At 39.2% G+C, this 72,089-nt stretch overlaps 1 protein-coding gene across 1 annotated transcript; it reads right to left on the bottom strand.

Annotated features, from left to right (window-relative positions):
* Window positions 1–17,913: 17,913 nt before the first annotated feature.
* LOC149300260 (phospholipid scramblase family member 5-like) lies at window positions 17,914–43,480 on the bottom strand. The gene is made up of 7 exons (XM_089485265.1): window positions 43,423–43,480; window positions 42,849–43,021; window positions 34,197–34,239; window positions 30,058–30,278; window positions 28,721–28,882; window positions 18,851–19,012; window positions 17,914–17,952 (listed from the first exon to the last, which is right to left on the bottom strand). Exons 1-7 carry the CDS (start codon window positions 43,478–43,480, stop codon window positions 17,914–17,916), a joined length of 858 nt encoding a protein of 285 aa, XP_089341391.1.
* Between the last annotated feature and the right edge of the window lie 28,609 nt (window positions 43,481–72,089).

Genomic DNA, 72,089 nt, shown 5'->3' with positions numbered 1-72,089 from the left:
AGGGCAGAAATGTGTGGAGGAACAGTGTTATGGAGGGCCTTATATGTAACCAGGATTTAAAATTTAATTCTAAAGGTAATAGGGAGCCAGTGGAGGCTTCTATGACGGGAATTGTGCAGAAGTCCACCGGCGGCCCCCACTAGACACCAGGGAGTCTGAAGCACGCAGGACAAGTCTGGGGATGCATTGGTAAGTCTGGGGGGGCAGAGTGGCATATTTGGTTGGGTATAAGGCATTTCTGGGGGGCAGAGTGGCATATAGGGGGTATAAGGCATATTTGGGTGGCAGAGTGGCATATCTGGGAGGCAGAGTGGCATATAGGGGGATGCAAGGCATATCCGGGTTGCACAGTGGCATATAGGGGGATATAAGGCATATCTTAGGGGCAGAGTGGCATATAGGGGGTATAAGGCATATTAGGGAAGCAGAGTGGCATATAGGGGGTATAAGGCAAATCTGGGGGCCGAGTGGCAAGCCTGGGGGCAGATGTGCATAACTGTGGGCAGATGTGCTTAACTAGGGAGCAGGTTGGCAAATAAAAGGAAATAAAAACAAAAAATGCATAGTTTTTATTAACCCCTTAAGGACCGGGCTCATTTTTCGTTTTGTACCCTGTGGGACCGAGGCTGTTTTGACACTTTTGTGGTGCTTGTGTTCAGCTGTAATTTTCTCCTCACCCATTTAGTGTACCCACATAAGTTATATATTGTTTTTTTCAGGACAAGATGGGCTTTCTTCAGATACCATTATTTTGATCGTATCATCTTATTTACTATAAAAAAAATTAAAAAAACATGGTGAAAAATTGAAAAAAAAAACACATTTTATGACTTTTATTTGAAAAATCTTTTACTCACCTAAAAAAGCAAGTAAAAAAACTAGCTAAATAGATTCTACTACTTGTCCTGAGTTTAGAAATACCCAATGTTTTTATGTTTTTTTGCTGTTTTTTGTAAGTTATAGGGCAATAAGTACAAGCAGCGTTTTATGATTTCCAAATCTTTTTTAACAAATCTGGTCAGTCTGCCTCCATCTCCTCTTTGGAACATCTTTGAAGCCGGTTAACTCAATTTAACCCATTCAAACCATATATTTTTTTAAACTAGACACCCCAGGGTATTCCAAATGCTGTTATTCTAACCCTTTCCATGCACCAATTATACAACTACACTTTGTCAAACTTTGTAATAGTAATTTTTTATTTTTTTTTCCCACACAAATTGTACTTTAGTTATAGATATACAGGTGCTGGTATATGTCACTGTCAAACAACACCACAATATGTGTTCAGCAACATCTCCTGAGTACAGCGATACCCCACATGCATGGGTTTGTCAGATTGTTTGGCTGGTAAAAGGCTACTTTTGGGGCATGCGTAATTCAGGTGGTCATTTGGTCATTGTGCCTCCCTCTCCTCTTTGGAATATCTTTGAAGCCGGTTAACTCAATTTAACCCATTCAAACCATATATTTTTGAAAACTAGACACCCCAGGGTATTCCAAATGCTGTTATTTTAACCCTTTCCATGCACCAATTATAGAACTACACTTTGTCAAACTTTGTAATAGTAATTTTTTTTATTTTTTTTTCACACAAATTGTACTTTAGTTATAGATATACAGGTCCTGGTATATGCCACTGTCAAACAACACGCCAATGTGTGTTCAGGAACATCTCCTGAGTGCAGTGATACCCGACATGCATGGGTTTGTCGGGTTGTTTCAGATTTAAAATGCCACATTTGGGAAGTGCGCTTTTTTTCTCCATTTTGGTCAGTCTGTACCTATGCCCTATCTTTGAGCTAGGCCACTCCAATTTACCCCATCAGCCATTTTTTTTATATATTAGACACCCCTTGGGTATTTGAAGTGCTTTTATTTTAACTCTTTGTTGAGATTTTTGAGAAATTTTAGCACTTGCTCAAAATAATAAACTTTATTTTTTAATTTAATTTTATTTTTTTAATACTTTTTTTATATTTTTTTTTACACATTTTGCTGGTACTGGATGGTTCATCTAGTGACATCACTGCATAATTATTTTTAAATGTTAGCACATTTTTTTTTAATTTTTTTTTCCATTTTTTATTTATTTTTATTTTTTTTGAATATTTTACTAATCACATAGTGATTAGAAAGCTGGGCTCCATTGACTTGCATGGTTGAATGCAGTACCTGTATTCAACCAGCAAGTGGAGCCAGTTCTCTGGAGACCCTCTAGCGAACTTTTTCGTCTTTATTGTTTTATTTCCCGGGCCGCCGCCATCTTGCTTGATGGCGAAGATCACCGGCAGCGGCGGCTGTGACCGCTCTCCGGAGCGGTCACAGCCCACCCAGAGGTAAGTGTTTGGTGTCGCTGGATGCCTCCTGATCGAGGCATTCCAGCGACACCATTTAAGTTTAGGAGGCGATCGTTGATCGCCTCCTAAGCGCTTTTAAAACGGGCGTCCGCCGCCATACAATGTATGGCGGCTGTTGACGCACCGGGGAGGGGCCAGACATGGCCCCCAATGCCGATCTCGGCCTTGCTGAATGCCTCGACATCGAGGCATTGCAGCAAGGCCGTTTAAGCGAAGAAAGTGATCCTTGATAAAAGAGTTCAAAAGGAGCCTGGACGTGTTTCTTGAAAGCAATAAGTTATGGATATTAGATTAATAGGGACAGAACGTTGATCCAGGGATTTATTCTGATTGCCATATTTGGAGTCGGGAAGGAATTTTCCCCCTGGTATGGGGCAATTGGCATCTGCTTCATAAGGGTTTTTTGCCTTCCTCTGGATCAACACAGTAGGGACACAATATGTATATAGGTTGAACTTGATGGACTTTGGTCTTTTTTCAACCTTATGAACTATGTTATTATGTTACTATGTTACTTTCTAAGCTTATTTAATTTTTTGACGGTTCAGGACCGTCAAAGGTCATTTAGTGACCTTCTTGTTCTGAACCGGCAAAGGTCGCGAAGGGGTTAAAAATAGTTTACATGTGAAATAATATTTACTATTAAACCTTTTTTTCCTATAGGGTAGTCTTTTCCCCTTCCAACCAACTTGTGGTGATGTTGGTGATGTCGAATTGTAGTTTTGGAGGCTTTCTGACCCCAAGACCCAACTAACTTCTGCAATTTTCCAGCTGTGATCCTTGGAGATTTTGTGTCCACTCGAAACATCCTCATCACAGTGTGTTGACGCAATGATTTTGTTTTTATCTTAATTATTCCCCTGATGGTGGAAATGGGCACTTTCAATGCTTTTGATTTTTTCTTATAGCCACTTTCCATTTTGTGAAGTTCAACAATCTTTTGGTGAAAAATCACAGCTATATGAATGACTAAGGGAATTTGGGTTATGTGTTACCTAATATTATACCCCTGTGAAACAAGAAGTCACAGTTGACAATTTGATGGTCATAGTCACCCACATGTACTAAAAAAATTTACAATATCATGGTGAATATACTTCAAATATATTTTTCTCATATATGAATTAATTGGGGTGGCAATTATTGTAGCACAGATATACCGTATTGGCCAGATTATAGGCCCCACTCCCCCCCCCCCACTTTAAGTCTTATACTTGGGATTTAGCGCAGGGATGCGCAATTTGTATCACCCAATTCCGGGGACATGCAGTTCTGGGCGTTGGCAGGTGCTTCTTTGTCCCATTTAGCCCTGCTGCGGGCAAAAAGCAGGGTTAGGATCCAGATCCTCCTCTCTGGAAGCTGGTGAACATCTGCGCGATGCGTGCAGACAACCTCTGCTGCTGCCGGTACTTCTGCCGGGGCGTCTATGCAGGTGCTCCATCATAAAAGAAGTGGCGAACAGCGGCAGAGGTTGTCTACGCACATCGCGCAGACGGCCACCAGCTGCCCCCGCTAGACACCAGGGAGTCTGGGGATGCATTGTAAGTCTTGGGGGGGTGGGCAGAGTGGCATATCTATAAGTAAGGTGCATTATGAATAAGGAGCAAAAAACCTATGCTAACTGCGTAATAGATACCAAATTTTTTTAAATACATGTATTCCTGTTCATTAGATAAAATATTGTTTTACTATTCCACTAATGTGTATTTTTTCTTTAAAAATTTATTTTTCTTGAAAAAAGCACCAAACTTTAAGGGTGCGGCTTATATGTACATTGTACAGCCAATATACTGTATTTGCAGCATCTGTTTGGTAGGCCTCATTTTATACATTTGTAGTATTTGAGCCTGGGACTAGCTTAGCGCACCGACATTTTTTCTTTTCTCTGCCTGCACATATGTAGGTTGTTGGCTCCTCATTTGTCTGGTTGCAGCTTGCTGTCCAGGGGTTTAATTGAGAGTAGGTTTAATTGCACCTCCCCAACACATTAATAAGGTTTTAGTAGCAGTATAAACTGCTTTGTGTGCCCACTATGTAGGAGGTGAGAGTAGGATCTCACCCTATTGAGAGTGTGCCTTGACGTGGCAGGTGAGCTTAATTATGCTTTGGCCAATTCATATAACCAAAACCTCTCATTTATATTATGTTTATATATTTGTTGCCAACTTTATTAGGGTGAGAAGCACAGACAGTTTTTGTTTTTGTAAACATCCCAGTATCTGTTCAACATCTCCTGAGTATAAAATTGAAAAAACAATAGGTAAAAGTGTACATGCGCTACAACACTCCGTGGGAATCCCACTCTCCCACACGTCAACGAGATAAAAGACAGGTATGGTGGTGCAACCCACCAACAGTGAGCAGAGCGACAGAAGTAAATATAAACGTAACTCACCCTCACCCCAATGGGTTATATAGAATAAATGACAAGTTGGTTTGAGGAAGCCCATGGGCGAAACGCGTATCGGAGGATTCACAGAGGCACTTAAATAGAGTATATTTAATGATAGTGTTGTAATTTATGTAATAAAGTATTTATTCTACATTTACATCACCTTTTATATTATATTTATATACATATACTCCATACACTCTGCTGGATCCACTCTGCTGTCCATCACCTTAAAGGGGGAGTACTGCCCTAAGTCAGTACCGTGTTCTTTTCGAAATCAAGTTTTATTGAGGGTTTTTCAAAATTTCAAAAGGAGGAGGAAAGAGGACGGGGTACAGAAGAAAAATAGGAGAGAGGGGGAGTAGGGGCAGGGGAGGGAAACACGGAACCATCCATAGCAGCCAGTGTACAGAACAAGACATTGCACATCATACAGTTATAGAGGCAAAATGATGAAAGTAAAAGGCATGCAACCAAGGAGCAAATGAGACGCATCAAAGAACTAGACGAGGCGGCTCTGGGGCCGGACCGCAAGGAAACAAGGCACAATGCGGAAGCGACGCGGAAGGAAGCCTAAAAGGCGCCCCTGGCCACATAAGCGAGCCAGTGGAACCACGTGGCCGTGTATCTCTCTCTCTGCTTCAATGAGACGGCAGTGAGATCTTCAATGATCCTAATCTCCTCCACGCGGGACACCCAATCCCGAAGCGACGGGGACCTAGTTTGCTTCCATAATAAGGGAATGAGGCTCTTAGCAGCATCCAATAAATGGCGAACAACAGACGTCTTGTAGCTGGCGACCGAGTGTGCAGTGTGATGTAACAGCATGGGCATGGCCCGGAACGGCGGGGGGGAATCCGAGAGCTCGGAAAGCACTCGGTGGACGTCTGACCAAAAGACCCCGACGCCGGGGCAATCCCACCAGATGTGGAGCAATGAACCCTCGTCCCTCCCACATCGCCAGCATCTATCAGGGGTATTGGGGAACATAAGGTGGAGCCGCTGGGGCGTCCGATACCAACGTGAAAGAAGTTTGTAGTTCGTCTCCTGGGTTTTAGAAGCCCTGGAGCTCTTGTGTGTAAAGAGAAAGATCCTCTCCCAGTCCGCATCCGTAAGGAGCACGTCACATTGGGATTCCCAGACCCGGCAGAAAGATGGCCTCGAGGCCTGTGCAGAATCCAGAAGGAGCGAGTAGAGCAAGGAGACAGCCCCCTCCGGCGGGCGATCCCCAACACACCAGGTTTCAAAGCGAGTCGGGTCCCTGTGCAGGAAGTGCCGATTAGGAAGGTGAGTAATATAGCGCGTCACTTGATGATGGGTAAAGCGCTCCAGCCACGTAGGGCTAGCGCCCGTGAGCAACACCTCCAAGGGCAAAACACGACCACCCCTCAGGAGCCCCTGAATACGAACAGGCAAGGGCAGCCCCAGGAACCCTCGGTCGCCCCAGGTTCGCCCTGGAGCAAAGTCCGGATTGTCCCACAGGGGCAACAAAGGCGAAGGCGACTAAGAGAACGGGGCACCACGGCCTACCGCCCTCCACACCGCCAAAGTCGCAGAGATAAAGGGGTGTGCGCCTACTCCGCGGCCCGTCCCGGGGGTACCGTGTTCTTTATCCCTGGAGCCAGGTTACAGGCTCTAGGCAAGGTGAGAGGCTAACTGTAGCCACCTGTTTCTGGTCCATTTTGGATGTGTTGCAATATTGCTCTATGTGATTTTATCCATTTGTAGATATTTCCATTCAAATACAGTTGGGTGTGTGATCCCTAATCACACCAGGCGTTGATGATTTGAGTCAGTCTTTGTCTGACTCATCAGAATGTGAGTTTTTTTATAAATTTTTATAATTTTTTTAAAAAAAATGTTATTTTATCATACAGCGTGCACTATTATTATTATTATTTTCTTGTCATTTTTTCATGTCATTTATTCTATATAACCCATTGGGGTGAGGGTGAGTTACGTTTATATTTACTTCTGTCACTCCGCTCTTATCTCCTGAGTATAGTGATACCACCCATGCAAGGGTTTGTCGGTTTTTTTTGGGGGGGGTCTAAAAGGCCACATTTTCAAGGTGTGGATTTTTCAAATTGGAATTTTGACATGTGGTCATCCCCATGTGGTCCCCACATGTTATTTGGGACATCTTTGAAGCTGGCCGCTTCAATTTAATTAATCAATTAAATCAATAATTTGTGTGAAGATATAGAGCTAATTTTAGGACTTGCTCATACAAAAATGTTCATAAAATAATGTTTTTGGACTTTTTTCATTTTGTTGGAACTAGATGGTTCCCTTGATGGTGACATCAGTGGGGAATTATATTTACATGTTACTATTTTTTTTTTGTTTTTTGTTTTACTAATCACATTCTGATAAGTAAGCTGGGCTCTATTGACTTGCATGGTTGAATGCAGTACCCTATTGAGAACTTGTTTATTTTTTAATGGCCGCTGTCATCTTGTGAGAGGCAAAATCTCTCCCGGTGGCGATTGTGACTGCTCTCCAGAGCGGTTACAGTGCATCCTGGGATGGGTTTTTGGTGTTGCTGAATGCCTTGCTATAATCTTTAATTATATTTATTTGTATTCTTTATGTTCCAGAGTGCATATTTTCCTTGTATTATTTATTTTAATATTAAAAATATTATTTTACTCCTCTGGAATTAGATTTAATTCTAATATTCTATTATATTTAGTTTCCTGCTTCGTTGTTTTACAGGCTTCCTACAACAGAGGATCAGTTTTGTCTGTTGTGTAATGGAATATTGGTTGCAAGATACAGCCCTGTGTGTGACAACATTATTCATCTGTGATGTTTGAGTCATTTGTTTTCTGGCAACTACTTTAAATAACAAGCTTAAATTCCCTGGACAGATCATATTTTCAGCAGTTATATTTAGAACGTGTTTGCACTGTACACAAAGAAGTACAAAGAAATAATGGCTTCTGCACCCCTGACTACACAGTGACCACAGATATCAGTGCAAATAGTTATCTACAACAAACACGATTCTCCTTTAGAACACATATAATAACCAACACATACAGTGTTTGTTAATAATGCGCAATAAAGTGAAAAGGATATATAAAATCAGAACAGAAAACATACAAAATATGAGAAATAAAATATACCAAAGAAATGTGTAGATCTGTTTTACTAAATTATATAATGTTACAAAAATCTGTATGATTTTACACTCGCATGGACTACAGCCACCAAAATATGGGCTCTAGTATCGTATTTGCTCAATTATAAGATGACCCTGATTATAAGACGACCCCGTAAAATTTTAATATTAATTTAGGAAAAAAGAAAAAGCCTGAATGTAGGACTACCCTATAAGAAAAAAAGTGTTACTAGTAAATATTAATTCACATGTAAACTATTTTTTCCTATTTAATAAAAACTATTATTGAGAAAAATGCATTTTTTTGTGTGTTTATTTACTTTTACTTGCCAACCTGCCCCCCAGTTATACACATCTGCCCCACGGTTTCCTACTCTACCCCCCAAATATGCCTTATACCCCCTATATGCTTTATATATCTATATGCCACTCTGAACCCCTGTTATGCCACTCTGCTCCCCCAGATTTACCAGTGCATACCCAGTCTTGCCCCCCATGCTCCAGACTCCCTGCTCCCCATTCTCACCTGAGACCTTGTAACACTAAAGAGTCACATAACACCGGGGAGGGAAAATGGCTAATTGTGCCCAATTTGTACACTTAGGGGTGTACTTACTTTTGTTGCCAAGGTTTAGACATTAATGGCTGTGTCAGGGGCGTACCTAGAGTTTTTGGCACCCGGGGCGGATCCTGTAAGTGGCACCCCCCCCCCACCAAATGTAAAGACATCTACAAAATTATGTTAAGAATATTTATTGCACCAATTTGTAAACTGTATGTCAACTGTAAACAACAAGAAATCTGAAAAAATAAATTAATAACTTATAAGTAAAATAAATACATTTAAATAACATTTACTGAACATATAATAGTGCTTTCTTTAATAACCCTCCAAAAAAAACAGCGTCCACATTGCCCACATAGAACCTGACCAGCACCCAAATTACACACACATAGGACGTGCCATATTTGCCCCCAAACAGCCCAGCATGAGTCAGCATTGTTCCCAAACAGCCGAGTGTACGCCATCTTTGTCCCATAAACACGCTACCTGTGCCATCTTTGTCCCATAAACACCCTGCTTATACCATCTTTGCCTTTTTGACAAATCAACTATACACCTATGATTAACACAAACACTTTTACAGTTACTCACTAATTCACTTTCATTCACACAATTCATTCACACAATCATTTATTCTTTCACACAAATTATTTACACATATTCATTGATGCATTCTCACAAATTCATTAATTCTCACTCATTCAAACAATTCATCCACACATTAATCCATTCATTTTCACTCTCTCATTCTGACTCTTTATTTCAATATTCTTGCTACCCTCCTTTCTCCCTATCTACCCATTCTCACCCCCTTCTGCCCTATCTACCCCTTCTCACTCCCTTCTCCCTATCTACCCCCTACCCCCCCATCTCACTCCCTTCTCCCTATCTACCCTCTCCCCCCTTTGAAGTTCACTTACCTTTCAGGAGTCCTGCGGTGGGGGTGCAAGGCCTCTGTCTCCCAGCTCTGCCACTGTATGGAACAGTATAGAGTGATGGGAGTTATGATGTACTTTAGAGCATAATTATATAATGAAAAAGACACTGGAAATGGTACAGCATAACACCCATCACTTTCACACATTTACCAATCCACATTTACTAATCCACACTTACCAATCCACAGATTCCACACATACCAATCCACACATACCAATCCACAGATTCCACACATACCAATCCACAGATTCCACACATACCAATCCACAGATTCCACACTTACCAATCCACATTTACCAATCCAGTTACCAATCCACAGATTCCACGCATACCAATCCACACATACCAATCCACAGATTCCACACATACCAATCCACTCTCACTGTCACTCTCACTGAATGATTTCCTACCTTTCCTCTTTTCTTCTTACAGCAGTAAGCTCCTTTTCTTCCTCTTCTTCTGTCTTCTTCGCTCCTCTTCTGTCTTCTTCCGGTTCAGAGGGCACGGACGGCGGTGGGCGCGGCTTCCGTGTTGTGCGCCGGGATCTGACAAGAAACCCCGGCGCACAGCAGCAGTTGCCGCATGGATCGCGAGGGAGCGGTATCGGAGGTCTTTAACAGATCTCCGGCTCCCTTGAGTGATTTTAAGCCGGTTCAAGGGAACCGGCTTAAAATCACTCAAGGGAGCCGGAGGTCTGTTAAAGACCTCCGATACCGCTCCCTTGCGAGCCTTCTCCTCCAGCGGCGGACATTACTGTCCGTCTCTGGAGGGGTGCCGGCAAGTTGGCACCCCCCTGATGAGCGGCACCCAGTGCGGGCCGCCCCCCCCGCCCCCCGCTAGGTACGCTACTGGGCTGTGTGTTGAGTTATTTTGAGGGGACATCAAATTAACACTGTTATACAGTTTGTACACTCACTACTTTACATTGTAGCAGAGTGTCATTTATTCAGTGTTGTCACATGAAAAGATATAATAAAATATTTACAAAAATGAATAAATAGCTTTAGTTGTAAGTAAAAAGTTAATATCAGTACTTTATAAAAGTTAACAGCTGTTTGTAAGGTAGTTAAAATATCTCAGTCCTAATCAGATCTTCCGGCTACTGTTACTCCAAGGGTTAACACGCATCTGATTAATCTTTGTAAGAAAGGCTGTCTGACTCATTGATTTACAGAACAGTTATCAAACAGCAAACAAGAGAATATAAATGATCAAACAGTCTGACACTTTCAGCACCAAGGGTTAGGCGTATTTGTTTAAACAATGTCACTGATAATGTTATGTAGGCTTACTGAACAACATTCTATGCTCCAGGATATAGATATTCTGGAGAGATGTCACGGACAATTATTAGGAAAGACTAAAGGCTCTCAGAATGTATAACTTGGGGAAGAGAAGTGAGAGACAGAATGTGGCAGAAACATTTAAAGGAAAAGAAGCGCGAGGACAAGAGAATATAGTCTAAAACTAGTAAGAGACTTTGATGCAATTTTACTAAGTGTGAGAAGGGGTAGATAAGTGGAACAGACTCCCAGCAAAATTATTAGAGTTAAATACAGAGATGAAATTTAAATATGCATGGGATAAATATATAGGTATCCTGAATATAAAATAAGGCCAAGGACCAAATGAGTATATCTGCAATCACATGGACTGTCACAATGCATTATTTTGTTATTGCCTAATATAGAAGCCTGTTTGAATGTTCCATGTTGAAAACATTTTATTGAACTCTTAAGTGTGGTAATTTATAGCTTTAAAGATTAGATTCAAATACCTCTATTATTTTACAGAATGTTTGAACCCCCAGTCACTAAGTAAATACAAAAAATGGAAATGGAAAAGAGGAAGTAGGTGCGGCAGATATACTTCCATTCATGAAAGGTCATAGAAATAAAACCAGATCAATAATGAAAATAGGCTTATAACGGGGATGAAAAAATTCAAGTTTTTTATTTGAGAACTAAATGATATGTAGATATATAGTAATAGAGTACAGTACTGAAGAAACATGGATTTTATTTTGTATTATTCCAATAAATGTAATATCTTTGTTGGCCTGGAAGATGGTAAACATCACCTGTGCTAGTTCTTCATCACAAGCCTAGTGAATTCCTTTCCTTCTATTTACTTTCATTAGTCAGAAGGTCCCTCTGGATGATTCAATTTGAGGCAGTATGTTAATGATTTAGTATGTTAATGTGTTAGTTTAGGCCAAAATAACTATATGTTTAGTTTGGAGGAGAGAAGAGTGGAGTTGGTAGAAACATTTAAATACTCAAAGGAATTTAACAAAGCGTAAGGGGGGTTATTTAAACCCATTCATGTCCGGGGGTACGCCATGCAATAACAATGCTCCCACGTCGCCACATTCGTGGTAATCGGTGTACCAGCGATCTCATTCCCAGCTGTCACAGGCAGCTTCAGGGAAGGGGGCTTTGCCTTGCTTGGGTCCCCACACTTGCCACAACATTCCCTTGCTGGCTGATCGCTCCATAAGAGCGAGAGTGCAGCGTTAACCCCTTTAATCACGCATGTGACGGTTCCTAGAGTCACCCTACCCCTAAGTTAAATGTTATCCAGTGACATGAAGTCTTTTTGTTAGTTATTTATAAAAATTTATTTTATTGCCTTATTTCCTAACTGTTTACACAGCACACTAAGGTCTGGGAGATAATCTAATCAAGACAATATTCCTTATTTTAGTGGCGTCTGTATTTTTTTGTATTGTTAATCCCTTTACTGCCCTGTTGTCTCTGGGATGCAGATTAAGGGGGCGGTTTGTATCCCAATATCTTCTTTTATGTTAATGTGTGTTTTGCTGGATATATCCAGCCGTCTGTGTCTAAAATAAATCAGTTCTCCTCTTGTTGTACCAATAGACTAGTCTTGCCTGGTTATTTGGGTACTGGATAGCGATATCCCTTTACTTTGCTTGGGGATATTACTTACGGATTGCGGGGGAATTATTGTCCTGAAGGGAGAAGTCACTCTTGACGGAGAGGGACAACCTGAGGTCCCTGGTCGGTCCGTCACAACGCATTTTAGGGGTTAATACACGTGTTGCCCAAGCTGAACAGCAGCAGCAAAAAAGAGCGATTGTGTCCCATCCCCAACCCTCCCCTGCTGCCCGATCTCTCCATTAAGAGTAATGGCGCAGCATTAACCCCTTCAATGCCACAATTATGTATGACACGATAGCATTGCAGGGGTTAATGTCCCCACAAGCTATGAATCATCAGCATTGAAAGAGTTAAAAACAAAACAAAAACAGCACTTGACCTGGAAGCACCCTTGACTTCCAGGTCAGTGCTGTTTTTGTTTTGTTTTAAACTCTTTTGCTGTGAGTTAAGGATCCAACCAATCAAAAGTGGGCTGATGATGATCAGATCACTCCTGGCCAATAGAAGTGATCTGATCATTATGACAGCCTCTGGCTGACCCTGCCCTAGAAAGATAGAGGGGTCATCTAAGGTAATACAAATGTAATACATATTTATTACCTGATCACTTATCAGCGACATTTTTTGTCAAAAAAACAAGACAAATACTAATAAATGATCAGGTTGCAATACTTACCATATTGTCCCCTAACAGTGGATGTTAATTTAACCCCTTCGTGACAAAGGGTGATTTTTTTTTTGTACCCTTTGTGACAAAGGCTGTTTTACCATTTCTGAGGTGTTCGTGTTTAGCTGTAATTTTCTTATTTCTCGTTTACTGAACCCACACAAGTTATATATTGTTTTTTCAGTACACAAAGGGATTTCTTTAGATGTCATTGTTTTGATTGTATCATATAATTTACCATTAAAAAAGTATAAAATATGGTGAAAAATTTAGAAAAGAAGTAAAGACTTTTACTTGAAAATTCTTTTACTCATCTATAAAAGCTAATGAAAAAAACCTGCTAAATATATTCTACTATTTGTCCTAAGTTTAGAAATACCCAATGTTTTTTTTTGCTATGTTTGTTATGGGGCAATAAGCATACCTGGGAACTCTCCAGCTTATACCCGGGGATTGCCGGGTGAGCGCTGCTCCAACGGTTCTGGTCATTGATCACCTCCTAAACTTTTTTAAAACGGGTGTCCGCCATGACGTTTAAAACGGACGTTAACGCCATGGGGAAGGGCCAGACATGGCCCCTGATGCCGATTTCAGTGTTGATGAATGCCTCGACATTACAGCAACACCGTTTGTGTACAGAAAGCGAACATAGAACACTTTCTGCACCTGTTTAAAGCCATGACGGTCCTGGCACGCCAATTGTCACTAACTGGATGTTAGTGCATGATGGGCCAGAATCGGCATTGTCATTAAGTGGTTAAAGAAAATGTAATTAAAAAAAAAAAGCTAAAACAGTATTTTCTCACGTTCTCTCTCTTCCGCTTGTCCCTGCATGTTCAGTCTTGACTCCCAACGCACTTTTGCAAAAGGAATGGGGGAGAATTGGAGGAATGGGGGAGAGCCTGTTCCTGTGACTCTGCTCTTTTGCGGAAGTACCCTAAGAAGCCAGAATATTGCGGACAAATTTGCAGAGAAAGAATCTAAGTACATTGGGGTAATTTTGGACATTGCATGTAATGTTTTGGGTCATGTAACGACAAATGTGCACTATAATGTAATGTATGTGTATAAGAGCCAAGACCTCTGGTCTCACCCAGTTCTATATATGATATTGTGTGATACTGACCAAATCTTTTATCTTTTGGTATACTTTGAATACAAAACAACAATAACCATAATGAGTTCTTCTTATTTCAATACGATCAATAAACAACAATGAATACGCAAACACCACTTTAGCTATAGTGCTTGTGCCATAGAAAGCATTTAATTTCTGCCATTAGCATATACTTTATGAGTTCAGAAGCATACATATCTTTTGTGCACTATAGTTGTAATTACACTTGAATGTATTTTTCATTTTTACATTTTAAAAATTTTGTATATTTGTGGGCTAGCAAGGTTTTTTGTTTGAAGACAACTGGATACAGTATACAGAAATAGCCACCCTAGCATCAGTCTCTCCCCACTGAACCTTGCCTTATGTTTTATCTTGTTGTACTTTAAATGGTTTTGCCATAAAAAAATTTAAAAGAGATTAATCAGCACAACATAAAAAATGGTCTGTATTTTGTGTTAATGTTGATCATGCACAATATTATCAGGGATGGATTTCCCACAAGATAAACAGCATAGAACAAAATGTGAGTGACTTATTTATAGTGGCTACTCTAATTTTAAGTAGTTGGTGTATACAGAAATGTTATGTTTTTCCTGCTACAAAAGTATGTGCATATTAAATGTTTGTACAAAAGTAAACCACAAATTGTTTCAAGATAACTTTGGCACAGCCTCTTTCTCATGGCTAATAAAACTGTCAACGCCCTTTGTCCCCTTATTCACTGTGCTACAACTCTCTTTTCCTCCCCCATGTAATTCAGGTATAGATCAAATAAACACCTGGTAATGCAGTATTGCTGGTATAGATCAAATGAATAAGACATGCAAAACCTGTATTTGCAGGTATAGAGAAGGATTTGCCCTATCACCTGGTTTGCACCCACAGGACTTGCCCCACCACCCATTTTGCACACACAGGATTAGACCCTGCATCTAGATTACACAGACACACAATTTGCCCAGATTGCATCCACATGATTTACCTAGCACCCAGACTGTACCCACAGTAGTATGCTCTCAGAGACTGGGGTCTCCTTTCAGTCCGGTCTCCTCTCATTCTGGCTCAGACACACCCTTTATTCATTCTATACTCTTTAGGCCCAAAACAGTAACAGTAATGGATAAACTGTCAAAATATGCACATATACTCCTCCCATACAAATGCCTGCCCATACATATACAAGCACATACACGCTTTATATTACACATAAACATCCTGGCTAGGGCTGCAACAACTAATCAATAAAATGGATAATAATCTTTGCCAACAAATTTTATTATCGATTAGTTGAATCGATTTTTATCAATTATAAAATGAAGGTTTTTTCGAGGAAAAAGCTCTGAAAAATACCCCTCGTTTTATAATCAGTTTCATTCAGTGTGACTCACAGCAGTTACTACTTACAGTCTCTCCCTGCAGTCACTTTGACGATCGACCCAGCCCCTTTCTTTCTCTCAGTCCCGCCCTGCAGTCACACTGCCGATTGGCCCCGCCCATTTGCTTATAGCATCCACACAGCTCTAACTGTGAGTATAAAATGTATATTTGGGCTGCTGAAAGTTAGGGGAGGTGGGGTTTAATTTAGGGGCAGTTATGGTTAATGGGGTCTTAAGGGTTAATTTAGGGGCAGTTGTGGTTGATGGGGTCTTTATGGTTAATTTAGGGTCAGTTGTGGTTGATGGGGTCTTTAGGTTTAATTTAGGGGCAGTTGTGGTTGATGGGGTCTTTATGGTTAATTTAGGGGCAGTTATTATTGGTGGGGTTGTCAGGGTTAATTTAGGGGCAGTTATGGTTAATGGGGTCTTTAGGGCTAATTTAATGCTGAGGTCTAAGGGTTAATTTAATTAATTTAATAAGGTTAACTTAATGTGCAGTTAGAGGTAAAGGGGGGCAAACTAAGGGGACTCTAAATCCTGGTGGCAGTGAAGATTAATCCTGTCAGTGTGCTGTGAACAAGTCTGAATCTATCAGGGAACTATGGGATATCTGGGGGGTATAAGGCATATCTGGGGAGGACGGAGTGACATATCTGGGGGTGTAAAGCATACTGGGGGTATGTGGCATATAGGGTATATAAGGCATATGTGGAGAGGGCGGAGTGGCATATCTGGGAGTATGTGGCATATCTGGGAGTATAAGGCCAGGGCCGGCCTTAGGGGTGTGCGACCTGTGCGGCCGCACAGGGCGCCATGGCAACAGGGGCGCCGTCCGGGACTTAAATTATAACATTGTTTTTTTTTTTTTTTAACTTTATTTAACATCCTCCATGTTAAATAGTTTTTTTTAAATGTTTGCGTGTTCCACAGTAATGGTTTGTTTATGTTCTAGAAAGCCATATCCATTTTTTACATATTATTCTTTATTGTATTTGTAAATGTGTTGTAATACTACAGGCTTAAAGGATATGGGGTTAGTGAAGGTTTATTTAAGAAAATTTTCTTTCTAGCTTTTATTTATTTTTTGTACTGTTCTCAGTATAGTGGATAGAAATCACTTTGGGGTACTTCTCTTATATCGTATGCATCCCAGTGAAATAACTGTGACATCACTAGGCTCTCTATGAAATGTAATGTAATTGTATTTTCCTATTTTATCATTTCTATTTCAATTTGTTCCAATTTTGTGGAAGTAGGAGAAACTGTCAACATATGACCAAATAATAATGTATTACTGGGAACAAACATTATTTTTATTGGTGCGTAATAGTGACATTGGGTTCATGCCTCTAACTATTGAGCTGGGCCGAATCAGGCCAATACAGCTTGTAGTGATCGTCAAGAGGGCTCCTGTGGTCCACTCTGTCAACCACTTAGCACATATATGTTTGGCATTGAAAGGATTAAATATCTGATTTAATATGCGAAAGAGATACAGCCATTTATTTAAAAAAAATGTAAACCAACTTGTACTGAACATAGACTTTACAGCTTATCATAAGTGAGGTATGACTGCCACCTACAGGATATACTTTACTGTGACTTCAATTCATTTTATGATCGACATTTTATGGACATTCTGAGGGCCCCTGCTTAGGAAAATATACCTGTCATACTAGACAGAGTAATTAAGTGTACATGTCCTAATCAAGGACATATAGGGCAGTTAGTGAAATGTCCTACATAAAAGAGCCTTTGACTTATAGACTGATAAGTAGCAATGTCTAAAGTGGGGTCATACTGATTATTAACATCCACAAAACATGCTTAAGAAAAAGAATACCTAGGAACTTTGTAATCTTGTCTCCTGGAGGTGTTCCTCTACCTGGGATGAAGGAAATTTGGGCATGAGTTGAGGATCGATGACCAGACACGAGGCAGAGCTAGCTCGCATTAGACATGAAAAGCAGGGAAGTAGGCAAAACATGGGCAAGGAGGAAAGTTCCAAGGAATAAATATAGAGATAAGTTTTTTTATTTCGAAGAAAAAATATTTAAAATAAAATTCCCCTTTGTTTACGGTTGCCTTGTAGTCAGACCTTTAACTCCTTCTTCCATCTTTATTGCCTACTTTATCATCCACTTAGACATTAAAAAAGTTGTGCAGATGGCTTATTCAGTTTTTGATTTTTTTTTTTAGAGTTTGGTGGTTTTCCTCAAACGTCAGTCATATTATAATGAAACAACAACAGGAAATCATGGATTTTTGTATTGCTCACAAATATAAGTTTATTGAAAAAATTTTTACAAGCTTAAAATACAGTAATTCATACAGACTTGAACATATGTAAGGATTAATTAGCAATTTTTTGAAAAGCTATTAAATCTTATTAAGGTAAATATCATCAATATCTTCTTTTGTTTCCCATGGTATTCATCAGAAGGTACTGGCAAAGCTATCATCATCAAATTCTATCTGAAGACTGCTCAAAATACATTAAATCCTGAAAATAAATTCATATAATTAGATTTAACACATTTAGTTATTGTTAGCTATAATAGTGATAATCACACCTGGGAACTCTCCTGGGTCACGGGAGCTTGACTCGCCCCACTCTCAGAACTTAATCAGTTTAGCAAACTGTTAAATACTAATGAAAATATAACATATGTCTTCATACAACCCTGAACTTATTGTCTCATATTTAGAAAACTGCTTTGCATTATCCTAAATCTAAGACTGTAGACAATGGAATAAGATATTTTTTCATGAAGGCATAGAAGGCACCACCTTGTGTTTAATAATTGTAAAGAAGAAATCCTGATTAACTCGGTGGTTTATGCATCATTTGAGACCAGAGCAAATGATTTAGAATAACAGTGTTATATGATATCACAACTTACACCCATTACAATTTTACCTGCCATTTCTAACAGATAATATATCAATAATCAAATATATATATATATGCTTCCTTAGGCAAATTTGCATAATTCAAGCTGCTTAAAAAAATTCACTTTTAGAGAGATATCACTCCACATGGAAATGAGATTCACTGAACATCTGCAAAACGATATCCAGTCTAATCCATGTATGTCCTGTTTACATATGGCATCACAGATCTGAGTTATCACAGAAACCCTATGCAACATAAATGACCACTATTGGAAATATGTAATAAGGACAAGATTAAGACTAGAAGACACAACATTTTAAGATAGTCAAGTTTTTTAATGGACCATGCAAGATTGTGTACAAATGAGGCTAGCTGACCTGAGTGAGAATATTGCACTTGATTCTATAACCTGTCTAAATCAGGTCATAGTTAGAAAATTGTGAGCAATTGGGCATATGCAAGTAAAAGGAAATTGCATTTATAACCCTAAAATGAGACCACTTACTATTAAAAAACATGTGCCAATCAGAGCTGCTTTCAGTTTCACATCAAGGTCAACTGGGAAGTCAATTCCAAAATTATCAGCATTGGTAAAAACATCATTTACAAACCCTGACCAGTACTTGGATATCTTTCCAATATTGGAATTTTCATCAAGTGTTTTCACCTACAGGATATGGAGAAATAATGTTAATTAGAGAATAACATATTTACCAATATAAGTTTCTACTTTTCCCAAGAAAAGTGATTGTCAGTCCACATTGGCATACTCCTGGTTTAGTAAAACTGTTCTACCAAATTTTGATTTGACTATGCAATAACTTTTTAAAAATGAATAGTAGTTGGCGATACAACACTGGTTTTATAAAATTACAGTGAAACATAGTGGCTATGTTCCGCAGAACTGTGTAGTAAACGGTAAACTGTATGCAGAAGTTGATAATGAATACCTGACTGTCTCAGAAGTGATGAGAGGAAAATTATTGCAAAGCTTAAAATAATACTAAGAAAGATTAAATATTCAAGCTCATTTTGGAGGAATTGTGTTCACTGATTACATCCTCAATACTCTCAATTCAGTCAGTAATGATTTATATACAAAAAAATGGAACTATGTTTTATATTTATTCACTGATGTCCATAATTGGAGAAGTGAGACTGGTGATCTCCAGTTACACCACTGAACATCTGCAAGAAGGGGTGTGATGGCCCTCCATTAAGCATAGTTTATTTAGTGAGGTGTCTTCCCAGAGAAGAAGCTAAATTGGGTTGATCTTTCAAAACAATAGCATACAGGAACAGGTCCAGTAGTAGACAAGATTAGCTTATGGAATGGGAAAAGTGGAACCAGGCTTAAATGGAGAAAGTTGTATGTAAAACCCTCTGAGAATACATGTAAACTCTGCTTATGTACCTAACATACATATAACTACATAGTCTTCTAGTACAGAATGGATAGAACGCTATTTCCATATGTAAATGGACATGTACCAAAGCATCACAAAGACTGTGGACATCGGTACATGCCAGCTATCCCAGTACAGAATACCATAATTGAAGACAAACCACTTAAAAGTCACCACAGGTGAGAATATCAAAGTATACTCTAATTAGGGAGGAGAGTTGATGGCCCCGAACAAACTGGTAATGACAAGGTTTTTTTGCTCAAGTAGCTTGCTGCCAGGTATATCCAGCCGCTGGGTGCACGCTCCAGTGACAGATTGAATGAGGGTGTGGCAGATGGCATGTCCGGGCCTGGGCCAGAAGACAGCGGCCAGTAGGTCACAAGGATGTTCCTTAAGTGTGAACTGTTCCTAATAAACAAACTCTTTACTTTTATCCTTTCCGTTCAATGTTTTGTGACATGACGAAAACATTTAAATCTTTCCAGTTATTCTCTTTGTAGGATTTATTTGTTCAGATGCTAAAATACTCATTTCTTAAACAATATATCTATTTTTCCTTAAAACATCTTTTAAAAAAACCTAGTAAAGATTCACGAGCAGACATTTAAGCAACACATTCCAAACCTTTTCCTTTGAAATAATTAAAATGAAAGTGTGTTACCCTTACACATATGATGTTATGACTTTTCATTATAACAATAAAGCAATTCTGCTTTTTTTCCTCAATTTGAGGATATATTTGACTGCACCTTCATGAAGGTAGGATATTTCTGAAAGAACCAAGTTCATAACGTTAACTGAGCAAAAGAGAATTTTTAATGTGTTTTTAGTCAAATCTTCAAAGCTAGAATCAGATGCCCTTGCCTTGGAGGCTGAGTTTAGTCTTAAGATTTATTTTATTTGAGTAATAATGAGTGGTTTCTGAAAGAATTTTAGAAACAAAAACATAGAAACAAAGACCTACATAAGGGCATAATGAAAATTGAATGCAAAGTCATGGAAGAAGCTGTATTAATGACAGGGAATACTCACATTCTGAAAGACAAATACAATATACTAACATTGTTGCTAACATAATGGAGTCTATTCACTAAGAAGCTGAATTGTCTGTTGTGTTAACTTGACTAACTTAACTCGACATAAATCCCATGCACTCCCACGCTACAACTTGTGTTCAGTAATATACAAGTTGCTTGAAAATTGATACAAGTTTCTTTACAGTACATTTTTGGGGATGGCTGCTTTCCATAAGCAAAAAAGGTTAGGAATCGAAGGCATTAATTAGCAATGATAGATGGCCTTAAAAGGTAAGTGTCTTCCTGTCCACCTTGCTGGCACACAAAGATTATAGTGGATGTACCTCTCCCCCCACACCTGGATGAATTAGAGTTGGTGAGGGGTTATATTACTTTATTAAACCCCCTACATCCAACAGCACAGAGCCATGGAGGAGGTATGATTTGGACTTCATGCTTACCCAAAGTGTTTGCTTGACTTTTAACACCCCCATCCTAGTAGGCACAAGATGTGAATGAGTCATCAGTGGCCACCATTGCCCCCATAGGGTATTTATCATATACATGTCCAAATATCATGTATATGATACAGTGAAGCAAACGTGAAACAGGATGTTACACTGCAGAAACCTGCTGGAGAGTGAACCTGAACATTAAACCTGATGCCCATGTGGGGCAGAATGGACTGGGATGCAGAGTAGGGCTAGACCTAATGGAATTTTTTGAGTTGTCATTAGGTTAGGGACCAGTTAGTATATCACCCTCCCTCCCTATTGTTTGTGGTGTTGGTTGGGTGGTTAATTTTGTCACAGTCTGGGGCGGAAGCTTACCAGGTATCTCGAGGGTGAATGCTGTGGGGGAGAGCATTTGGTGGCTTTTTGCTGGGAGGTTCCTTGCTGGTGGTGCTTGGAGCCTTGGGCATCTGGGTATGTCCTCCCCTGTGTTGGTGGTACCTGGATAGCCTGTTAAGCTTAGGGGTGTGTCACGTTCTGCCCAGGCTGCTGAGCTGCATATCTGTCTTGCTTCAGTTTCCCTGTTTTGCTTCGATCCATTCCTGGATTTCCTTTTGCTCTGTTCTGATCTTCCATTCCTTGCTTCTGCTTCAGCTGTTTCCTTTATAAGGTGCGCCCCACCGGTGTGTTCTGTTTGTCTCAGTCTGCAGTCTAAGGTATGTCTCAGTGCTATGTGTTTTGATTACATGTTTGGTTTGTTTCGTACCACTGTCAGCAGGGATTAGTGTTAGGACCCACCGTCATTGGAGTACTTTGGCCTAGTGGTGTGCTAAGCATACTATGGCCATATGATGTGACTGAATCTCCAATTGTTATCATATAGTTCTAGGCTAGTTCCTGTATTCATGTTTGTTTGTCTCTTATGTACCTTTGCCCTTCTTCCTTGTATCATCTGAGGATTCTGGTTCCTCTCTCCTCTCCCCATGTCCTAGTCAATATGGCCTATCCTTGCTTAAAGGAGAAGCGTCCGAGGATTCCGGCTCCTCACTCTTTCCCGTGTTCCTTGCCTTGTTCACTGTCCTTTGTTGTGCCCTGTATCATGTATATCTTGTCTAGTAATGTTTATTCCTTGTCTGGTTCACTGTAGTGCCCTGTATCATGTATATCTTGTCTGGTTATGTTTCGTGCCTGGTCTCCCTGTCCCTTGCTTGTTATGTTTCTGCTATATCCTTTGCTTAGCTTCCATATTCCCAGCCTGCAGCATCCTGCACGTGATTCCAGTGATATGTTTCATGCCTGCTCCAGGGTGCCTGCAGGATATCACTTCGTTTCATTCTGGACTTCATCCGCTGCTATATCAGGGCGCTGGTGTTTGGCTGCACAACCCTAGGTGCTCAACACCTGGGTGAGTGTGGTCGTCCTGCAACCAGGCCCTGTCTAACTCCACTACTGCACTGTGACTCCTGCACACAATCTTTGGGCGCGCTGGGTCCTTTCAGTCATCTGTTTGGACCCAGTCCGTGACAGGGTGTTTTGTTTTTTGTTATTTATTCATGTTAATTATTTGTGTTATTTATGTTATTTATTGTGTTCACTTTGGTAGCACCTAATTTTGGTTTAGGTTGCATGGCAATAGCTAGGTTAAATAAATAAATTGTTTATGGCCTTTTCATCCCCTTTCTTGGTGTCTTGTTAATTATTGGGTAGTTAAATTGGTTGGGTGGGCCTGACGTGGTCATCGAGGGTACATCAGTCATACATAGACGCTCTATTAACAGACTCAACAAAAATAACTGCACCCCGGTGGGCCACCACTTCAGCCAGAGGGACCACTCCACTCCTCAAAGTAAAAGAACTGGAGGGGAACTTAAAAATAAAAAAGAAACACCAGCCAGAAATAGATGTTTATCAATTTCAACACTAAGGACACGGATTAAATATGCATTCCTCTCACATTAGCAGAACTTCATATGACATTTCTGTGATTTTATTCTAATGTATGCATTCTCCTCCTTTAACAGACCTAATTTTTGTCTAAAGAGTTTGGATGAGTTTTTTGTTTTGACAATGCCATTATTATGCTCAATCCCTCTACCCCTCCAAATTCTCACACTGGCTAAAATCATTTGCAACCACCTTAAACTGATGTGACCTTTACCTTATCAGCCTCTATCTTTAACCCATATACTGCTGCCCATGTCTCACTTAGATGTTTGGTGGTTAGTATTGCATTTGACTTTTGACTTGTCAAAGGGTGGTTGATACTCTCAAAAGCACTTTCTTAAAATTAAATGTTAGTCCAATAAATAAAAATATTGCAGTGCTCATTTTTTCCTCCACTTTATACTACTGGACTAAAGCTGCGTATCTCAAGCTACATAACATTCAAACACTGCAATGTATTTATAAGCCTATATATATATATAGGCTATATCTACTGCTCTTCCTTGACCTACAAGACAACCCTATAATAAACTCATGGTATTTCTGCTCTTACAAACTGTAAACATCCAAATATTTAGCAATCGTTTCCTTTAGCATGGCTTCCATTAAAGCATGAACTCTATACTCCCTTAAGGGCACATGATAAGCTATACCCCACATACTTCCAAGTAACTTGCGTGCTAACAAACCCGTTATTTAATTTTTCAATGTGCGAGTAGGAGTTTTTCCTAACGTGTCAGTTTGTTGCTGCAATCTCGCCTTGACTGCAGATTCACATATGCTCTGTCTACATTACTATGGTTAAATATGCATATTTTTCATAGCATCATTTATATTTTATTTAAGAGTGGTAGTCAATTAAATACATTCTCTGGTGACATCCTTCCATGGTGTACTTTTAAGTGTAACCTAAAATTGATCACCATGGATATTTTCTAATGGGATCATGGGTTCAGCCCATGGCATATATCATGGGTGTCTGTATTTTATTTTGCTTTATTTTCACTTTCAATATGAATATATCTAAGACTAAGGCATGTACAGAAAGTCACAAGGTATGCCACTTTTTGATTCATTACCTATAGTTACATGCGGTCTCATTTGCATTTGGCTCCTGTTTTAGACACAGCCTACGGGCACAGTGTAGTTTGCAAACATGAACTGAATGCTCTGGGATGTTGGTGCTTTGTTATCCACATGAAGAAATGGTGGGAGGTTAAACAAAAATGTTCTTGAGAAGTCCCCAAAGGGATACACTATCCATTCCTTCCCTCCTTGGCCAAAATATGCAGGTAGGGGGCAGGATCTTCCTGCTGAATATTCTGGGATCTGACTTCTCTGTGATATTTTCAGTGACCGTTTTAAAATTAAAATACAGCTTCAGTCTCACAGGTACTACATTTGGTCCTAGCCACAAGGCCAGGATTATTATTTTAGATATTTTCAGTGCAGGATAAGAATTTCTGCTCTGGTTAATAATATAGAAAAAAGTCCACTAGGGGGCGCTTGTATGTTCCATTCAATGAAAAATAAAACAGAGAAAAAAATATATAGTGTAGGAGTAAAACAGTGTGTTATGCCCTGCGTATCGCAGATTTCCCACTCACAGTGTGTTGATGGGGTTCAGTGCGTCATAGAGATGGCCTTGGGGTCCATATACAGGAATATATACCGAGGAAACAAACCAGAAAAGAATCCAATAGTGTATTGTGTATATAGCGCTAGGTACGCAACAAGTGGAGATATACTTACACTTAAATAAGTGTCAAGATACCCGTAATTTCTGGCGATAATCTGGTCACATCCGTATATTCTTCTGGTTTGAAGGGTCCAATGGTAGGATGCCAATGTGTGTGTGGTGTATAGAAACAGCCACTATCCACATAGAAAGTATGTAAAAAGAAGTATTTATTCTTAATTAGCAGCCAGCTGGATCCATATCAGCTGCAGCTATAAAAAGTTTTTTTAAAATAACATAAAAAGTACTAATACAAATAAAAATGCTGATACAAATAAAAAATATATCATAAAAGTCCTTAAAAAGCGTTAATGCTAGTGAGTGTAGAAGTGAAGGCCAGGACAAATAACAAGAGGAAAGGTCCTTGGGATTTGTGCATTGTACGTGTGTGTGTCATGTGTTATGTCACTGTTATATGTGTTATGTGTGTTATGTGTTATGTCACTGTGTTATTTGTGTTATTGTGTGTGTTATGTTTGGTTGGTTGTGTATCAGAAGGAAAATAATGAAATGGAAATGGAAAAGGAAATGGAAAAGGCGAATGAGTGGGCAATTGGTGACCCACTCACCTGTTTCACCTCAGGGCAAAGCACCCAAACACTGTCAGTCTTAGACATTTGGCAGCGGACTTCCAGAGCTCAGACACAAGGCCCTAGCGTAAGCTGGCTACTCCGGCGGAGGTAGCAGGCGTTGCCACACTACTGATGAAGCCGCACACGGCGAAACGCGTAGAGTGACTTTTTTAAGGACTTTTATGATATATTTTTTATTTGTATCAGTATTTTTGTTTGTATTAGTACTTTTTATGTTATTTAAAAAAAACTTTTTATAGCTGCAGCTGATATGGATCCAGCTGGCTGCTAATTAAGAATAAATACTTCTTTTTACATACTTTCTATGTGGATAGTGGCTGTTTCTATACACCACACACACATTGGCATCCTACCATTGGACCCTTCAAACCAGAAGAATATACGGATGTGACCAGATTATCGCCAGAAATTACGGGCATCTTGACACTTATTTAAGTGTAAGTATATCTCCACTTGTTGCGTACCTAGCGCTATATACACAATACACTATTGGATTCTTTTCTGGTTTGTTTCCTCTGTATATATTCCTGTATATGGACCCCAAGGCCATCTCTATGACGCACTGAACCCCATCAACACACTGTGAGTGGGAAATCTGCGATACGCAGGGCATAACACACTGTTTTACTCCTACACTATATATTTTTTTCTCTGTTTTATTTTTCATTGAATGCAACATACGAGCGCCCCCTAGTGGACTTTTTGCTGTATTACTTCAACACCCGGAGAGTGTTGCTTAAGGGTTGCAGCTGTGGTTCCAGATACACAAGGAAAGTTATTAAGGTTGATTATTCCTACCATTCACTATCCTATTCCCTATACTGGTTTTTCCTCACCTTTTTTACACATATCTGGTTAATAATATGCAAACCATGTTACTATGAATAAGGAATCCAGAAGTGACTCTGTGCGCATGTCGATATTGGCATTTGTATTTTATATGTACAGTGCTGCAGAATATGATGGTCCTATACAACTCAAATAATAATATACTCCATATCACTTATTTTTGTGTCAAGTTTTGGCTGACCCCTCTGCTGTCTTACTGTAGAAATCCTGGTCCTCATCTGTGCCATTGTGAACTGCAAAAAAGGTTTCTTTCATGTAAGACACAGATCAAACAAGTAATATTTAAAAAAAAGAATCAATGCTTTCATATCAAAATAATACAATTCCATGCAACAAATACCAAGTATATTGGTGGGGAAGATAATACATGCAACATTTCTTTTCTACATGGAAAGCTCTCTTCACACAGACTTGCCTAAGGCCCTAACAAGGAACAAACCACAGTATATAAGACACTAAAATAGGCAGATAAAGAATCTGAACTATTATGCATATTGTATTGTGCTAATTTATATGTCTGATTTAACATCTCATTTATTTCCATCAGATTGTTCTGTACGATAACGTATATGCCACTAAATGCTAGAGGACTACAGGATCTAAAATGAAGAGATAAAATCTAATGGTTAAAACAATTCTAATATTCGTGCTTTCATTTGTAAAGACCTCACCACACATTTCATATGTGATCATTGAACTTTACTGTTTATAATAAAACATTTTATTGTCTTGAAAGTGGGTATTAGCAGAAGTATGATAGAAAGGTTAACATACGGGTGTAGAGGTATGATTACTCCACTGACATTTGGTTCACCTTTACCAAAAAATATCATTAAAAGGAAATAAGTCAATGAAAGGTTATATTGATCATTCAAACTATGTCCCATGTTATTGCTTTTCACATATATTTATATGCGACTAGAAGATGGAAACGTACCTCATAATTGCATTTTCATAGTGTATTTGTCATCTAATATCACATGAAAGAAGTATTCTCATGTTGCATTATTTGTTATTAAAATTATGTTTCAATCCCTCATTCTGAAATACTTTTTGCAGTGAGCTAGATGTTGTAAAGGAGAGCTTTTTGTTAATTGGTAAAGAATGTACAATGCAACAACAGAATACAAAGTATACTTTTTTAGAGTTGCATTAAATCAGGGGCGTCCAACATGCGGCCGCGGGCCAAATGCGGCCCGCGAAACCTCGAGGTGTGGCCCGCGTGAGATCGGCAGCCAGGATCACAAGAGCCCTGCTGCTTACTTGTGGGAGGGTCTATTCTCTGCTCCAGTCCTGCTTCCTCTGTGGGGAGAACAAGGAAGGCCGCGCCCCCTGCTGAAGTCTGTGAGCGGCATTGAGAGCTGTAGAACAGGTAAGGGGGTGGGGTAGGTTGTGTGAATGAGTATGTGTGAATGAATGAATTTGTGTGTGATAGCATGGATGTGTAAGTGCTGGAACCTAGGCATGATGGGACTGTGATTGCTATTAGCAATCAAACTCCTATCATGCCAAGTCAGCCAGTACATGCTGAAACCTGGCTAGCTGTCCCCCTTGTGTATTGATGCTGCCAGCAGTATGGGGGTCTGCACCAGCACGTATTGGCTGACTTGGGATGATAGGAGTGTGATTGCTAACATCTAACAGCAATCTGCTAACAGCAATCACAGTCCCATCATGCCTAGGTTCCAGTATTTACTGGTTGCCTGGGTATAAAAAGAGTGTGTTTGCTGTTAGCAATCACACTCCTATCATGCCAAGTCAGCCAGTACATGCTGAAACCTGGCTAGCTGCCCCCCTTGTGTATTGATGCTGCCAGTAGTATGGGGTCTGCACTTACAGCCACCCTGTACCAGCATGTATTGGCTGACTTGGGATGATAGGAGTGTGATTGCTAACAGCTAACAGCAATTTTGGTGTGTAACTTACTTTTATTAAAATGTGTGGGGGGGTCACTTTCAGTTTCGGCTAAGTGAACCCTGAATTTTCGTTTTTGGTCCCGAATTTTCATTTTAGTCCATCCCTAAAATAAATAGAACTATTTTATTTTTACTTTTCCAGAATCCTGAATTTGTAGGCCCAGAAATCCCAAAAATCAGTGAGAGGAAAAGTAAAGGTTTTGTGTCATTTACTTTATTTAATTTGCATATCTTATTAAAGGCCATATTTTCTCTCAGTGAAAAATGAGTGCGGCCCTCGCACGTATACAATTCTGATGAAGTGGCCCACTGCAGAAAAAACTTGGACACCCCTGCATTAAATTGTGCTGTATCATTTATGAATTAAAGCAAAATAACTTTCACTATTATACATTGTATTATGTTTAATTATCTAAATAAATTACTAGTGTTAAATGCAGAACATTGTTCGTGAAGCGTACCTCAAAATGTATATCTCCAAGACAGCTGAAGGTTACATATGGACCGATGATTTTTAATACATCCTCTTTGTTCTCATTTTGGATTGTAAACTTTGGCAAAAGAGGATCCCACCTCTGGACAATGAAACCAGCAGTTGTGCCAGGAGGGGCCTGTACTTCCAACTGGAAATAAAACATATAAATTAGGCTTGTTGCTGTTCAAGCCAAACAGCATATTGCCTCCAATTTAAATCTGTGTCTAAAAAAAAATGTATTTCAATACTTATTAGAGGCCCAAGCAGGCATATTGATATATTGGACGGGTTGTCACAGCAAATCATTCAAACTACATCCACAGTGTTATGTTATGACCATTATGAAATAAAGGAAGGTATAATTTATTCCTTCTATCTCAACCACTGTCGCACATGTGGAAAAAAAAGGTTTAATTATGCACAACAATGCATCGCTAATGACTATGTTGCAACCACGCTTGAAAATATGCTTGCTGTATACATTTTAACCCCCCCACCACAAACATTTACTTTCCAACATTTCATATGGCCAAAGAATAGCACTTTTGATTTAGGGGGAGTTGTCAGAGGCCTCGCTAAGAACAGCAATTTATCAAGACATATTATTGTAAATTGTTTGTTTGTAAGACAAGGACAGACCTCAGTTAGAAGGGAGAACCAATAAAAACCATGTGTGTTTACAGAGGAAGGAAAAACAGACAAGTCCATGGGACCCAATTGTTTACACCAGCGTGTTCTGCCAAAACCGTTGACAAACAAAAAGCTCCGTGGAAAAACTAGCAAACTTTTTTAAAAATAGCATTACTTATTTTCTGTTCTAATGTTTTCTCCAACCCTCACAAAAGTTGCCAGAACCAATCACCAACAATGAGTAATTTAATAATAGAAGAGAGCTAGATCAATGGAAAGTAATAATTATACAGATCCTCAGTACATTAAGATACCCTCTCACATAAAGTTTGGTTTCCAATATTTTATTTTAATTCATTGCATTTTTTTTTATATTACAGCTGAAGCATTTATGATTAGCAAGAAAACATTTAAAACATTTTTTATTGTGTAGCCTGTATATACTGTGTGTATATATATACACACAGTATGAAGACAACTATGAAGACAACTAGACACACTATTTTCTTTAATTTTCACTTTCCCATCTGGTGAAATTTGTTCCCACTACCTCTAATGGATCATTTCAAAGTAACATGTCAGCTATTTTCATACGGATTTTAAAAGTCAAAGAAGTTCAGCATGAATGTTCATTGGTAATCAAAATAGAATTGCAGTAGTAATAATAGCAGCAATCAATGCAAATCAACTAACCTCTTGCAAGTAGCAGGGAAAACAGCAACTAATGCACCTCAAGGGTCTAATGACCGTGACTACATTATGTCCTCTGTTATTACAAATCCGGATTGTAAAGGGCCTCATTGGTCCGCACAAGTTTTTATTAAGGTACAGATTTTCCTCCACGGCAAAATAAAGTCTTTGTCCAAAGCTGTCCTTTACTTCATACTTGTTGCTCTTCTCAGTGCCAAGAAAGACTAAATGCACAAAATATATTGAAAAGCATATAATAAGTACCATATAACACGTGTCACACATATTAAGCAAATAAATCCCTGCAATCAGGAAAGGCTTGGCAAAAGAAATGCTTCCGCTGGAGATACCTGTATTTCCCTTAGATCTATTGGCAAGCCCAAACAGGGTCATTTCTGCCCACTTACGGTAAGCCATATTTGTGTAACATTTTCATAAAACATCATGTGCAGAATAATGTCAAGACTGGACATTAACATAAACAGCATGGTGCTAAAGTAGGCGGTGGTAGAAACTCATACACAGTAACAAAGTTCTTCCCGTAAGAGTTTCCCAGGGAGGAAAGGACTGCTATGATAACATGGAAATTCCTACTGTCAAAAGAATATTCACATATGCAGAATAAATAATATACAGTTGTGGTAGAAATATTCTTTACTGAACTGTACAGGAAAGGAAACTATGCGGAAAACACATTGCTGATTGTCCTTGAATGTGCAAGTGAGAGCAATCTGTTGGACAGACACTCACCTACCCCAATGTCAGGGACTAAAGCCATTTGTCCCTGGCCCTCCTGGTATCGTTTTAGGTAAAAGCCATAACCCCTGCATTACAGGAATAGTGAAGTAACCTATATGGAAAGCAAAATGCAGGGCATCTAGGTTCAAAAACAAATGTGCTCTGCCAATACTACACTTATTTAATAAAAGGAGCTCCGTAGAATAGGCATAGACCTAAACTGACAGATCGTTAGCCAAGTAGATGGAATTTGAATGAATGCCATCCTTCAATATAGGTGGAACTGGTTTAAAAATAGTTACCGTATTTGCTTGATTTTAAGACGTCCCTGATTATAAGACGACCTCACAAAATGTTAGTATTAATTTAGGAAAAAAAAGAAAAAGCCTGAATAGTACCCTATAGGAAAAATGTTTTGCTGGTAAATATTAATTCACATGGAAACTTTTCTCATATTTAATAAAAGCTATGATTGAGACAAATGCATTTATTGGTTTTATTTCCTTTTATTTGCCAACTTGCCCCACAATTATGCACATCTGCCCCCAGATATGCCTTATACCCCTGTATATGCTACTCTGCCCCCCCAGCTATACCCTATACCCACCTATTTTGCACTCTGCCTCCCTTATATGCCCTATTCCCCTGTATTTTGCCACTCTGTCCCCACATATGCCACTCTGCCCCCCAGATATGCCTTATACCCCCTATATGCCACTCTGCCCCCCCAGACTTACCAATGCATCCTCAGACTTATCCCCTGTGCTTCAGACTCCCTGGTGTCTAGTGGGGGCAGCCAGTGGACATCTGCGAGATGCGTGCAGACAACCTCTGCTGCTACCCAGAACTTCTGCTGGGGCTTCTATGATGGAGCACCAGAAGGTCATGTCAGGAGGTTGTTTGCGTGCATCGCATCGCTGCAGGGGACCTGGATCCTCCTCTCTGGCAGCCGATGCGCGCAGGCAACCGCCGCAGCTTCCCGGGACATCCGCTGGGGCTTCTATGGCGGAGCACCAGAAGGTCATGTCTGGAAAAAACCTTGTCTTATATTTGAGCAAATATGGTATATTCCCTTATTACCTTACTGCACAACCCTATGAATCCAGCACTCTAGTCACCAGCCTAATCTGCCTTATGATGAAAACAGAACAAGTCCAATTATGAGTTTTCATTACACATTTAAATCGTGGGACAGTTGTGAAATTCTGCTAAGTAGTTTTGCCTTAGAAGTACTTAGTACCATAGTACACTGGAGCATCCACCAAGGGCAACGCTACCACTGCAAAGTGTTAAGGCTAAGTTTTATACAAAATAAACAAAAAAAACCCAAAGAAAAATAGAAATAACCCATTTAATTATTTTTATTAAGAATAACATGAATTAGTTGGTCTTTGAGAGGACACATTGTTGTAATGCAAAGGTTTAAATCGTGCTGTTTTTATAATCTTTGCATAATTTAACATGGAGCTATTGGTTATACTCCTCAAGCAATACTTAAATTCTGTATGTGTAGCTAAACCAAACAACAAAGCAAATGATGAGCGGTGTATTTAAAAAGCCTGAGGGGTATTTCACAGCACTTATCCAGAATCCATCAGTGAAAATCATATTAAATGCAGTACGTGCTTCCCACTGTGATCCATCAAGCTTGAACCATTTGGTTTTTGGCACTCCTGTCCAATACCTGAGCCTGTCTCTTAATGTTTTTACAGGGGGCAAGCCATTACAATATTCCAGTTGTTGCAAAACAAAAGCAGAAGAATCAACTTGTACATAGCCATTGGCAATATGATCTGCATGAAGCCACTTGTCAGCTGGACACATACTTACGTTGAGTCCTGCAGTCCTGTTGCTTAATACTGTGTTGTCTAAGTTGGCAGTAGTCTTAATTGAATTAAAGGCAAGATGCTCCAAATGCTTAAACATGTATATTATCCCATTATAAATATCAGGCCCATCTAGTGATTCTTTAAAAGGTTCTTTTACTCTTCACAGAAATCTAAAATGGTGAAACAGACCGCAATGACGTTTTAATCTTTTTTTTAACTCTTTGTACTGGACCAGCAGTGGACTCTGCGAGGACCAAAATACATTTTGGAACTGTTCTACAGAGTTATTGCCTTTGTGCTTAACCCAAATTGTAAGTGCATTTCTTTTTTGTGTCTCCTATTGCAGAGGTACTTTCACCATTGCGGTCTGTTTCACCATTTTAGATTTCTGTGAAGAATAAAAGAACCTTTTAAAGAATCACTAGATGGGCCTGATATTTCTATTCAAAGTGTGAGTGGAACTTACACATTTTATACATGTAGTCACACATCTGACAATATCACACTATTGCGCTTCCATTTTGGACACATTTACACTATTGCACTCTGAGGAAGAGTAAGAGTAAGAGAGGAAGAGTGAAAATCGGGAAGCAGCAGACTGCGGGAAGTACTATTATTATATTTTTCACTTTTATATACGAGTTGGTGGAGATCACACCTTTTCTACATATTATCCCATTATACATTGGAAAACATCATAGTAACAATGTAGACTTTTTCTGCAGTAACAATGTAGGACTAAAGCAAGTTATGAAATTGTATGAATTACATTGATTCTATTATTCAAACAATGGTTTATGTACCTTCTTATGCTCAGTACTGATCTTTTATATAGTAATTGAATGCTTAATATTAGGGAGTATCATAGCCATTTCCAGATCTGACACACATTTCTGCTCTCTTTAACACTTTGCAGGTAGTATGCTGATCTTCTGCTTTTGGTGCCATAGACCTTGAACTAGTCTCTGTATTTGCTTCTCAAAAACCCATTTTAATTTCCCATAACTACTTCTCTTCTGCTAGTGCTAAGATACAGATTAGAAGGTGCAACACTCTCTTATAATTATTGTGGAAGACATTATGATACCATAGGTCACCCCTCTTATTTCCACCTTTTGTCATTTCCTTATGTTTTTTAGGGTTGTGTTTTGGTTAAAGTATTACCTTTTATTAGTTAGTTAGGTTTGATTTGTACTGAGATTGTTTGTGCTGTTCTTTGGGCTCTGCAAAATATGTTTTATTCTTGTATTCTACAGCACCTAAGGCAAGAAATATTAGCCTGGCACACTTAAGCACAATAACTGCAAAAAATCCACATTTTTTTTTTTTTAAATAACAACATTTTAGACTTTGTGAGTAGGTCTTATATGGGGTGGCATTGTGATATACAGCATATTAAAACCGACAAAGCAAAACAAAATCTTTTGGATGTAAGTGGTGTTTAGCTATTTAATTTGTCTTTTTCTAGAATGGCTTGGTCACAGCAAAGTACCTTGTACCCCATCTCACACATCCAATTTTATTTACACAACATTTAGGCATAGAAAATACAAATAATATTTTTGCTCGACTTACCTCCCAAGAGCTCCACCTGTTGATGAAGAATTACTTGATTTATCTAAATAGAATGATAATCACAATTATTGGCAATAGTTTTCTTAGTGAAATACAATGAAATATGATTTTTTGTTCTTCTGTGTATGAAATCACCTGTTCTTGGAAGTAGTTGCATATTCACTGAAAACAGGTATGTATAATCAAGAATAGACACAGATTTGTATTCCAGGTTCCCTAGAGTACCAAATCACATACTACAGACATAAAATCTATGAGCTAAAACATCAATCTATGTAAAATGTTTCTATGAGGAGTATACATAGGAATATGAACAATGTGAGAGAGTATTGTCACAAACTGGCCATACATATAGTGCAGACTGGAGAAAATACTGTTGAGCACAAAACAAACAAGTTAGTACTTTGCATTTATTTAACCCCTTCGTGACAAAGACTGATTTTACTTTTTGTACCCTTCGTGACAATGGCCTTTTTAACATTTCTGCGCTGCTTGTGTTTAGCTGTAATTTTCTTCTTTCCCGTTTACTGAACCCACACACATTAGATATTGTTTTTTTCAGGACAAGAAGGGCTTTCTTTAGATGACATTGTGTTTATTGTATCATATTATTTACTACTAAAAAAAGTATAAAATATGGTGAAAAATTTAGAAAAAAATGACTGTTTCTAACTTTTAGTTGAAAAATCTTTTACTCATCTATAAAAGGTAATGAAAAAACCTGCTAAATAGATTCTACTATTTGTCCTGAGTTTAGAAATACCCAATGTTTATATGTTTTTTTGCTTTTTTTCTACACATTATGGGGCAATAAGTACAGGTAGCGTTTTGCTATTTCAAAGCCATTTTTTCCAAATCTGGTAATTCTTCCCCCCATGTGCCATTTCGGGTATCTTTGAACCCGGCCAATGCAATTTACCCCATCAAATCATATATTTTTGAAAACTAGACAGCCCAGGGTATTCCAAATGCTAGTATTTTAACTATTTCCATGCACCATATCTACCACCAGTTTTTGTCAAACTTTGTGGTAGTCATTTTTTTGCATTTGTTTTGTCACACACATTTTACTTCAGGTATGAATTAAAAGGTTCTCGTTTATGTCACTATCACAAAACACCCCAATATGTGTTCAGCAACATCTCCTGAGTACAGCGATACCTCACATGAATGATTTTGCCTGGCTGTTTGGGGGCAAAAGGGCCACATTTGGGGCATGCGCATTTTTCAATGTTGAACTTTGGCATTTGGGGATCCACTGCCTATGCCCTATTTGGTACATCTTTGAGTCGGGCCATTTCAGTGTGCCCAATAAACCCATATATTTTTGAAAACTAGACACCCCAGGGTATTTCAAATGCTAGTATTTTAACTCTTTCCATGCACCATATCTACCACCAGTCTTTGTCAAACTTTGTGGTAGTCATTTTTTTGCATTTGGTTTTCCACACACATTTTACTTCAGGTATGAATTAAAAAGTTCTCGTATATGTCACTATCACAAAACACCCCAATATGTGTTCAGCAACATCTCCTGAGTACAGCGATACCTCACATGAATGATTTTGCCTGGCCGCTTGGGGGCAAAAGGGCCACATTTGGGGCATGCGCATTTTTCAATGTTGAACTTTGGCATTTGGGGATCCACTGCCCATGCCCTATTTGGTACATCTTTGAGCCGGGCCATTTCAGTGTGCCCAACAAAACCATATATTTTTCAAAACTAGACACCACAGGGTATTTTAAATGCTGGTATTTTAACTCTTTGCATGCACACATTTTACCACCAGCATGTTTTCAAAGTTTGCAGTAGTATTTTTGTGTGTGTATTTTTCCCACACACACCTACTTTATGTATGAATTTACAGCTCCTGGTATATGCCGCTGTCACACGACACCCCATAATGTGTTCAGCAACATCTCCTGAGTGCAGTGATATCCCACATGCATGGGTTTGTCATTTTTGTGGGAACTAAAAGGCCACATTTGGTACGTGTGCATTTTTCTAATTGGAAATTAGGTGTGTGGCCATCCTTCCCGGTGTTAATTGGGACGTTGTTGAACCTGGCCAATTCAATTTACCCCATCAAATCATACCTTTTTTAAAAGTAGACACCCCACGGGCATTTAATATGCCAGTATTTTAACTCTTTCCATGCGAGAATTGTTTTAAGCTAATATGCTAATTTTAGGACTTGCTCACAAAAATATATTTTTTATATATATATATATTTTTTTTGTCTTTTAAAAAAAAAAAATTTAACATTTTTTTTCAACTTGGAGGTTCCCCTGATAGTGACATCAGTGGGAAATGATTTTTACATTTTACTATTTTTTTACTATTTTTTTTCTAATTATTATTAATTTTATTTTATTTTTTAATTTATTTTTACTAATCACACTGTGATTAGAAAGCTGGGTTCCATTGACTTGCATGGTGAATGCAGTACCTGTATTCAACCTGCAAGTGGAGCCAAAGTTCTGTTACAGGGCAGCGGCCATCTTGCTTGATGGCGAAGATCATCGTCAGCTGCGGCTGTGACCGCTCTCCGGAGCGGTCACAGCCCATCGAAAGGTAAGTGTTTGGTGTCGCTGGATGCCTCCTGATCGAGGCATTCCAGCGACACCATTTAAGTTTAGGAGGCGATCGTCGATCGCCTCCTAAACGCTTTTAAAACGGGCGTCCGCCGCCATACAAAGTATGGCGGATGTTGACGCCCCGTGGAGGGGCCAGAGATGGCCCCTTCGTTCCGATCGCGGCGTTGCTGAATGCCTCGAGGTCGAGGCATTCAGCAACGTTTTTTGGGTGCAGAAAGCGAAAACAGATCGCTTTCTGCACCTGTTTAAAGACGTGCCGGTCCTGGCACGTCAATTGTCGTAAAGCACATGCTTTTCCGTGTCGTGCCAGGACCGGCAATTGTCGTTAAGGGGTTAAACATGTTCTATGCATAGTTATTTTAATTTTCATTTTAATTTTCAACGTTTTTAACATCCAGAAGGTTTTTGCTAATAAAATTGTTGTCAATAAGGGAAATAGAAGTCTTTTGCCCAAACCTCTGGACACTGGCGTACCTAGAGTATTTGGTCCTGTATGTGGCATCCCTCACAAAAACATTCATGTTGGCAGAATATGTATTTGGAAAAAACTAGGAATCTGAAAAAATAAATTATTAATATATAAATTAAAAACATTTACCGAACAGATATGGTACAGCATAACTCGTATCACTAGCCTGCAGCTTACTGCTGTGGCGCCCGCACACTGTGAGGAAACACTGCTTCCCCTGGGCGGAAAAAGAGAGTTTCCTCCCACATAGACATCTGCTCGGCTGGCCCACTGTGCACCCCTTGATGAGTGGGACACTACTACCTCTGGATATTCACTATTGGACATTTGGATACGTTAGAGCAAATTCTGCTAGAAAGCAGTGATGAAGAGTATATGTCTGGTTATGATGACTTTGGTACTGTTAGGGGTACCTAAGATTTTACACCAGCATGAATTTGTATGCTCTCTTTTCACATCCCCGAATGTTAGAATACCGTATTTGCTGATTATAAGACGACCCCCCAAAATCTGAATATTAATTTAGGAAAAAAAGAAAAAACCTGAATATAAGACTACCCTATAGGAAAAAAGTTTTACCAGTAAATGTTTATTCATGTAAACTATGTAAACTATTTTTTTTTAATAAAAGCTATGATTGAGAAAAATATTTTGTTTTTAATTCCTTTTATTTTCCAACCTGCCCCCCAGTTATGCACATCTGCCCCAGAAATGCCTTATACCCCTATATGCCACTGTGCCCCATGATATGCCTTTTAACCCTCTAAATGCCACTGTGCCCCATGATATGCCTTTTAACCCTCTTTATGCCAGTGTGCCCCATGATATGCCTTTTGACCCCCTATGTGCCACTCTGCCTCCAGAAATGCCTTATACCCCTAAATGCCACTCTGGCATTTAGGGGGTTAAAGGCATATTATGGGGCAGAGTGGCATATAGGGAGGTTAAAGGCATTTCTGGAGGCAGAGTGGCATTAAGGGGGCTAAAAGCCATTTCATAGAGCACTCTGCCTACAGAAATGCCTTATGCCCCCCATTTAACACTCCCCCGCCCCCCCAAACTTACCGGTGCTTCTGACTCCCCGGTCATGTAGCCTATTTGAGGTCTGATTATAAGACGACCCCGATTATAAGACGAGGGGTATTTTTCAGAGCATTTGCTCTGAAAAAAACCTTGTCTTATAATCGAGCAAATATGGTATTTGCCAGGAGAGTAGAAAAAGAAGTAGAAAAATTGTGGACAAATTCTAAATACCCAGTAAATCTAAAGTCCAACAAAGAGGTTAAGACTACTTTTATTATGTCATTAAACAAGGCTTATAGTCAGGGTTTTATCAATGTAGCTGAGAGGGAGACCGATAGTGTTTGGTATAGGAGGGTCTCTTTAAAATATTAGTATGTTGATTATATATTGAGGCCATGTACTCTACCAATGTGCCAAATAGATTAATCAGGATTGAGATACCCGAGGGGGTTTTGTTGGCCCCGAATGATGTAGAAAGTCTCTATTCCTCCACCTCCCATGAAGAAGGCATATGAACCTGCAGATGTTCCTTTCGACAAGAAGGAAAAAAATACACAGCGCATACTAATTTTGTAATTGAACTTTGGAACTTGTGTTAATTATTTTTTCCTTTTTGATTGTTAGTTCTACCTCCAGATCTGAGGCACAGCTATGGGGGCTACATGCGCACCCCCAGCTATGCATTTATCGATCTGGGACTCTGGGAGCATGAAACAGTATTTGGTTCCATGAGTGGCATGAAGGGAATGCATGCAGCCTTTTGGCTAAGATTTTTTCAACTCACAATATTTTGTTATTTGGATGGGTTTAGGGTCTGAATTTGAGAAACTCATGCATGACTTGAATGTCAATAATAAGAATCTAAGGTTTACTGACTCATATAGTAGAGATGAGATCATTTTTTAAAGATCTGAGGATTCGTAAAAAAGGCACAGTCATTGATAACATGTAGAAAGGATACAGCTACCAATATCCTTATTTTGGTTACTAGCCATTAGCCTAACAATCTGAAAATGGGAATTTCTGCCGGCCAGTTCCTCACAATGAGAAGGAAAACAATATAATTTCATTAAAACACCAAATGTGTCAGAAGTGCACACAAAGCGATATATGATATACCCATTTGCAATCTTCTTATAATCAGAAGTTATAATCGAGGTTGTGCTACGTGTTAATTAAATTACAGTTCTGCAAAAAAGTTTGCATACCCTGGCAGAAATCGTGAAATGTTGACATTGATTTTGAAAATATGACTTATCATGCAAAAATTACTTATTTAAGGCTAGTGGTCATATGAAGCCATTTATTATTATATAGTTGTTTGGCTCCTTGTTAAATCATAATGATAACAGATATCACCCAAATGACCCTAATCAAAAGTTTACATACCCTTGAATGTTTGGCCTTGTTACAGACACATAAGGTGGCATGCACACAGGTTAAAATGGCAAGTAAAGGTACATTTCCTACACCTGTGGCTTTTTAAATTGCAATTAGTGTCTGTGTATAAATAGTCAATGAGTTTGTTAGCTCTCACGTTGATGCACTGAGCAGGCTAGATACTAAGCCAAGGGGAGCAGAAAAGACTTCCGTAACAATGTAATGGAACTTTATAAAGATGAAAAAAGGATATAAAAAGATATCCAAAGCCTTTAAAAAGTACTGTTCAATCACTTATTAAGAAGTGGAAAATTCGAGAATCTCTTGATATCAAGCCAAGGTCATGAAGACCAAGAAAGATTTCAGCCACAACTGCAAGAAGAATTGTTTGCGATACAAAGAAAACCCCCCAGCTAACCTCAGGAGAAATACGGGCTGCTCTAGAAAAAAACGGTGTGATAGTTTCAAGGAGTGCAATACAACGGCACTTGAACAAAAACAAGCTGCATGGTCAAGTTGACCGAAAGAAGCTTTTACTGTGCCAATGCCCTGTAGCGTACCTAGCGGGGGGCGGGGGGGGGGCTCCGGGTGCCGCTCATCAGGGGGGTGCCAACTTGCCGGCACCGCTCCAGAGACGGACAGTAATGTCTGCCGCTGGAGGAGAAGGCTCGCAAGGGAGCGGTATCGGAGGTCTTTAACAGACCTAGGCTCCCTTGAGTGATTTTAAGCCGGTTCCACCTACCATAGAGATGAAGAAGAGAAGCCAGTACGTCAGCCCAGTAAGTATTTGTGAAAGGTATAGCCGGACTAGAGTCCTCATGTTTTATTGTTTCTTTTGTTAGGAACGGACCCTAACCTCAAGTGCCATTCGGAATGGGAGGACTATCCGAGAGGGATATCTACACGAATGTAGAAATCTAATGTATTTATGAACCTAAGTGTCCCAATAGTTTATTCTTGTATGTAAGTTAAAAGTAAAGAATTATATGTGTAGTCCAAATAAAAATAAAAATAAAAATCAATGGAAAATATCAATGAAAAAATATCAATGAAAAATATAAAATGCATTGAAAGTAAAACAAAGTATTTTCCCATGAATTATTAAATGTATTGTTGGTGTTTTTGATGTTTTAAATAGATATTAAATGAATTTTTAATAAAAATTATTTTTATCTTATTTGAATAATTTTAATTCATCATTTTAAAATGTGCTATGCTGCTAAATTGTTACATAAATGGATTACTAATAAAAATGTGTTTTTCATACCACTACCACTAGGATTCGTTTTATGTTATTTAGTACATATATATTATGTCTGTTTAATAAACTCGTATCTGAAGATAGGTGTATATATAATGAAAGTATGGAAGTGTGCATCATAGTGAAAGTATGGAAGTGTGCATCATAGTGTTATTGTTATCAAATCAAACTTCACATATATGTCAGGATAGGTGTATATATAATGAAAGTATGGAAGTGTGTTGCAAATACGAACTGCATCATAGTATTATTATTGTTTATTCAATATCTACCCCAGAACGAGGAGTAACTGTGCAACAGATGCCCTATTTGTAGGGGCGCTGAATTCTGTGTTGGGGTTATTCAAAAAAGATAATAAAAAGGGGATATCAGCAAGCAAAGAATCTGAGTAGGGATATGACTGTATTTCCATAGAACAGAAAGGGAAAACAACCCGTTATATCAGATTTATAACGCAGTTTAGTGAACAGTGGAATCTATTAAGAAAAGCATTCACTGTACAAAACACTGGGATATTCTTACAGATTATTAGCTTTTGAAAACTAGTTTGGGTGATAGACCCCTGTTGACAGCACATAGAGCCCCTAACCTCCAAGGATATTGTCGAGCAGAGTCACAAGTGAGTCAAAATAAGCTTCATCAAGCAGGTATTAGATAAAGAATTGTTCCAAACTGAATGTAAGTGGATCCATGGATCATATGATCATATTTTTTTGTAAAGGATTTAGTCATTTGACTATTTCAGTTTATGCCAGGCTTAGCCCATGCACAATGTCTATTTGGATAACATCATGTCAGGGCTCGGGTAAGCAGATCAAATAGGAGGCCAGTTGCAGGGCATATCAGAGGCTCAGTTTGTACCCCACAATGCATCATTACAGATGTACAGCACGATAGCCCCCTAGTCAGGCACAAGATAGTACTAGGAGACTGTAGCCGGACTGGGGGGGCCCGCTCTCTGGAACACGGCAGAAAGCCCTCAGGAAGGGCACACAGCAGGGAGCCCTCAGGCAGGGCACTGGACACACGGCAGGGGGCACCTAGTCAGGCAGGCTGGGTCAGAACCAGAACGACGATATCAATGCCGAATCAGAATTCAGGAGGAGAGTCAAAACAAGCCGGGTCAACACGCGCAGTAACAGAGCCAAATCAGGAACCAAGGAACTAAGGAACTAAGTCAAAGGCAGGCCAGGTCACAACAGGTTAAACCAAATCAGAACACTGCTACCAGGAGAACAGGGCCCAATGCACAATGCAGACACTACAACACAAATGCATTAACTGAGGTGCTGAGCAGGTATTTAAAGGCAGGGCTAGCTTCCAGATAACGTGGCTCAGCTGTCCTAAATAGTTAAACTGGAGCTCCTGGGAGGGAAGGGTGGCCACTAGTGGGCACAGGTAGGCATGGTAATGTATAAAATAGACAGGGTCCAGGCAGGCAGGCAGGGTGAAAACCTCACACATCACCTTCCTTCATGTGTACTGCCCTCCTTATTCTATAGTATATTTTTTGTGAACATCTGCACCCCTCTGTGCTTTTGAGGTTGAGCGACCCATATTTATCTTGCAATTAGCTCCACCACTGCTCATTTAATAGTGAGCATACCCATGCCTAATGCAATTTAAGTACATTACTCCCCTACTACAATGTAGTTAAACCCCCTCACTCCTCTGTTGCAATTTTGTTACATACACACACTGTCTCTCTTACTCACTTACATACATATTCCATCTTACCTTGTCCAGCACATGGCTTCAGTCCCTATCACTTATAGTATGAGCTGCCTTGCTACTGCTCTGGGATCACATAACATTGCATTACCTGACCCCATTGAGCTCCTGTCCCTCACTGTATGCAGGGCAGCCATCTCCTGAAGTAGATCTAACTGGCATTATGTACATGCAAATAGTATGTAAATACCTTGCTCAAATGTTCCAGACCAGGTGGTACCAAAAATCGAGGTTCTGGGGCTTTTTTTTCTGGAGGAGATGATTTCCATGATGCCGAAGGCTCTGCCTTCTCATCCTGATCTGAAGGATCTGGAGTACCAGGTAAGTAATTAGGAAAATCCTTGTCTAAATTACCTTGATGTTCTAAAAAAGAAAAGTAAAGTCATGTAAATTATATGTGGATACACCTTAACACCTTAACTCGTCGATAGTGGTAAAACTATAACAATCACAATGGCACCAGTAGAATATGTTTACTGTGAATAACAAAGAGAATTACATTACTACAGCCATGGCCCCTATTCATTTTTTCAGGTTACATAAAATGACTTTTTCTTTGATACAGTATGACTGATGGTAAACTGTAGTGCTTCATTTTTTAATTTGCTGAACACCTCGGAAATTTGAGGAGTTTTTGAGAAACAATATGCCAAAACAGGTCATTTTTTATCAATGTGACTGCAAACTAAAGTACAGCACGATCATTACTGCTAGAAACCAAGACTTTGACAGAAGATAACAGCCTTTCTTCCTCTCTAATTTACCTTTCTTTCCTGCTATAAAGACAGACTTTGGTCTTATCTGTTGGTTTATTGCATTCATGTTTTACCAAAATGGTCACTGAGTACATTTAGTATATGTCATTGGTAAATGCATTGTAATTAGAAATAACTAAGCACCTAACACAATAACAAAGTTATTACTGAATGTTGATTTTCAATAGGATCGGTTTTCTTTTATTGTTCTGTGCTGGACCCCCAGGAAAAAGTTTCCGAAACCCCCATTGAGTTGCTATTTAAATATGTATTAGTAAGATGTAAATAATTGATGTGTTAAGCAGTGCTCAGTTTCAGTCTACAGTTTCTACAGCCATGTCTATTTTTTTACAACTAACTGGCATCCTTACGAATCAATTAAGGAAAACAAAATATTTTGCATTGAAAGTGTATTATTATCCTTTATTTATATAGCACCAATTCTGTAGCACTATATAATGGGTTTTATAGCTAATTACAAACATAATTGTGGGTTGACGGTCCTTATTATGACAGCAGTCACATAACGATATAAATAAAAAAATCCAAATTCATTTAAATGAAACTATGATAAATGCATTCTCGAATGGCTTAATTGGATGAATTTTAAATACACCTTAACATCAGAGAAATACCTACTTACCCACCTGCTTAACCCTGGCAGCGTTTTAAAGTAAAGTCATTAAATTATTTTAATTGTGCACAAGAAAAAAATAAATATATATATATAATTTGATTAAAGCAATCTAAAATGTATTTGTGTTTGCTTCTCTTTAAAGTACCAGCTATTCCTTTAGTATAACAAACACACCTACAATAAAAATATGTTTTTATTTCAAGTCTTTTGAAGAATTTGTAGGAATCTACATACATTCAATTCGTACAGAACCCCTTTCACACAATAAAACAATGTTATTTTGTGTAAAAATATCCATCGGGTAGTTTGACACACTGTTATTATGAACGTCTTATGATATTTTAAGTGATACAAGCAGAGAAATATTTAGCACAACCCCATGATGCATGATAAATATGAATCTGCAATTAAAAACATAGTTTATTGACTCACCTTGTGAGGCCATGAAACTGCCTGAGTCACTTCTTCAAAGCAAGCCAGGTTAAAAGCAAAAGCCTTTTCTTTTTTTTGTGCTGTATGGAAGGCAATGCTCAGCATGCACAGATACTTCAGAGGCTTCCCACGTGGTGTTGGGTTCCACTGGAATAAGTAGGAAATGACTTTCCTATGTTATGTTGCAAACTCATGTATATTTCGACTACAGGAATCAATTAGAAAGAATATTCATGGGACTATGCTGGCAGTCATAGGAAACATGCTGTACAATGAAAAAACATGAAACAAGTCATTGTAGGAAACATGATATTGAACTAAGTCGCTTATATGGGCTGTTTCCGTTGGCTTGTACTTTATTATTCCCTCATAAATTATGAAAGAGTTTCATACGGTAAGAAGTACACTATTCATCTGGTGTGGTGATGAAACATGGAACGATCTTTATAAAGATAAAGAAAAACATATTAACAATTAAACTACCATCCTTTTGGGGCAAGCATTGTGAAAATGTATAATCGTAATTCGTAATTGTGTTAAAGCTGGCCTGCTTCTGTGAAGGGTCAGTGGCCACAGAAATAATTTTTGCTGCTAATATAGAGTCTATTCACTATATTCACTGTGTAGGGAGAGTCGACAAGAGAGTTTTCAGGAGAGTTTAGCTTCTTTACTTTAGTAGACATTATAAAGAACCAACCCAATGACCTTCTGCTTCAGGGAGAGCTTGGCTGGCTCTGTTTTTGCATAGTTAAATTAGCAATACTTCTTCAAAGTCTCCTTACACATTGAGTTATACATTGTACAGGACCAGCTCCAGTGTTGGCCCTTCATAATGAACAGTGAATTTAGGGAGTTGAATACACACCTCTCCTTCCAGCTCTCCTTTCAGTGAATAGACCCCTCTGGTGCTGAAGTATATTTTAGACTTTAGTGTCTATAACTGCCCACAGCTCTCTCCTTAATTAGAACTTCCAATGGCATGAGCAAGTATCTGGGAGGTAAGAGCTCAGCATGGTCATGCAATGTGATCCTGCGCTAACAGCAGGTTGTCCAGGTGACAGAAAGTAGAGTAGGTGGTATTTGTTTTTTTGTGTGATAGGGTGGTGTTAAAGTGTTAACACAGTTGTGACTGAGGAAACTGGTGTTTATACCTAACTCTTCTGTACCTACCATGTCCATTGAACTGCTCTGCACTCTTGGATCTCCAGAAGGATTTTTTTACACAATAGATCATCACAGTTTAGCAAAGTGAATAATGGCATTCAATAAGCGATAACAAAATTATTTTTCCAAATGTTGCACTATTACACTGTCCCTTTCAAATATTTGAAACACATTTCTTTAGTAAAGGAGAAACCTTATTACAGTTGTTTGTATTGGAGATGGCAGGTGGTAGCGTGCATTGTGTTGTATGTGTGGCTGCGCATGGTGTGTATGGTTCAGTTCGGTATAGCATGTTTGAAGCGCAGGGTGTGTGTCTAAATATTAAGTCATAACACAAAAAAGTAATATTATACTATATAGAAGACTCAAAATTCATAAGCAAAGAGATATATCTTCCACAAGAGTTATTGTTTGAGCTTAATGTTTTTACCTATTTTATACTAGAATTGTCTGAAAGCTATGCTTAACTGATGTCCAGGTAAATTCAGGTTTGCCTGTGGATCTATGAATTCCTAGATTGGGATGAAATATTTGGCCTGGCCCAACAACAAACCTACTCTCCCACTTTAAACATATATAACATTGGAAGGATTTCCTCTTTCAACCCTACAGAGCAAAGGCTTAGGGATGCCCCAACTCAAATGCTATACTAGACTAGATTACTATATATGGCTAGATTACTACAGACTAAATGATACCTAATGGTCTGATCAATGCTCCTTCACCAAGTTACCCTCCTCAAAAAAATAAAATAAGTTTCTCCAAAGTTAAGCAATGTGATACTCTCACTATACTTTTGTTATTGTCTTACAGTCATAAGGCATATGTATATATAATATTTATTACAAATGGTATATAAACAATCCACAAATTATGCAAAACACCCTTGCATGAGCCACATATTGTCACAAAACTAACTAAATGCATGTTCTGATGTAAGCTCAGGCTACTACTTCTCTCATAGTGTATTCAGTCTGTACACAACTATAGCAAACACTGGATACAATGCAGGCAAATCACAATGTTAAAAATGTGAAACTTTTTATGTAAGTTTTCCTGCTCTTCTGCTTCAAGCATACACTGCTAGGTACCCTAATAATAATATAAATATACCACAAATAGAAAAAGAGGTTGGATTTCCTCTTTAAGTATGACTCCAAAAAACATTTTAATAGCAGTTGCCAACATAACTCATAGAGTGCCCTTGTGTGAATAAAAAATTAAGATAAATCATATCTTCTGTTTAGTCTCCTGAAGTTTATATGAGACAGACAAATTATTTTTTCTTTAAATGTGTTTTTAACAATACATACATGAGTGTGCAAGCAATGGGGATAATGTTTATCAATTCTGTTTATTATTCTGTTTCCAAAATTGAAAGAGCTAAACAGGCAAAAGCCTTCCGTGTACCCGAGGTAAATAAGCATGTTTACAAAAATTACGCCATTGTGCTGGGTTGAGTACTTTCATTTTTCTCGCAACAGTTCTAGCTTTCGCTGCACATGAAATGTTTTTTATAGCTATGTAGCTTGCTACTGACTCCCTTGCTTTGTTTGTTGGCTGTCAAAGTTATTTTATAACATTGTGTGTTTAATAGTTTGGAACCTGCAGATTTTCTTTTTAATTCTCAAAAAGAATGTGATAGGATATACTGACATATATACTCTATTTTTAGCATTTGCAACAAACACAGGTTTCAAGATTAGCTGTCATATTTTTGTGAGCAAATTTTAGCTTTTCAGTTTAATAGCTACTGGTATTACTCCAATCAAGGAAATAACAAGCCCCTGCTTGTTTATTCAATGATCTTGCTTGCATGTTATGAGAAGGACAACAATGACAGATACATTCTTCAAAGATTACAGTATAGAAACCATATTATAGACATGTGCAAATGGGACAAAAACGATTCAGACAAATGTAAGGGTTTGTTTTTGTCCCATTGTCAGGTGTGTAGGGGTTGGAGCACAGCGCAAAGAGACACCAGATAAAGTAGCAGATGCAAAACCAGGGTATAGTGCAACAGTGCAATAATAAAAGGCAAAAACAATACCGTACAGCAATCCCTGGTCTGGGGTAGAAAGAATCAGCAAAGTCCATTAAGCAAGCCAAGGTCAAAGTCCAAAGAATCCAAAAAACAAGTATCCAGCAAGAAGGTAGGAGAATACAGGAAGGAACTTGAACAATCAAGTAATGATGGATCATTACTGGAGGTTCAAATAGCTGCCAAAGCCGGACTCCTCCCCCAGCCCTCCTTCTCCTATACCTATCGTCAATGGTGACCTGTCCTTCACTGCTTATCCGGCCCTTGGTCTGCCCTCCTGCGTCATGGGACCGCAGGGCACACTCCCCCGCCGCCAATCCAGAGGCCGGGGATGCAGCCTGGATGACGTTGATGCGGTCTGCGGCCGCGTGGTCCGCGGATGAAGACACCGATGCCCTGTAGAGTTCCCGGCAGGTGAAGATATCCACGGACAACGGGGAACGGAAGAAGGTACCTGATACCCATTATTTTTTTGGTCAATTAATTTTGTTCCCTGCCCATTCGGCTCTGCCGAAGATTTGCAGGCGTTTTTAATTTGGGAGCAAAATTAATTGCCCTGGACCCACATTCACTCCCATTCACTCTCTCACACTGTCACTCTCTCACACTCTCATTCTCATTCACTCTCTCACACGTTCTAAATGTTTTCAAATCTTCTCTGCCGACCCCTTCTGCCGACCACTTCTCCTTCCGCATTTTCTTATGCCTTTTTTTTCTTCTATCTTCTCCCTTATCTTCTCTATTCTTTCATCAATCCTTAAACTGATATCTTCTTTCTTCGTCCACATCTCCACGGACATAACCCTGCAGCTTTTGCCAAAATGCCAGCACTGCAGTGTTGATTGGAGAATCAGGGAGATGACCTAACCTCAAGTACCGACATATTGCCCTTAGTTGGCGCTTTCTGTGACATCACTGCAGCACTTTTGGGTGGAAGTTGCCGGATTATGTCCCCGGAGATGCAGACAAAGAAAGAAGAAACCAATGATCCAAGGGAGAAGATAAAAAAAAAAGATGAAGAAGATGCAGAAGAAGATGTGGAAGCGGACAGCAGAAAAAGGTAGGGAAACATTCAGATAGAAAAGAGAGTAAATGAGAATGAGAGAGAGTGAGTGTATAAGAGAGAGTGAGTGAATGTGGACCTTTTTGCTTTATTTTCATCTGATTTGTGGGGGGTCTAGCCTTGTTTTCGGGGCTTCTTACCCAAATTTACCAACATTTTTTAAATTTGCAAATATTCATCCCATAAAAAATATTTACTTGATTAACTTGAGTTTTCCATTTCACTTTGCAAGCTATTGATGTAGTTGACATTGAATTGCGGAATAAGAAGTGTATATAGGGTTATGCTGTAAAGGGTTATATAATTACTAGTTGTGCTATACAAAACTGTTCCCAGTTTCAGTTTCCTACAACCCTGCAAACCTGGACCTTCACACTTGTGAACTAGTAGGTACAGATTTCCATACTCATTTAGCCAGTAAGCCAAGTTTAAGGGAGAATCTCCCAAGAAAGTAGTTTATGGTCATGGAATAATAAAAAGACACTTAGTTACAGTATTGTAATAATTCTTCAGACTCATTTTAGTCATTTCACCATTTATGTGTATTTGCGCACAAGCACACCTGGGAATCTGAGGGTTGTCCCCAAGATCAAGAGTCTTTATACTTACCTCAGGGTGAATTGGTGGATTCTCAGGATCACGCAGTTTAGGAATGAGTACTTCATACTATACTCTGATACATGAGCATCCTTATTAGTGCTTTTCATTTTTTACTACAAAGGAATGTCCTGCTTAAGATAGACAGATAGACAGACGGACCATAACTGTTCAGTAGGAACTGTAGACTGACACATCAAGCTAGATGTAGTGGTTAATACTATACAAACCGCTTCGTTATTTTAGTTAGTTATCTGTTTTTTGAACAGCAGTACACCCTGCAGTTAACAATGAAGAGTATCTCCACACACTGAGAAGAAATAGAAAATAAAAGTAGAATATACAAAGAAAGGATCTAAGCCACAGCTGGCATTTAAATCAAACATTTTCTCTGAGGTCAGTTTGCTGGTTCCTTTCGATGCTAGTAGCTGGTGTAAAAAAAATAAAGCTATAATTCTCTGAGTGTACATAGAGAGAATTCAAGCTTTTAAAAATGTTGGCTTTGAAGCTTTACAGTATCACATCAAAGTATTTTCAAAGCAGTGTTTCTTACAAAATAATTTAATAACTTTTTTTTCCATGGGATGTGAGTTTTATTTCACTTTGAATTATATAAGACCATAATCATTAGGTTCCTTGATTATGTGGTTCAGTTACAATGTGGAATACTTCCGCATTGGTCATTACATTCACAGACTCACTTGTATATAATGCTAGTTTGTAGCTTTTCTTGAAAATGTAAACTAAACTGTGCATAACTCTTTGATCAGAGTTTTTTATACAAGAAATGTATTTGCTGACTGCTTGAACAGAAGGTATTGTATATTCTCTTCTTCCATCTCCACTCCACTACCTGAATTCTCTATCACCATTAACACGACTATCTCTCCTACTAACCAGGCCGATGGCTTGGGGTCATCCTTGACTCTAACCTCTCAATCATCCCTCACATTCAGTCCCTCACCAGATCCTGTCTGCTTGCACCTAAAAAACATTTCTCCATCTTCCCATTCCTCACCCAAGAATCCACAAAAACTCTACTTCATTCACTCATCATTTCCATTCTTGATTACTGCAACACTCTTCTGGTTGGCATTCCATTATCTCGACTTTCTGTTCTGCAGTCTGTCCTAAGTGCTGCTGCTAGGCTTTTCTTCCTTGCACACCACTCCTCTTCTGCTTCCCCGCTCTGTGAAATCCTCCACTGGCTCCCTATTACCTTTAGGCGTCGGCGGGGGGCGGCATTTTAAACTTCGCCCCAGGCGGCGTTAAGTCTTCGGCCGGCCCTGCATATAAGGCCCTCCGTAACACTGCTCTTCCATACATTTCTGCCCTCATAAAAAATACTCCCCTACTTTAAGTTCCTCCCATAAGTTTAGGCTCTCCTCCTCACTTATCACCTCAATGGCGGCAACAAACTGTGTTTTGATAGCTGCTCCTATTAAAACTGTGACTATTCAGGAGGTAAGATTATTCTCTTTTAAAGCAGGGTTCTCAATAAGGATATAGTAGTGAGAAGCACACCAATAGAAGTGTTTAATCATCATTAAGTCAGAATATGAAACAGCCAACTATGGACTGTATGACCCTGCAATTCAGGGCTAATATTTAATTAATTTATTATATTAATTAGTTTATTAATTTCCTCCTAAATTTACTTGTCTAATGTAGTTAGGTCTCCCCAAACCTTTTGTTTTTACCTCAAGAGTGTTTCATAACTGGTGCAGGATTTAGAAAGTAGGAATTAAAGGAAATATATTACTGATATAGGTATAGAATGCAACCCTGATAGTTTTATGCTTGATAATTACGTGCTCTATACTGTACAAATTTCAAATGAATTTGTTTTTCTATGACAGACCAACTTTAAAAAAACATTTTAATTAAAATATATATTTTTTCTAATTCCTAACTTTTCTATAACGTAAAATATTTAAAATGACATGTATGGTTTTTGGCAGGCTGGTTGAAATAGTTCCACACTGTATATCAGGCCAGCCTATTGCTCTGAAGGATTTTAGGAATCGCTCAGGAAGGAAAATGTGAATTAAAATTACTTCAAATAACTCTAAAAATAGCACAAACATCTTAAATGGAATACCAATGTCTCATAAGGGAAAGATGTATTAATAATATATTTAAGGAAAGTTTGCATCATCACATCCCCGAGGATGAACTTTGAAGCAGAAATATGCTATGCGTGGTTGCAAATCATATTTTTATGCTTGAGCAGCAAATTGGGTGAATATGGGGTGTTGTTGATCTGTAGCCCATGGAGCATTTGCCTGTTGTGCCAGATGGCCAGTTTAGGCTTGCCTCTATACATATTCCTGTGTATGTACACTACACAAGCTATATCTATCAGATAACGATACATTTAATATTAAGATTATTTAAGGCAGGACACTTATTTGAAGTGATAAAGCTATGACAAAAGCAAACACTTTTGCAGTTCACCAGTGTATAATGATAAAATGTTTTCCTCTGTATAAAAAGGGTGTACAACAAATAGATCTTAAAAAGAAAATAACAATCATGTGTCACGCGCGCCGCCGCCACGGCTCGCTCTCCGGCTGCTCACGCCGGCTCGCCGGGCGCCAGCAACCTCACCTCCGTCCCACACGCGAATTGCCGACGGGTTACGCACGCCGCTGCGGCACTTACCTCGGCCGCACACGCTGGATCCTCCGACGTTGGCGTCTCCTCCTCCGGTCCTGCCGCGGTCACTCGGGAGGCTTGCAGTCCTGCTTCTTCGGGGCGCGCGCACCCGCCGGGAACAAGACGGAAGTGCGCCATCTAGTGGTGGGACCAGCAAACGCACCTGATATCAATTTAGGGCGCGACACGCTCTACGGCGCGGCTGATGACGTGAGTGTTTCCTTTTTCTATATAAACCTCATTTGTTTGCCTTGTCTTTGCCCGTTCTAAGCGTTATCTCGCGTTGGGTGTGCTATTTTCTCGTTCTACTTGATCTCTGCCTTGTGTACCGACCTCTAGCCTGTTTAAACGACCACGATTCTTCTCTGCCTGCCTACAAACCCAGACCTGTTTTTGCACCTGATCTACCTGCCCTGACCTCGGATTGTTTTTTGACCTTGCTGCCTGCTGTTGCCCTCGACCTCGGACTGTGTTCTGGACTTTCTTTAGCTGTGCTTACCTGCATTGTTGGATCCCTCGTCTACCTGACCGCAACATCATGTTTGTATAACTAGTACAATGTTCTGTTAGTATATTAATCATAAAACAGCTTAACCTGCTCTTTATGTGATGGATAATACAGTGAACAGAAATGTTTTAAATGAAAGAAAATTAGAATTTGTACAATTTGAATAATAACTGGTGGCATTATGATCAAATGCATTTATTTCTTGGAATTCTTTAGTTGCCTAGGCCATGATTACTCTTGTTGCTCAAATTAATTATTAATTATAGCTATAATTATCATTATAAAATCATGTCACCAATGGTGATGGGAAGCTAACACGTCATTCCATGTGGAAAATTAGTAGACTGCAATTCAAAGTGCAGGTGTGAGATTCTTATTCTACTAAATTAATTTTAGAGAGACAAAAACAAATCAGAGACAGAAGATTAAAAATATAACACGTAATGGACTTTGAAATTGTAAAACACAACAGAAAGAAAAACAGGAACAAAAATGCAATGACATGTATTAAATATGCAGTTATCTTGTTGTGGAGTACAGCTGAGGAGAATCACCCTCACCTACCCAAAACTTAAATAGATTTGAATAACCATGTCTGTGCCTTGGACCTTTAAGTTATATGTAAAAAAAGAAGAATCAACCTCTTGTTCCTCATTTTTTTCCTTTTCTTATGTAGACAAGACCTTTCTGGATTTAAGTTAACCAAGTTACCAGGAAAAAATCCTAATGTACTACAGTACAACCACTTACAAAAAATAGATCGGTTAGATGTTTTTGATGAGCTGGTGATTTATAACAATACTTGGGAACTCTCCAGGTATGCGACAGTAATACAGACTCTTTTAATCATATTTGGGAACTCTCTGTCTCTGGCTACCCAGAGCCTCCCCTTGGGTGGTCCTGCTGAAGTTGTGGAACACATTTTTGGAGGGGAAGTGGGAGGTAGTGGATCATGCCGCAATGCAGTTGCTCCACAGTTACCTGGAGACCCAGAGAAGTGGCGGTTCACCCAGTCTCCTGGAAAACCTGAAGAGTTTCCAGGTATGCTCTTGATGATTGTCCATACCCCTAAACGAAGAAAGTATAGTATAGTGTATAGTCCAGATTTTCAATGAGCCATGCTTTCAGTGTCATTAGTATTATACAGTCTCCTTGTTGCAAGTAGCAGGGAAATAAGTGTTGTTTAATGAGGACCCAATGGCACAATTTTCCCTAAGGAAACAGAAATGGGAAGCTGCCTGTTCTGCTTTTTTTTACATGTTGGTAAACAGAGAGTCTACCCAGTCATAATTAATACATAATTAACACACAGTGTACTAAAATGTCCTGCGTGTCTGAAGATAAGGCAAGGAATATAGATCAGCGGGGCTTAAGTTACAGTGAGAAATTATGTGGTCCTATTACTTCTGGTCAGATATGTATTGTATAGTTCATGAGTTGGTGCATGTTTTTAAGATTTTTATTATTCATGTTTTCAAATAAGCATACATAATAAACCCCTTTGTAACAGAGCTCTTTTTCCGTTTTAAGCAAATCTTTGTCGAACCATGATTCCCCTTTTCCATGTTTAGTGTACCTACACAAATTCTATAGTGTTGTTTTCAAGGACATTTAGGGCTTTGTCTTAATACAGCTTTTTTGTATAGCCTTACTTTGTACATTATTATTTTTTTATTTTTAAACTTCTGATTGGGAGCAGGGAAGTTTTCTTAATTTATATTAAGAGTTGTTTGGGTACCTATTTTTGCATTTTTAGCAATTTTATTTTTTCAATTTTTGTTTCATTGTTGTTGTTGTTATTTTACTTTCTACCAATTTTTGAAAAAAGGTCTGTTTGATGACCTTAAACAAGTCTCTCTTGGAACTGGATAGTACCCCTTTGTGATGATATGGAAAAATTATTCATAAACCGTTCTCTTTAAACTGCTTTTCAGTTTAGTGAATTCAGAAATACAAAAAAATCAAATTAATACAAATCCAGAAAAAACCTTCTTTTTCCACATACATTGTAATTCAGGTATAAATTTACAGCTCCTGGTATATGTCACTGTCAAACACCCCCCCAATATGTGTTCAGAAACATCTCCTGAGTACAGTAATAACACCCATGCATGGGCTTGTCAGGTTGTTTAGGAGGTAAAAAGGCCCTCATTTGGGAAATGCGCAATTCAGTTTTCCAACTTGGAATTTTGACATGTGGTTATTCTACCAGCATGTGCTATTTGGGACATCTTTGAAGCCAGGGGGTCTTGCTACCGTCCGGCATCGGGATGCACGACAGAGCAGAGACCCTCAGAGATCTATACTTACCAGCTTACGGTCCACCTGTGGTCCTGCTGGCGACATCAAAGGGGGCTAGGCAGGGTGGAAGGCGGAGTAGGGATTGCCAACCGAAGCTGAAGTGACATGATCTGAGGGGTGCTCTCTCTAGTTACCCTGTTGTGGTCTTCGTGGATCTGTAGTGCTGAGATTTTGTGCCTGAGATTTTTAATGCTTTGCTTGCCTGACTCTGCCTAGCAATTTTGTAACTTTTCCCTGTGTTTTCCTGTTACCAGTTTGGCTCGTCTGACTACCCGCTCTGTGATTGACTCCCGGCTTGTATGACTACCCGCTTTGTGTCCCGACCTGGCTATCCTAACTATCCTGATTGTGTTAACCTTTGCATTGCTGAGACCGTCTTTGGATCTATTCTATCTGCTACACCTAGCCTCCTCACTCTTGAGATGATCTAAGTCCTGCTGCCAAGGGTCTTCTTTGGTAGCGGTTTTCTAGGTGGAAGAACGTCTGTGGTGAGTGCTGTGGTGTCAGTGGTCATGACACTCATATTTGCTTTAACTTCCTTTACTCTCACCAGAGCAATAAATAAATAAATCAGAGGAGTCACAGGAGGTTAAATTCCCGTGGAAGGGGCAATAGTGTCGCTGCGGGCAAGGGTAAGGCACAGGCCAAACGCCGAAAACGGTTGGTCTCCAAACCACCTTTGTTGTGGATAAGGGTTCTGAGGGTGTCCTTACACAGATGAGTGGCATGCTACCTCCTCTGACGACTCTCAGCAGTCGGTTATCCTGGCTTTGTCCAGGGACAATCACTCAGGTTTCATTTGTGAGTCTATGGTGGGTGAGCTGATGCTGCTGTGCTGGATCCGTCAGAGCAAGTTTTATTTGAGCCCTCCAATATGAGGCATCCATGGGCCACGGAATGCACCCTCCCTGTATATATTAGTCTATATCTACAAGAATGGCTACACCACTCCTTAGATAAGGAAGTGGAATAAATTACCGTATTTATCGGCCAGAACGGGAACTTCAGTGGCATCACTTGCACAGTCTGGTGTGTAGTAATGAGTGCCAGACCGCGCATATCGGCGTATAGCACGCAGCTACGATTGCAGCCCCGAAGTTTCGGGAAATAAGTGCGTGTTATACGCTGATAGATACAGTACAGACAGAATGCCCTCGTCCGGTGATCCCGGCCAAATGTGGTCACTCTCCTATCCCAAAACAAAATGAATCATCCAGGGCCTGGAACAAGGACTCAGATCCACTCAAGATAAATTACTTGATATTGTGGGCCCTATCACACAAACATTGTTGCTGGCTGACCATGCATTATTACAGGGTTCCCCTCTAGACACTAAAATCATTAGGGATAGCCATATCCACTGAGCGCAGAAAGGCAGCATTACTCCACATGGATGCTCGTCTGGTGGAACTCGGCTCTTGTGAGTTAGGAATGTCAGCAAATGGTTTGCTTTTTTGAGACTCTTTTGTTAAAGGATCAGCCACCTTCGCCAGAGGACGTTCCAACAACGGTAAGTCCTTTTACCTATTGTCCTTCTTCCTTTCCACAGGTAGCGGGATGGAAGCCTCAATGTCGAGACACCGCAGCAACACCAGCTGAGCAAAGAAAGCAATTGTTGATTGCTTTCTACATTCTTTTAACCCCATGACATGCCAGGCACATCAATTGTCGTTAAGGGGATGTATTTCCTTGATGTGCCTGATGCATCAATTATCGAGGTTGAAGATAGCATCTGCTGCTGGACACTTCTTTGACATTTTTTATATTTTTCAAAGGATACTTTAATATGTACTCATTGCTGTCAGTTTAGTGTTCCTTTAACATCAAGCACCGACTGCCAACCAGCTGGTCCCCATACCTGTACAATCACAGTCGCTCCAGTTGTACCCCAGTTTGAAAAAATTAAACAGAAAGTCACCCTACATGATCAATAGGGGCAGGCTTTCCGCCAGTAACTCTTGCACCCAGACTGGATATTAATATTGACTGTTTTTGGTTAAATAGAAAAGGCATTTAAATTTGCTGAAAGAAGCTTCTTTTGTTTTGGGCTGAATAAAAACGTTTTTTTTTCTTTATTAACCTGGTTTCCAGTCTCCTTCTCTGCTGAGATCCCTAACAGAGAGTATTTCCAGAATGCAATAGATGGCATGTCTATACTGGGTGATGTAACTGTAGACTTGAATATGAGAAATATTAAGGCCCAAATTTTCAAGTTGTAATCAAGCAAAACCTATCCATATTTTTTTCCTTTTCACGGGAAAGTTGGCCATGCTTTCTCTACCTTATTTTCTCAGAGGGCATAAAGGAGGTGAATGGATTGTAGTGGGTAGAAAAATTATTTTGAAGAACCGATAAGCTTAAGTAGCTTAGTCCTACCTGAAAAAGATAAGATCCAGTGATTAACAACTCCTTATTTCTGCCAGCACAGTAATAGTAGAAGAAACATTAACTAAATATTGCTGTGTAGGATGTTTGGGTATACGAATACCCAGATAATTAATACAGTGTTTTGCCCAGTGAAACCCCAAAATCACTGATTTTAGTTGTAAAACCAAATATTTTGCCACTTAAGCAATAAATGAAAAATGAGGTAGAGATGAATGGGGTTGCATATATATATATAGTAATAAATAATCGGAAAATGCAGTAAGCTTAATCTCTTGCCCTATATGAATGTGTTTAAATATTGGCTGGGCTTGACTGGCAATTACGGGATGGCCCTGGCACTTTAAGGCCCACAGCCACCCGATGACGTATGTGTAGCTAATGGCTCCAGCTGCTGGCCGCTTGATGGAGCACCCAATCTGCAACCGGAAGGCCTTTTTTTGCATATTTTTTTCCCCTATGTTATTTGTACTTAGTAACCTTAGTATCTCTAATTGTATACCTTTGATGGAACTGGAAAATGTTTGTTTTGACATAATAAACAAAGATTCATAAAACTGCATTATAAAGTTCCTTCCATTTTACAATTCATTCACAAACATATATGTATACAGACACACACTTGCTATTTTTTTTTTGATATGCTGATCAGCTGCTAGGCCTCCTAAGGTAACCAGGTCTACTGTACCCACACTACTGGCAGGTGGTCTTCTCTTCAGAGTCACAAATTTAAAGCAGGTTATAACAGCCTGGGCTCTGAACTCTTTAAAACTGTGATGTGTAGCAATTTGATAAGAAATTCATTTAAAACTAAATTACTGTTTTATGTGTTTACATATGTTTTACAGTGTTTTTTTGGATAGTCATGGTTGTTTTCTCATTTTACATAAACAAATGATTTTCTGATGTGAGTTCACATTACGCATATCTAAATATCACAGAAAATGCTTTGCCTCCTCTAAGCAAAAATGTACCTTGTTAAAAAAATGTGGGATGCATGAGAGGCAAAAATACCATGAGCATGACAACATAGTTTGGAACTTAATGAAAGATATTACTCAAATATCATTATAGATCTGTAATTTGCCCCCAGTGGCACCTATAAAAAGTGTCTATCTGTTCTACCCTATGGAGAATCTGGCTTTGAGTAAGTCTTTAGGAGGTCATTAAATGTGGAATGGTTAACAAGGTGCAGTTGCCTCATGGTATGCTCTGTTTTTAAATATTTTGTGTCAGCCTTTGAAGCTTTATAGTGTTTTACTTGCTATTTTCCATATTGATATGTGGATATCTAGAGTTCTTAGGACTGTAGGCATTTATTCCTTTTGTGCTTTAGTGCTCATATTAAAGATTTCTATATATTTCCTTCTGTGAAAATATTAAAATGTGGATAGGACTGAATAGGCCATGCTGAGCATGTTTTCTGCAAACTGTATTTCAGGCTGTGTTATTACTGGCCAACATGTTTATGGGGCAGAGTGGCATATAGGAAGGTATAAGGCATTTCAGGAGGCAGAGTGGCGCATAGAGGGTTAAAAGGTATTTCTGGAGGCAGAGTGGCATAAAGGGGGTTAAAACACATACCTGAAGGCAGAGTGGCATTAAGGAGGTTAAAAAGGCATATCAAAGAGGACTCTGCCTACAGAAATGCCTTATGCTCCCCATTTAACCCCCCCCGCAAACGTACCGGTGCTTCTGACTCCCTGGTGTGTAGTCGGGGCAGCGGGTAGACGGTTACGCGATTTGCGTAGACAACTTCCACTGCAGCCGGAAGGAGGTGCCGTTAGCAGCGGGGGTTTTCTGCGTCCATCCCGCATACACTCTCCGACTGTCAGAGAGAATTCCCTGCAGCGGTGCGGGGAACTCTCCTGTTTGACAGCCGGGGAAGGTCTGCGCGATGGACGTAGACAACCCCCTGCTAACGGCACCTCCTTCCGGCTGCAGAGGAAGTTGCCTTCGCGAATTGCATAGACGTCTACCTGCTGCCCCAACTATACACCAGGGAGTCAGAAGCACCGGTAAGTGCCAGAGAGGAGGATCCAGGTCCCCTGCAGCACTGCTGGGCATCTGGATCTTAGTCTCATAGTCAGACCTATTTGAGGTCTGATTATAAGACGACCCTGATCATAAGACGAGGGGTATTTTTCAGAGTATTTGCTCTGAAAAAAGCCTTGTCTTATAATCGAGCAAATACGGTACATACTAGTATAAAGAATTTGTACTAATTTGGACAGTGAGAGTAAAATGAAAATGTAATATATATGTAATACAAGGAGAACCTTTTTAGATTAAATTAATACAGTCAAAACATTCTGTATTATCTAGTTTTTGCATATCTTTTTCATGCCCTGATTCATTATACAAATATTTATTCACATTGATTACAATGGATATTTTCTAACAGTAACAATTCTAACAATAACACATTAGTCCACCATGTGGCAGTGTTGCTTTATCAATGCAAGATTGACCAGCAGCCAAATTTAAAGAACTCAAATGAATACTACTGTTACATTGCGACACTGACCCTTACAAACAAAATCTTTACTACAGTATTATATAATTATTTATACATTTTATACAGTGTTTAGTGGGGCTCGATATTTTGTATGCATGGGGGTTATAGGGATTATTCTTATTTATATAGTATATGCTGATTCATGTTGTCAATATACGGTTAGGGGCAAATAACTACAGTGTTAATGGACTGAAATAGTGTACTCCTTTTAGGGGTGTTTTGTGTTGGTGTAGTATTTTAAAACATGCAATCCTTGCATAAGTAAAATTGTTGGACATTGCCTCTCTTTTATCAAGGAGAGTGGAGGCTGTTATCCTGAAGAAGCCTCATGGCTTCTGCTTGATCATGAGTCAACAATGTGGTGTCAAATGCCATTACAAATCAATCTAATTCTCGAAAAAAATTGAAACCAACAATTCTTTTAGGATATGCATATTTTTTTGTCAAGCCAAAATAATTTATTAGTGCTGTTTCTTGGTCTTTATAGTCTTTGTGATAAAGCAACTGATTTTATTAAAATCATGAGGACTTTATGATAAAATATTCTAGGAAAACTTTAAAACTAAAAGAAAAATTCTGACCTGCAGACAAGAAAAACAATGGTTGGCCAAGGAATGGAAATGCTGTAGGCAGAAGCACACTGCACATTCATCCACTTATTGGGTGTCAAGAACAGGACCTTTTTATAAATGCATGTTATATTTACTCTTGACTAGATCAAGATAACTATGATCGGTTGCACCCCTAAACTTTGTAGAAGATGCCCCTGAATAGATGATTATATAAAAAAGCAAAACTCATAAAGATAATACAAAAGAGTCACCAAGGGGGCAAGTCATGAATCCCAAATTACCCCAAACTTACACGTAAAAAATGGTTTGCTGATATCATGTAGAGCTCCCAGGGCCGGCCCAAGACATAATGCCGCCTGGGGCAAAGTTTGAAATGCCGTCCCCCCGCTCATTATCTACCCTTCCTCTCCCTACCTTCTCATTATCTACCCCCCTCCCCCCCTTGTACTTCACTTACCTTTTAGCAGTCCTGCTGCGAGTCTCCCTGCTCTGCCACGGTGTGCACTGCTTTACTGCTGAGCGCCGGAAATGACGTCATATTCCGGCGCTCAGCATTACAAGCCGGCACCGAGACCGAGCTAGAGGGCTCGCCGAGCGGGTACTGACAACTTGATAAGCGAAAACCACTTGGCGCCTTCTCTCTTCTCCGTTAAAAAAAAAAAAAAGGCGCTTGGGGAGGCAAATTTCCCCACTCTGCTCCATGGTAGGGCCGGCCCTGAGAGCTCCCATATGTGGGGGTATCGCTAAGCATTTCCACCTGGACTGGAAATGAGTCTAAATGCTTAAAGATTCCCATAAATTAATTGTTATCAGAACCCAATGTGAATATGTCCAGATCAGTGAATTATATAGAAGGTTGTGTTAAGGTGAAACTCATGATTTGAGGTTTTCTATTCTCTACCATGTTACCGCTTGCAAAATATGTCTCCTCTACATTTTGCTATTATAGCCAACGCTTTGGACTTATACCTTCTGTCAGCATATTACACAGCGATTTTCTTTGCAGTTACTTAACATATAATTTATTTGGAAGTAAGATAAATAAGTATATGAATTAAAAAACTACTAAGCCACAAACCAATAAACCAGATCATAAGTACATCTGCAAAGGCAAACAACTTGCTTTATTCTCCTTGATAGATTTTTAAAATGAATGCTTTTTTATGTTATTTGGTGCGTACTAGTGCTTTGTGGTGGTAAAAACTGCTGTCAATATCATAAGGACAGTTTATAAAGTCTGAGTAGATTCCTTGTAAGAAATACAATTTGAAATTAGATGGGGCCACATTTAAAGCATAGCCGAAACCATCAGCAGCTTGTAACAAAGGGAGCAGTCAGAAGAACATTTCTTTAAACATAGAAACAATTATCCTGCTGCTAAATGAGATAAGTATACAATTGCTCCAAATAACCTACATTAGATTCATCAGGGGAGAAGATAATATGTTTGTCTGTATGTCTCTGTGACTTCTCCAAAAAGGGTGGAAAATTTTGTTCATGGCTTTGTAGTCACTCAAGCAACACAGAAGTCTCAGACAGGAATCAGACAGAACTTGTGGTCTAGATGAAGATTCTAGTCTAGGATGAAAGTTTTTCTATTCTGTGTGTACCAAAATGACTATATTGTACTTATTTAAAAGTATTATGTTATCATATTATTATACATATCTGTGATTTGATAGATCATAGTTTGTTGTAATCATGATATTTTGCTGCCCTACTCAAATGAGGGTACATGTATCTAGTTGTGGGATGTGTATTCAAAAGCTATTTAGAGACATCTGCTGACAAATATTTTTAAAACCATGTTCAGTAGATGACAAGAATGTAAATTGCAACTTTAATCCACCTACCAAATTTTGTGAAGCCAAACTGAAAAGTAATCTATATTTGCAAAGCACTAGGTTTTTGAGGTAAATATTGTCGGATGGGGACTTGGACAATGGGTATAGTGCTCAGGACTGGAAGAATGCAGAATAGTTTCTATTCCTTTGACTACCAAAGGCATGATATTATCTTAAAGAAATCATTTAGACCATAATGCATTCAATAGCATGCAAAAAATGTTATGGTATGGTATCACATAGATAAACCAAATATTAGCCAAATATGCAACAACCAAATCACATATATGCCAGTAAACCATTCGTGTTGAGATAGCATACGTGTGATTAGCTGCTGCTATGTTCATTGGCTATAATGGAAGTTCTAAAGAGCATGTGCAAGACATGTACTACGGTATGCTCCCTGCTTTCAGTACAGGCAGCTGAGGGAGGAGATAGATGATAATAACTCAAATATCTAAGTAATGCATACACCTATTTGCATGTACAGGTAAAGTATCGCTTATCCAAAATGCTTTAACCAGAAGTCATTTGGATAAGGGATAATTTTGGATAACAGGTCTCTCTTCTCACTTGTGTCCACTCCGTTGTTCTTGCGGCTTCTACCCGCAGATCCGGAGCGCTTCCTATTAATTGTTCAAGTTTCCCCAGAACACTTTAGGTCTGGAAAAGGGAGCAGAGGTGCTCTGGGGAGGCATGAACAATGGAACTAAAGCATCTTAGGACCACAGGGAGAAGCCTAAACAACAGAGTGGACAGCAGGGAGAAGCCAAAATATATATATATATTTAAAGAAAAATATTATCTGATGAGCTTTTTGGCCCATGACACACTTTAGACTCCATAGTATTTGTGAGAGTGATGGGAAATTTATAGAGAAAATATGTTTTTTTTTTGTTTGTTTTTTTCGTTTTACCACTAATTTTTGTTATGGGATGCATGGTGTAGTCTACACAATGTAGTGGTGTGCACTACATTTTGCCCCCCCCAAATTGGAACCCTCATCTAAATTATGGGCACACTGGGCAGTTGCCCAAGTACCCTGCGTAGGGTGACCACATGTCCCGGATTGTCTGGGACAGTCCCGCAATGGTATTTTAAGTCCCGGGTCCCGGGCAGCCTCAATCCGGCAAAATACATTGTCCCGGAATTGAAACACCGTCCTTTTTTTGGACGCAGGGGAGAAAGAGGGGCACCAGGCGGTCACTTAAAAATACGTTTTCAGCAACCTTTTGGCGCCCCTCACTCTACTCTGCGAGGCTTCTAGCTCGGTTGCGGTGCCGGCATTTCATGCTGAACCCCGGAATATGACGTCATATACTGGCGCACAGCAGTTAAGCAGCGCGCGTCACTGCAGAGCAGGACTTCTGCAAGGTAAGTGAACCTCAAAGGGGGGGGGTAGATATTGAGAAGGGAGCGAAAGGAGGTAAATGGTGAGAAAGGGGTGAGGGGGTAGATAGTGAGAGGGGGTAGATAGTGAGAACGGGGGAAGAATATTGAAATGAAGAGTGAGAATGAGTGAGAGAATGAATGTGTGGATGAATTGTGTGAATGAGTGAGAGAATGAAAGAATTAATGTGTGGATGGATTGTTGAAGATGGCACAGGCCAGACTGTTTGGGGACAAAGATGGCAAGTCCTATGCGTGTAATTTGGATTCTGGTCAGGTTCTATGTGGGGAATGTGGACGCCAGGGCTGGCTTTGGGGTGTGCGACCTGTGACCTATGCCTGTAATTTAGTGTGTTTTATCTATACCTTTTAATGCTGAGTTTTTATGTGAATTTCAATTGATATATATATCTGCAAAGCTGGGTTTGTGTGTAAGTGTGAGAGAAGGAACTGAGCATTTTGGTATCAGTGCATACCATATCCATGACAGCCCATAATTATTCACCCTTTACAATTGGGAAAGAAGTGATAGAGGGGGAACAAACTGAGAATCAAATTGAAACTGTAAACTTTAGCTATTTAACTTGGAAAATAAAGTATTTTAACTTAATCTGTAGAATCATAGATTTAATTCTTACATTGTATTGTAATGTTTATGGGTTGTCTGTAGCTATACAAAAATAACCAAAATTTGGTGTAGTGTGAATAAACCAGTGTTGCCGGAGTCATTTATAACATACAGTGAAGGATATTAAAAGGTACCTTGTTTAAAATTTACTGTTTGGTAATCTCCCACAGGAAATGGATCTTGCCTGCAGAACTGATTTATGTCAAGACTGGGTGACACTGTATGCTGACCTCCCTAAATGAGATGTTGTTGTGCTTTGCTACATGTCATATTCAATCACAGTCTTTACTTCAAAGAGATAAGTACATATTATGTAATTGAAAATGCATGTCTAACACACATATATATATATATATATATATATATATATATATATATATATATTGATATATACACACCTGTGTGTGTGATCTCATGCACTTCATAGTGTGTCCCTGAATGACAGAAATAAAATGTGGTCACCCTACCTGCGTACTGGGGGCCCTGTGGTGAATCACATTGCTGCCAGAAAAATGATTCACCACGAAGCCCCTAAAACTGTAGTGTATCTCTAGGGGAGGGGCGAGCGGAGAGGCCACCTCCCCTGGGCTGGTCTTCAGGGCCGCGCCGAGGCAGGTGCAAGATTGTGATCTCTTGAACTAGCCCTGATTAGCGGGTGCCCAATGAGCAGGGCTGGTTGGGGAGATCAGAATCCCCCTCTAACCAGCTCAACATTAGGCAGAGTGAGGTCTGTCACTTCAGACCTCTGCTTCCGTGCTCCCTAATCTGGTGTGTGTAAAGGCAGGGGTGTGTGAGGGCAGTGTATTAATGTGTGTGTGTATGGACAGGCGTATGTTAGGGTAGTGTATGTGTATATATGTGTGTGTTTGTAAGCTGGTGTGTGTGAGGGCAGTGTATTTATGTATATGTGTGTATGGGCAGTGTATGCATATGGGCAGGTGTGTGTAAGAGCAGTGTAGGTAAATGTGTGTAAGCTGGTGTGTGTATGTATATATGTGTGTGTAAAGAAAGGGGTGTGTGAGGGCAGTGTATAAATGTGTGTGTATGGACAGGCGTATGTTAGGGCAGTGTATGTGTATATGTGTGTGTAAGCTGGTGTCTGCGTAAGGGCAGTGTATGTATATGTGTGTGTATGTATATGGGAAGGTGTGTGTGTAAGAGCAGTGTAGGTAAATGTGTGTTTGTAAGCTGGTGTGTGTACGTGTATATGTGTGTGTAAAGAAAGGGGTGTGTGAGGGCAGGGTATGTGTGTGTAGGGGCAGGTGTTTGTAAAAGCAGTGTGTGTGGGCAGTGTATGTATATATGTGTTCATGGGTAGGTGTGTGTGTAAGGGCAGTGTATGTGTATATGTGTGTTTATGGGCAGTGTATGTGTATATGTGTGTTTATGGTGCAGGTATGTGTAAAGGCAGCATGTAAAGGCAGCATGTAAGGGCAGTGTCAATAAAATCAAATAAAAATAGCTGGGAGGGGACACAATTTTCCATTCTTGTGTTGAGAGCAAAAAGAGACAGTTACAGCTCTGCTCACAACAACCAAGCAAGGCGAGTGCCTGTCGCTCTGTCTCTGCACTATAAAGAAAGGCTTTCCTTTCCTTTTCATGTCTGAAGCAATACCTGAGGAAGACAGGAAAACTTTTGAAACTTGTCTTTGAAGTATTATGTTAATCCAATAAAAAAGGTATCATTCCATACTGCAATAATCTGGTATATTGGCATTTTATTAATATATATATATATATATATATTGTGGTAAAGTGTATGGGAAAGTGGTTGATGGGATATATATCTCACCTGGTTTCCTCAGCCAGGCACGGTAGCAAACCCAGGAGCCCTCAGGTGAGGCTTCCTAAACTCATTACTGGGGAAGAAGCCTTAAAAGAGAGGGCTGTTAGGTTTGAAGGGGGAGGAGAAACTGAGTGAAGGAGCAGCTACAGCCAGCGCTGCAGCCCACCAGGTATGTAGCTTTACCTATGGAAAACCTGTTACTTTGCTTTGTGCCAGACCTTAGGCTTGTAGAGAGGTATCCGGATGTTTAGTTAGAGCCGGTCAGGCTTAGAGTTTGTTTTGTTTACAAGGTGCTCTGTGCCTACAGCATCCAAATAAACACGCTTTACGTTTGAAACCTGTGTGAATACTGTCATTGCCGCCCCATGCGTGAGCTGTTCCCTACAATATATATATATATATATATATATATATATATATAGTTTTGTCAGTGGCATGCTTTAGTGGTATCTTATGTGCCCCCGCTATATATTGTTCCTAGAGTCGCCACTGCGAGACAGTGAGAGAAAAGTGAGAGTGAGGCAAAATACATGGACACTAAGAGGTGTTTATTCATTAAAGCGACTATGTAAGTACTTTAAAAAGCATTCTTTCAAAACAGAAAAAAAAACCTGCAAATGATTCCTCCTCCATGGTTCGACATTTCTTGCTACTGATTGGCTGCTTGAAGCAGCTAATAGGTGGCAGGAAAGTGTTCCTGTTGAAATCAATGTGAGTGCTTTCCATATATGTGCATGGGAGTCTGAACAGACTCACGCCTACAGTGTTCTCCAAATCAGTGCTGGAGCTGATTGCAGTTGAGTATAGCTGGGAGGAGTGAAAACAGGCAGATATATACTGATAAAATGTAATGGGACCATGCAGCCATCCAATACATTAAAGCACAAATGATGACTGTAGTGTCCTTCAGGCAATGTATGGAGAGAATGTTTATTCACCAAAATAACATAGATGGAATTGTATAGTGGTCTTTCATATGCTATTTTTGCGGAATATACATTTCATGTTGCTTTGGTAAAAACATGGATATAACTAAAAGAGTATGCCATGTACTGTTCTGAACTTAATATAGGATAATATAATACCTTGTTCTTGATGAAACAGTTCTAGTAGGATACATAAAATATAGCAGAGGCTATCAAGAAGGCCCGGACAGATACATAATTGTCATGTGTAGCACATAAAATAAGTTATTAAGATTTTCAGATAATGAGTGGATCGACTAGTTTCACCAGCAGGTTCTTCCCTGTCCTCATTTATATAACCATGAATTAAACATGTTCATGTTTAACCCTTTTGAGTGCCTGTGGTTGGAACATTTTTAAACTTGGGAGTCCATAGTTAGATATAGGAGAAAACTTTGTAAACAGCTTACACTTACCTAAGAAAACACAATATTTATTTTTCAGGACAAGCTATTCATCGATACTTAGTGTAAGACAAACCATGCATCGTAAATGCTGTGGACCACAGGGAATCTTCTTTTTGTGTTCATGTTCAATGTTAATAGATGTAAATAAGAAGAATTTTTATATATTGGAATGTTATATATCATTACAAAATTATGCAAATAAATGAGTACCCTAACACCAAATTATTTTTTTATGGATCATAAGGGCACTACACACTGGATTATTTTGTATAGATTTATTTGTTATTTTTAACTTGCAAATGTATCAGGCCTAGTAGCAGAATTGTAAATATCCCTCTTTTGGCAAGTTACGTAACCCAAAGAACATTCTCTTTTTCTGATTACAGAGAAGACACACAAAGCAAAGCTTCTGTATAATTACAATGAACATGTAAGTGTGAGAGAAGGAACTGAGCATTTTGGTATCAGTGCATACCATATCCATGACAGCCCATAATTATTCACCCTTTACAATTGGGAAAGAAGTGATAGAGGGGGAACAAACTGAGAATCAAATTGAAACTGTAAACTTTAGCTATTTAACTTGGAAAATAAAGTATTTTAACTTAATCTGTAGAATCATAGATTTAATTCTTACATTGTATTGTAATGTTTGTGGGGTGTCTGTAGCTATACAAAAATAACCAAAATTTGGTGTAGTGTGAATAAACCAGTGTTGCCGGAGTCATTTATAACATACAGTGAAGGATATTAAAAGGTACCTTGTTTAAAATTTACTGTTTGGTAATCTCCCACTGGAAATGGATCTTGCCTGCAGAACTGATTTATGTCAAGACTGGGTGACACTGTATGCTGACCTCCCTAAATGAGATGTTGTTGTGCTTTGCTACATGTCCCTAGGACATTGAAAAATCATGTAACTAAAATTAGGATGACAAACAAAATAAATACTGTAGACCACTGACAGCCACGCTAACAAGACAGCAACGGACTGTCACAAATTTGCAGATGGTTATAAGACCAGGCAAGCTGTAAACTTGACCCTGGAGCTAAGGGATGAGGGACATTGAAATAGGATTTCCAGATCGGCCATTAAATCTTGACACCTATAAATCCTGTGTGCTGAAGGATAATTTTGACAAATGCAGGCTGATTGTATGTAAAATTCATACAATAGCAGTGTTTTTTTAGTGTATACATTGGACTTAATGCTGGGAAGCACGTGTCAAGAGCTGGCCTGAAGCTTGTACAATTTATGGGAGTCAGGTTTGACATGACCAGTCTGGCAGCCTTATGAGTAATCCTATATGGCTCTCTGTAAGGTTTAGACAGATAGATCTGTTTCATTAGCTTTTCTGAGAAAACCCATATTGAACAGACCTGTCTTTAAACAGTAAATGTGTCTAAACCAGTAAATGGCTCTCAGCACACACAGTCACAGCATTCCTAGAATTTAAGACATTAGACTGTATCAAGACAGGTTGAGGGGAGGCCAGAGGGGGCAGGTACCCATGACCCACACACCACTGATGGAGCAATCTTCATTTAAATAGTATTATCAATGCATTTATAAACCATGAGCATTTACCGTAACAATTTACATCGATCAGCCATAACATTATGGCCACTGACAACTGAAGTGAACACTGATAATCTTGTTATCATGGCACCTGTCAGCGGGTGGGATATATTAGGCAGCAAGTGAACATTTTGTCCTCAAAGTTGATGTGTTAGAAGCAGGAAAATGGGTAAGCTTGAAGATCTGATCTGAGCAAATTGTGATGGCTAGATGTCAGAGCATCTCCAAAACAGCAGCTATTGTGGCGTGTTCCCAGTCTGCAATGGTGAGTACCTTTTAAAAGTGGTCCAAGGAAAGAAAATCAGTCATGGGCAGCCAAGATGGGCATTGATGCATGCGGGGAGGCTTGTCCGTGTGACCAAATCCAACAGATGAGCTACTGTAGATAAAATGTCTGAAAATGTTAATGCTGGCTTTGATAGAAAGGTGAATACAAAAAGAATCCTAAATCCCACATGATAAAGTGAATATATAAAAAATATATTGTATAGAACACTACCCAAATGACTGCAGCTACCAAGAGCACTCCTCCTCAGGGTGTGAAGATACCAATCAATGAACCATTGGAGCGCATGTACATAAGGGGGAAAAAACCCCCAATAATGGTGCAATGTAATTGAGCCGGTGTGTTAATATATGTGGTGTAAAATTCACTCACAAACAGACTTGATAAATCGAGCCATTCAGATAAAAATTCCTTTAAATGGCTTCTTAAAATCTGCAAGATAAATAAACTACAATGGTGCAGTATCTTGGATAAGATGATGTGAGAAATCAGAATACACTTACAGTTAGCAATGGCACAACATGGAAAGCTGTGCATCAAAGTTTGTATGTGAAAGTCCAAAGTAATCCGTTAAAAGCTGTGAAGTTTCCGATCTTGTGTCTTTCTCAACGCGTTTCACCAGTCTCGTTAGACTTCCTTTATTAAGCATAAGAGAAAAATAAGATATAGTTGTCAGGACCCGGACCAGCAAGTCGGGTAGGAGCCCAATTGCAGAGGATATCTGAGGCTCTGTCTGTACTCCAAGATGCATATTGACAGACAGGAAAGTACAGACAAGAGATAACAGTCTCACAACAGGCTGGTATACAAGAATAGATTGTATTGATGAAAGCTGGCTGATCAGGAACAGGACTGGTACATACAGTGGAATAAAGCATAAACAGGATACAGTTAATTGTAACACATGGACTGGGAAATCTTGCCGGCAGGCCTGGAACTGGAGACCCACTGGCAGGGCACACGGCAGGAAGCCCACTGGCAGGGCACACGGCAGGAAGCCCACTGGCAGGGCACACGGCAGGAAGCCCACTGGCAGGACACATGGCTTGGAAGGTACGTAAGTCTGGGACACAAATCAGGGTCGAAAACGTCGACGCCAAGGTCATACACAGGAAATCAGAACAAGTAAATGAATCTTTAGCTGCAAGCAGACTAACAGGGGCCCAAGTCAAACAAATGCAAAGGCCCAGACTGAACGGCAGAGCAGGTATATAAAGGGCAGGGCTAACTCAGGTAATGAGGCTCCGCTGTCCCAAGTAATTGGATAGGGGTGCTCCTGAAAGGGAAGGATGGCCACTAGTGGCTGGAGGTAGATAAGAATTCAAATAGTTATTGCATAGTCCAGGCTGGCAGGGTGGACCCTGACAGTCTATTATTATTGAACAGAAACAGAACTGAACTTCATTTTAAATTCTACAGTATGTAGAATCTAAAATGTAGACCCAGGTACCTTTTAAAAGTAGAGTAGGCATTTCATATAAACAAGATGGTTAAGTAACATGGAAAGAGGTCAGTTTGTTAAATGTAACTTACATATTTACATCTGGATAACTTTATTAGAGTCTGTCAAATAATGTAGGTTATCACATGACAAAAAATATGGAACTCTTCACTATTACTTACTGAAGATGTTCAGTAGTATCTTACCTTCTCTGGGTGATGACCTACCCTACATATTTCTTCTTGGAAACGCTAACCATGGTGGTGAGTGGATATTTCTGGTGACCTTCTAGAGATAATCAGTAGACTTGTACATTCGGATTTATACAATTTGCTATTTTAACAAAATGTGCACGTTCCTGCAATTCACACAAATTCCCCAAAAAACTGCATCGTGCGTACCGCGTTAACCACGTATTAAACCCTTTTACAAAAAACAGCAAAAAGCAAAGAAAAAAACAAACACAAGTCTAGTAATTACTGTATATAGCTATATGTATTAAAACAGTTCTTTTTCAACCAACTTTCTTTTAAGGGACTATATCTCCCACAAAAATTGTATCCAACAATTTTTTATCCAAATTTAATTTGCATAACAAAAACGTAAGTAGAATTGTGCATCCTGTAAAATGACAATCACAAAACTGTGTTGTCTCTACACACACAATAACAACCAAATTAAATTTCGATTCTCACAATATTGTCTTTTCTTATTGCTTTGCAGAGATTATTCAGGGCAAATGTCTATATGTGTTCATGGGTGTATATTAAAAAAAAAAAACAGGCACTGGTCCAATCAACCCCCTGTGGAAATCTCAAAGGGTAATACAATTTGCTTGCAGGAATGCTGACGATTATCAGATAAGTGGTGTAGCACTGTAACCCTTTGCACATACGGTGCATAGAATGGAACAAATATTGTTGTCCAGTTCTATCTATTGTGGACAATGTGGATTGAGTTTATATTCACTGTGTTCAATTGTCATTACTACTCCCAAGGACTCAATTCAAATGCAGTATGTAATTGATACAGTAAGGTGGACTTCTGTGTGATAAGCATCACATAATGACAGTTTAAATGCTTGTAAATGAATAACACAGAGCAACGCACTAAAAGCCAGTGGCACGAGTAATCTTGGTTAAATAACTATTACGGTACATTATTAGTCTTGACTTTTTAAAGTATAACTATTGTCTCTAAGCTGTTCCAAGAAAATAACCTTTTCAGAAATGTCTTGGCTGAAAGCTGCATTCATAATATGTTATTCTGTCTTTTTTTCTCCTTTTTTTCAGCGTGTGTTATTTTGCTTTGAACCAGCTCCTACATTTTGTTATACATCTAAAAGTGTAGGCAGCAAATATAAAATTACTCATACCCACGCTAAAAGGAACTTCACAATTACCACTCTTGCAAAATCCCATTGTGCGCTCTTATTGTTTTGTAGCTTGGCTGAACAAATAACATGTAGCATC

The sequence above is a fragment of the Sceloporus occidentalis genome, unplaced genomic scaffold (genome assembly GCF_023333645.1).
Source record: "Sceloporus occidentalis isolate IW3139 unplaced genomic scaffold, rSceOcc1.0.p SCAF_25, whole genome shotgun sequence".
In the NCBI taxonomy this organism is placed as follows: domain Eukaryota; kingdom Metazoa; phylum Chordata; class Lepidosauria; order Squamata; family Phrynosomatidae; genus Sceloporus; species Sceloporus occidentalis.
Note: the sequence above shows the minus strand (reverse complement) of the source record. Positions and strands in the feature narration are given on the sequence as shown.

Excerpts from the sequence above, each read along its gene's own strand:
- LOC149300260 (XM_089485265.1), bottom strand. The coding sequence starts at position 43,480 with ATGAATGCAATAAACCAACAGATAAGACCAAAGTCTGTCTTTATAGCA. Across the intron at positions 28,883-30,057 it reads TTCCCTGCTACTTGCAAGAG|TTGGAAGTACAGGCCCCTCC; the intron begins GTTAGTTGATTT and ends TTTTATTTCCAG. Across the intron at positions 17,953-18,850 it reads TTGGCACATGTTTTTTAATA|GATTTAATGTATTTTGAGCA; the intron begins GTAAGTGGTCTC and ends ATTTATTTTCAG.